This window comes from Trichomycterus rosablanca, chromosome 15 (assembly GCF_030014385.1).
Source record: "Trichomycterus rosablanca isolate fTriRos1 chromosome 15, fTriRos1.hap1, whole genome shotgun sequence".
NCBI lineage: Eukaryota > Metazoa > Chordata > Actinopteri > Siluriformes > Trichomycteridae > Trichomycterus > Trichomycterus rosablanca.
This window is the reverse complement of record NC_086002.1, coordinates 18,049,686-18,109,204: the sequence shown is the minus strand read 5'-3', so window position 1 is coordinate 18,109,204 and position 59,519 is coordinate 18,049,686. Positions and strand designations below refer to the sequence as shown.

The 59,519-nt window shown below is 38.8% G+C and overlaps 2 protein-coding genes, 1 long non-coding RNA gene, 8 other non-coding genes and 1 pseudogene across 11 annotated transcripts; 7 read left to right on the top strand and 5 right to left on the bottom strand.

Moving 5' to 3' along the window:
- Nucleotides 1-16,599: 16,599 nt before the first annotated feature.
- LOC134329732 (5S ribosomal RNA) lies at nucleotides 16,600-16,718 on the bottom strand. The gene has a single exon (XR_010014953.1). It is a non-coding gene; the product is annotated as a 5S ribosomal RNA (ribosomal RNA).
- A 7,058-nt stretch (nucleotides 16,719-23,776) lies between these two features.
- LOC134328335 (serine/threonine-protein kinase pim-1-like) lies at nucleotides 23,777-27,906 on the top strand. Its single transcript, XM_063009440.1, has 14 exons — nucleotides 23,777-24,006; nucleotides 24,300-24,351; nucleotides 24,556-24,653; nucleotides 24,892-25,127; nucleotides 25,208-25,306; nucleotides 25,475-25,537; nucleotides 25,660-25,754; nucleotides 25,943-25,993; nucleotides 26,163-26,535; nucleotides 26,633-26,809; nucleotides 26,919-27,031; nucleotides 27,308-27,387; nucleotides 27,473-27,570; nucleotides 27,670-27,906. The coding sequence occupies exons 1-11, from the start codon at nucleotides 23,777-23,779 to the stop codon at nucleotides 27,023-27,025; spliced, it is 1,581 nt and encodes a 526-aa protein (XP_062865510.1). The 3' UTR covers nucleotides 27,026-27,031; nucleotides 27,308-27,387; nucleotides 27,473-27,570; nucleotides 27,670-27,906.
- Nucleotides 27,907-30,034: 2,128 nt separating this feature from the next.
- Nucleotides 30,035-30,153, top strand: LOC134329757 (5S ribosomal RNA; annotated as a pseudogene).
- Nucleotides 30,154-31,517: 1,364 nt separating this feature from the next.
- trnam-cau (transfer RNA methionine (anticodon CAU)) lies at nucleotides 31,518-31,590 on the top strand. The gene has a single exon. It is a non-coding gene; the product is annotated as a tRNA-Met (tRNA).
- An 814-nt stretch (nucleotides 31,591-32,404) lies between these two features.
- On the bottom strand, nucleotides 32,405-32,477 carry trnam-cau (transfer RNA methionine (anticodon CAU)). The gene has a single exon. It is a non-coding gene; the product is annotated as a tRNA-Met (tRNA).
- Nucleotides 32,478-36,702: 4,225 nt separating this feature from the next.
- LOC134329733 (5S ribosomal RNA) lies at nucleotides 36,703-36,821 on the top strand. Its single transcript, XR_010014954.1, has one exon. It is a non-coding gene; the product is annotated as a 5S ribosomal RNA (ribosomal RNA).
- An 899-nt stretch (nucleotides 36,822-37,720) lies between these two features.
- trnan-guu (transfer RNA asparagine (anticodon GUU)) lies at nucleotides 37,721-37,794 on the top strand. The gene has a single exon. It is a non-coding gene; the product is annotated as a tRNA-Asn (tRNA).
- A 195-nt stretch (nucleotides 37,795-37,989) lies between these two features.
- On the bottom strand, nucleotides 37,990-38,062 carry trnak-cuu (transfer RNA lysine (anticodon CUU)). The gene has a single exon. It is a non-coding gene; the product is annotated as a tRNA-Lys (tRNA).
- A 682-nt stretch (nucleotides 38,063-38,744) lies between these two features.
- Nucleotides 38,745-38,818, top strand: trnai-aau (transfer RNA isoleucine (anticodon AAU)). The gene has a single exon. It is a non-coding gene; the product is annotated as a tRNA-Ile (tRNA).
- Nucleotides 38,819-40,774: 1,956 nt separating this feature from the next.
- LOC134328258 (uncharacterized) lies at nucleotides 40,775-47,914 on the top strand. The gene is made up of 4 exons (XR_010014721.1): nucleotides 40,775-40,887; nucleotides 43,838-43,905; nucleotides 44,049-44,146; nucleotides 47,532-47,914. It is a non-coding gene; the product is annotated as an uncharacterized LOC134328258 (long non-coding RNA).
- A 1,465-nt stretch (nucleotides 47,915-49,379) lies between these two features.
- Nucleotides 49,380-49,453, bottom strand: trnan-guu (transfer RNA asparagine (anticodon GUU)). Its single transcript has one exon. It is a non-coding gene; the product is annotated as a tRNA-Asn (tRNA).
- A 3,757-nt stretch (nucleotides 49,454-53,210) lies between these two features.
- LOC134328252 (histone H2B-like) lies at nucleotides 53,211-53,585 on the bottom strand. Its single transcript, XM_063009337.1, has one exon. It carries the CDS (start codon nucleotides 53,583-53,585, stop codon nucleotides 53,211-53,213), a length of 375 nt encoding a protein of 124 aa, XP_062865407.1.
- Between the last annotated feature and the right edge of the window lie 5,934 nt (nucleotides 53,586-59,519).

Here is a 59,519-nt window from a genome sequence, read left to right as displayed (position 1 = left end):
TAACAATATCACACGATCCGCTTATTTACATTTATGTATCATAAATCATCTACGTCAATTCCTTTCTTCTAGAAGTGCTGATGTTCTTGTTCATGCCCTGGTCACATCACAAATTGATTATTGTAACTCTCTCCTTTTTGGTCTACCTCATATGGGAGCTAGAGCTTAGCTACTCTGCCCCACATCTCTGGAACTCTCTCCCTCCTGACATTTGCACCATTGATTCAATCCCTAGTTTCAAAACATGCCTTACAACGTATTTCTTTAAACTTGCCTGCCCTTAATCTGTGTAATTAATTATGTACTGATGTTTTGTATTGTGTTGTATTGTATTGTATTGAGTGTTTTTAAAGGCGCCCATAAATAAAATGTATTATTATTTTTTTTTTTGGCACAGGTGGTAATTCTACTTGTTTTTCACACATTTTCATAGTTTGGTTTATACAGAGGTGGAAAGTAACAAATTACATTTAGTCATGTTACTATAATTGAGTAGTTTCTTGTGTACTTTGATTTTGCAAACTGTAATTTTTCTTTTACTTGAGTTTTTTTGTATTAAGATTTGTAATTCACTACATTTTAATTATTAAAAAAAAAAAAAAAAAAAAAGTCGACATCAAACCTACTTGTACTTTTACTTGTACCGTTGCAGTCGAAGTCGCAGTTTAACTGTTACGGGACGCATTTTGTTCCATATTTTTATCAGTGGGAGAGAAATGCTGCAGATTAGACTGAGGCAGGGTGATGTGTATGAAACAGAAGGAAACTGCTGCTACCGTGGGAATTAGAAAGTGTTTAGTTATTATTTTAAGTAGGGATGCATCAATACCATTTTTTCCCAACCGAGTACGAGTACAAGTACATGTATTTTTGTACTCGCCGATACCGATACCTATTTAGAATGATGCAATCTGGAGCATTATGGGATAGTGTAGTTTTTAGAGTAAAATAGTGCAGTGGAACAGTTGCTTCGGTTGCCATCACTTGCTAAAAAAAAAAACACCGCACAGACATCATTGAGAAAGCTTCTGACAAGCTAACGTAAACGTTCATTAATAAACGCACGTAATTAACGTTGTGCACATCATACATGCGATGCGATTCTGCTGATTGAAATATTTACTTTAAAAAGATAATACAGTCCGATCCCATCTGAGCCGATTCTATCAGCACGTACATTCGTGGTTCACCTCGGTAAATCGTAAACGACTCTGAGTCGGCTCCCGCTCTGTGGTAATAACCAGTATAATTAAGCCTGAGCTTTATAATGTAAGCGAGTCACACAAAATGTTCTGTAGTATTTGGTGTTTATTTACAACCGCATCGTTCATTATAACAGTAAACACTGATAATTGACTGAGAAAAGAAACTTACGCTGCGCTTAAAACAAGTCGTGAATCACTTGTGAATCACTTGTATCGACACTGTAAACAGAGTATTGAACACACACACGTCCTGTAACAGCGGTCGCTGCTTTTGTAACCGGTTATCTTCACTGTTAGCTCTATTTTAAAGGTTTTTTTTTTTCTCAAACGGAACTAAATAACATTAAACGTGTATGTGAGCGTGGTCAGTGAGAATTCAGTCTGTCTCCTGTGGGTGAAAATGAATTGCTTTAGTTTTAGAAGTGAAAAAATCTCGTAATGTCACGCCCCCCCCCCCCATCTATATGTAATATTTACCCAATACAATAATTGATTAAAGTAGTAAATCAGCTCAAGCCTTATTTATTAGATGGAACTATAACGTGATAAACAAAGTTACCCACCAAATTTGCATTTGTGTCCTTATAATATTGTGTATTTGCTGTACTAAAAATACTGAACAAGGAGCCGTTTGGTAGCTGAAAGAGTCGACTCTTATTAGTAAGCTGAGCCAACTGATTTGACTCACTAACATGAGTCGAACTGCTCGTTACTACTGCACACAGATGCTACGTCAGAGAAACGATAATGCTGACGTCACTGTACAGTAATAGGTGTGAATTCACTCCCCCTATTTCAGTATTTCAGTTTTTTTAATTCAATTATTGTGGAGAAAACTTGACACTCGCTCTGTTAGTTTTTCTCAGTCGCTTTGGTGCATTTCTCACATCACTGTTAACATTTGCACAACAGTAAGTGCATTTCTCAAAACAATTAGTACAAACTGCAAAACCTAGTGTGCAAAAGCGTGTCACTTGCTCAAAATGGAGAGTTCATTCCTCAAAAGCAAGTATTCATGTCAATGTGTCAGTGTCATCAAAAAAAAAGTCCTAACACCATTGTTTATGAACAAGTTAGTCAAATGGCTTTGTCATGTTTTCATTATGACAGTTCACTCTGTAAGTGTTTTTCAGTGCAAAAAAGTCAGATCATGGTGACACTACCTGAAAATGCTCAAGACAGTACTGTACACTATTAGCACAACCATGTAAAATCTACAGTTTAGTTACACATTACTGTATTTAGTGAGGTAAATGAGTACAAGACACTCAATATGTATGTTTCACATCTTTACTGCATATGCTCTTTGCAATTCTAATTTGTTCACAGCATTGTGCTAAAGCAAAGTACAAACTTATTTACAACAAACATAAGAAACACCCTTTGGGTAGAGCTGTGCACAACTGTAAACAATATTGCAGTACATATTGGAACTGAATTGGAACATACAACATACACAGTACTGTAAATCATTCTTGCACATCCAGACATTCCTGTCTGTCTGGCCACATATTTTCATAGACATCACAGCGAATATCATCCCTGGCAATGCAGCAAGGAAAGTATCTCCTTAAGTAGCAAATCCACCCTCTGCAGGACTCTGCTGTGATGTCATCTGAGGTGTCTTCCTTAGCGATGAGGTATAGACGAGGAATGAAGAACTTCGTTGACACAGCTTATTTGTAATTAAGAAGTTTATTACAGAATAATAGCAGTGTCGCTCGGACAGCCTGGCTTTGTCCGGAGAGAGCTTGTGTTCGGATCTGCTCTCTGACTTCGATGACATTTGCTTCTCCTTAAATACTTGAATATTCAGACAAACACATAGGGTGGGTCTTTTTCTTACAACTCAGCAGAGGTTCCCACACTCCTACTGACAGTTAGGGCCTCTGTGTGATTAATATATTTTCTATAGAATAACAGAAATGTATGCATTTAAAATGGATCCCAGATGTGGGATTGCAACCGAATACACCCCGGCCTCCTTATGGAATGTAGAGGTCTCATGAGAGGCATCCCAGAAGTGTGGGAAACACTTCTACACAATAACCTATATATGAGATTGTTTTAAAAGGAATATTAAAAAGAGATATCTGATCAAATTATTTTATATGAACCTTCCAGACACCTCATATTCCCCCCTTTGGGACTAATTAGTCTCAAAAATCAAAAGAATAACATAATTAACAATGGTTATAGACATAACATAATCTAGTTCCTCCCACATGTATGTTTCCCCAACTTAAATTTAGCACTTAGTAACTTTTATGGAGTGCAAGGAGCGAAAAACCTATCAGGCAGTGTCATCCTTCTGAAATGTCCATCAATCGATCAATCAATTTAGACAGGAAAAACTCACTCGCGACCCCTCTGCCCAGGCGGCCACATATTGTACTCCAGTCCAATTTTTTCCCAGAATCTAAAGGAGGAACTATTATATTTGAAAGGATCACATCCAATTTTACCCCAAATTACAAGCGAAACTATTATATTTGATAGGATTATGATTTTAGCAAATACATTCGAAAACCTCAGAAAAGAAAATCAATAATGTCCAAATTCCGGCTGGTCAACTCATCGGACCATCAATAAGGACCTGTCGCCTACCTATCAATCAATCTGTCCCTAATCCATCGAGAAACAAACAAAAAACTCTGAGGTCCCCAAATGTACCTACCTCATAACCGCAATTATTGAATAATTGAATAATATGACTCAATCATTCACCAAACGACTAATACCCCCAAAAACAACATAATATCACATTAAGTACTCATAATTACATACTACAATTATAACAGCACCCATCTATTTGCATAGTATAACATAAGAAAGACATAAGAATGTATCACACTGCAGCTCCTCAGCAGCGCTGACTCTCCATGTGACTCCATGCAGTCTTGATGATGTATTGAATCTTGACATTCATCACAGAGTCCTTGTTCAGAGTCTATCAGTCCATTCTTATTGTCCTCATGTGAGCTGTATGAACCCCTTCAGCACATCAGGGTCCTCGACTAATCAATCACCCCAAAAAGTGGTCTCCCCCCTTCCATACTAGAAGGAAAGAAAGAACACCAACCAGTATCTTTTGCATAAACAACAGATGCAAATTGAAACATCAATTAACTCCTTATACAAAAATGTAAAATCACAATATCATACTCTCATATTCCCCCAATCTCATTACGCTATGGTAAAACTACCAAACAAAATAACTAAAATAAATGGTAGGACTACAGTCATATAACGAGATTATAACGAAATTACATATTCAAAATGGATACGTCTCCATCAGTTCACCTTCCACCATCAGTTCCTCGACATCGTCCATGTCAGTCCCTCGTAATAAAGGCATCTGTATCCTATCACCAGGCATCACAACACCTACCCATCTCATTATCATAGCTTTCGCAAAGGTCAATAACAGCGTACAAAAACAAAACATTACACATAATGACAGAAGAACCGCTACCAAAATCTGAACTAACACTGCTCCCAACGGTCCTAATTTCTCTTGCAACCAAGCATTCGCAGACCATCCAGCTCCTGCTGACGCTCCAAACGCATCCCTTATATTCTTCAATGCATCTATGACACTAGTCATATTATCTGAACTATCAGGAATCAAAGTATAACAAGCATCTCCTGTCAAGTTCAAAGCTACACACAGGCCACCCTGTTTGGCCAAAATGTAATCAAGAGCCATATCATGTTTCAGTAACGTCAATCTGTGACTTTTCTGAGTATTTGATAAGTATTCAAACCCTCTCACAGTCTCATTCGCAAAACCCTGTAGGGTGTAGGTAATATTATCAATGTGATCTGCTAAAAATGTCACACCATACCATGGAAATAAGCCTATACCCCACTTTTCTCCTATACTTATTCTCCAATGGTAGGCCTCTAGATTATGAAATTGTGCCATGTCCCTTTTCTTTCTACTTCCAGAAACAGCCTCAGATTGGCTCTCATCCGGTCTTTCACCTCTCTGAACAGTAAAAACCTCATATGGCAGCTTCAATGTTGCCATGTAACAACATCCTATCCATCCATATGGCAGAAATATATAAGCTTTATCACCACAAACCCACCAAATATCTTTAAAATTTCCTATAGTCACATTTCCAGGAAAAATCTGATTCCTCACCATCAAAGTTCTGCTTTGTTTACGGTGTGGCATATAAAAAGTCACCTTAAATAAATCACTCTTAGCCTTCTGCTTACGCTCACCCAAATCCATTATATAATTGTCACAATCTGATATTCCCATAAACATTCTAGTTCCTTTACTAGTTTCATTTGAACAAAAACAATCTTTAGCTCCAACAGATCTTACCTCTATTGCATCAGGAACTGCTGTCAATACATTCTCATGTTGATCAAGTAAATTCACATATGGTAAATCTCTCAACCAAGAACAATTATTCTTAGGTCTAAACAAATGCACTGACAAAGCCATCAATCTATCTCCTCCTGATTGCTGCTGAAATAATAACCATGATAGCACATAGTATTGACATATAGAAAGCAACGGCTCTGGTTCCGTTTCCAAAATTGAAGGCCATGTCCCAGGTGTCGGAACTTTCACTATACATGGACCATTCAGTCGTCTAACTGATCTTACTGAATGAGTTAACTGCTGAAACCACAAATTCCTACTTGCCCATGGGTCTGAGATTTGTAACACTGAAGAATCGAATCCAAATGCTTTCCACTTAGTTTCTCTCTTCTGTAATGAACGGTACTGGTCAGTCATTTCTTCTGATGTCCAGTCAAAATCTAAGAACTGATCTTTAACATCTAAAACAGTCCTCTGAGTTGTCACAGATGAATTTACACCCTTCTCTTCTTCCATCTGCTTCCCAGATTTAGATATCTTACTACTACTATTTACACTAAGCTCTAGCTTCAACATAGGCTTCTGAGTTATATTCACCACTTCCTTAAAGTTCAAAGTCGTCATGTCAGGTGTTTGAGCCACTCTTACAAAATTCTTAGGCAACATCGTCGTCACTGTATTATTAACAAAGGTTGCCCTTGTATCAACCTTACTTGTAGTATTTCCAGAAGTGATAAAAGTAGACGCTTTCACCATCACTGTAGTAGCTTCTATTCTCTTCAAAGTCATAGCTACAGTAGCAATCTCCACTGATGTATTAACACTCTTAGTTGTTTCCGGAACTAAAGTAATACTCCTCATCCGTGTTCTATTTACCCCTAGAGTAGTCGCTGTAGTAGCTTGCTCCTCAATTCTCTTAGCAACCGTAAATATCTCCACATGACTCAAATCTACTATCATAACCACCACTTTACGTGTTATATAACCTCCTCTCCAACTATTTACCAAGGGAATGAATTTAAACTCCGGCTCATAATAAGTACATGTATACTCCCCTAGGTCTTCTCTAGTAATATTTCTCACAAAAAGTGTACAATCATCACTGACTGTCAACCACCTTACATCATTCAGCAAAATATATTTCCTCTGATCAAGAGGCACAGTATCAACCTCAGATCCCATTAACAACTCTTCATCACGACTATTCCTCCACACAGGAGGATTACTACCACCAACATTAAACCTCGAGCATTTACAGGGAAGATAAACTGCTCTTCCTAACTTGGCTCTAACTACCTTCTCCTTAAGAGTTGACACCATTGTCACCATCTGAGGCGCTACCGTAGTTAAACATAACACACTCATACTTTCAGAATCATTCAGTGCTGAAAGATTACACTTCTCTGAAGTTCCTACCACTCTAGTCGTCATAACGCTTTGGTCTAACCCTTTTTCTAGCTGGTCTTGGACTCCTTTGTCTATCTGTGTCTCTGCATTCTCCTGCATCAGAATCACTTCCTTTTGTAACCTCTGGCGCTTCACACTCCTCAGGAACAGGCTCTGCTGTTCCTGGGACATATTGAAAATCAACGTCTCCAAATCTCCTTTCCTGCTCACTAACTGCAGAGTCATCTCTGACATTATCAGACACATGCACACTCCCATCAACATCTTCCACATTATCTTCCACAACATTCCCTTCTAACTTTCTTGAACCTTCAACTTCCTGACTCTGTGACTCTAGTCTCTCTTCACTTGGCGCTTTAACACAATGCGACAAATGGTACCACGTTGGAGACCCCTTAACCTGAACCGCAGTTCCCGTACTGCGAACAACTTCAAACGGTCCTTCACGGCGTTCGTTATACCACTTTCTTCTAAATACCTTCACAAACACCTTGTCTCCAGGTTGCACTGAACACTTCCTTTGTTCGTCCAGTCTCTCCTGCACCTCCTCTTTCTTTTGCCTGTCAGAAACGTACGCGGATATTCTTTTATGCAGATTAGCCATATACGCAACATATGCTCTCATTTCATCCTCTAAAAGGGCTAAGCTTGGACCCTTTCCACTTGTACGCAAACGAGGCATCGGCATTAATCTACCTGTAACCAATTCATGAGGTGTCATATGTAACTCACGCAGCTCACTCGAGCGACACACCATTAACGCCAATGGAAGTGCTGCTATCCAATTCAACCCCGTATGCTGGCAAATTTTCACAATGCGATTTTTCAAAACACCATTCATCTTTTCACAAATCCCTTGACTTTGCGGATGATAGACCGCACCAAGACGCTGTTTAATTCCCAGTTTTTGCAAAATCAATTTCACTGTTTTATCCACAAACTCTTTCCCATTATCTGAGGATATCCGATCTGGAAGTCCCCACCTGCTTATGACCTCTCTACACAAAAACTTAGCAACAGACTGGGCATCCTTTCGCTTGGTTGGACAAGCCTCAGGCCATCGTGAAAATCTATCCACAACAACCAACATATACCTCTTTCCTTCAACTGGCTTTATCATATCCACAAAGTCCACAACCAACTCACGCATAGGACCTCTCGGAGTTGGAATATATCCAGGAGGAACCATCACTCCCCTTCGAACATTATTTTTCAGACAGATAGTACATCTACCTATAACATAATCAATCTGCTCAAGCAGACATGGTGCCCAAAAACCATACTCCTTTGTGATCTTACGTTTAACTTCCCCCCTTGCAACATGAGCCAACCCATGTGCTTCCTGAATCATTAGACCTAACAGGTCTGGAGGTGCTACTATTAATCCCTCATGATTTCTCCAAAGACCAGTAGAATCCTTGGTGGCACCTCGGTCTAGCCACAACTGTTTATCCACTTCAGGAACAGCTTCCTGAAGTAAAATGACATCCTTAAGTGTAATTTTTTTCTTCCAAATTCACTTAATGCGTAACCAGAAACACTTCACCCACTTTGTCTGCTCCTGTAACTGCCTTTGCAGCTTCATCAGCTGCTTTATTTCCTTGTGTGACCCTTGACATATCCTTTTTATGTGCTGCACATTTAGCTATTGCTATTTCCTTGGGCTTCATCATAGCATGCAACAGTTTCATTATTTGAGCATGATGCTGTATTGGGGAACCATCAGTTTTCTTAAACCCTCTGTTCTTCCACACTGATCCAAACAAATGACACACATTGTGCGCATAGGCGGAATCAGTATATATTGTCACTCGCTTACCTTCTGCCAACAAACATGCTTCAGTTAGCCCCACAAGTTCAGCAAGCTGCGCAGATGCAGGCTGCAGTATTATTTCAGCCTTCTCAATAACAAATCCAGCTCCTTGGGCTTTCACTACTGCATAACCAGCACTCAACTTATCTCCCACACGATAACAAGATCCATCAGTCCAATATTCTACATCTGCTTCATGCAGTGGGAGAGCTTGCAAATCTGACCTAAGTTTCATATACCTCTCTGCTTCCTTAACACAATCATGTGGTTCACCATCCTCAGGAGTTGGCAAAGTCTCAGCTGGGTTCACTGTAACACACCTCACTAAAGTGACATCTTCCTGCTCTAAGAGTCTATGATAGTCCCTAAGCCTAGGCATAGTCAATGTATACTTGCCATAATTCAAAAGATTTCTAAGGCTATGATGGGTAAGAATTGTTACCGGATATCCCATCGTAACAGATGATGCTTTATCATACATTAAAGAAACTCCCACCATTGCTCTGTAGCACAGGGGTAACCCCAATTCTACTTCTGAATACGCAGTAGAATAATAAGAAACAGGTTGAGGGCTTGTTCCTGTTCCTGTTGGCTGACAAAGAACTGCACATGCATATTTACCCCCAATAGAAGTAGACACATACAACAGAAAATTTCTAGAATAGTCTGGAAGCGCTAGCGCTGGAGCCTCCTGTAACCTTCGTTTGATCGTCTCAAAAGCCAAAAGGCCATCCTGTGTCCAAGAAAGATTACAATGCAATTGCGCATTCCCTGTATCTTTAATCATAGCTCTCAAAGGCCCCGTTAAACTAGCATAATCCTCTACCCATGCTGAAGAATAGCCAGCAATGCCAAGAAATGTCATCATTTCTCTGACCGTTCTAGGCTTTGGAGCCTTGCGAATAGCTTCCAACTGACTATCAGCAATACTTCTATGTCCCTGTGTTATTGTTTGTCCCAAATAAACCACTCTCTCCTGACAATACTGCAGCTTTTTCAGAGAGACCTTATGCCCCTTCTCTGCCAGTATCTGTAACAACCTAACTGAGTCCTTATGACATATTTGCTCATCTAGTGAACAAATAATAATGTCATCCACATACTGAATAACCGTGCTTTTTAGCATCTGATCTAACCCTGCCAGATCATCCTTTAACACTTTATTGAATATATGAGGACTATGTATCCGGCACTTCTGCTGGAAAATCAGCCACTACTTCATTCACTGCTCTTAAATCATGTACCAGGCGATAAGAATCGTCTGGCTTCTTCACAGGCAACAAAGGCGTATTACTCTGAAGATTCTGTGTTATCTTCAAAACATCTGCTTTCAAAAGTCCTTCAATTTGTGGTCCAATCCCCCGAATTGCCTCTTCTTTCAATGGATACTGGTTCCTCCAAGGAAGTTTAACTCCTGGTCGTAGTTCAACTTTCACTGGTTGAGCTGACTTCACCAGTCCAATATCAGCACTATGCTGAGACCATAAACATTCTGGAACTTGTTGCAACATCTCTTCTCTTATAGAGTTTCCATCCAACTTAGCACTGCAAATGGACTCATGCGTCATCCGCACAGTTTGTGGCTGTCCCTGCCCTTGAGCAGAAATCATAATCTTAATAAAACGCTGGTCCTCACTTCTCCAAATTGCAAGATTCTCCTTCATCGGTAGAAAAACAGCTTCCTCTACTTGCACCATCATTTCTCCTATATGCTTCTGCTCATAATCTTCAGACACCAACAAAGTCACATGTGGGACACTCTTTTCAATATCAAACTCCTTGGACAAATAATCATCTCTATCTATCTTCATAGCTGCCCCTTGTGGTCCCAAAACTATGCAGCATGAACGAAGTTGAACTTGCTTCGGTTGACGTTTCAACCATTCCTCTGAATTCGATTGGGCAGCATCCTTGAAATACTTAAGCGTACAGTGATATGGATACTCCGGGAGCTTCGCATCAGGCATGTTTGCTACAATAAACTTCTCCCACAACTTGGCGGGCTCCAAAAATTCTGCACCAAGATTTCCAATCCAGAATACTGAAGAGACCTCAGTCTCCACTGACATCAACAATTGGTGCACCACATCATTTGGCACCTCCACCAGACAGCCGTCAGGTGTACACTTTATCGTACAGTTCAATCTACATAAAGCATCTCTTCCCAAAAGTGCAATAGGTGTATGTTCTGATACCAATATAGGTATTGTAGTCTTCAGATTTTTATAACAAAGCTCAATCGGTTTCGTGAGAGGTACCAGCTGTTTTATTCCCTCAAACCCAATTGTCCTAATCCATTGATTAGACATAGGGAGATGTATAGCATCTTCAGGTCGAATACAGGTGAAAGCCGCTCCACTATCCGCCATCATTTCCAAAGGTCTATTATTTACTTTCACCTCTATTGTCGGATCTTTCTCCGACCCTGATGCTACCAGCTGACACCCCCCTTTTGGGTCCTCTGGGCACCTCTAAAATCCTTGCTCCGGGCCCCTGTAAGGGTTCACAGGTCCCTCAAAAGTCCTCGGTTGGCCCCTAAATCCTCCTCTTCGGAAATTTCTTCCTCTGAAAATTCCTCCTCTGAAATTTCCTCCTGGCCTGTTGCACTCCCTGGCAAAATGACCAAACTGTCCACAATTAAAGCACACTTCCGAAGACTGTTGGAAATATGGATTAAATCTTCCTCCTCTTCCTATGTTTCCACGACCTCTTCCTCTCCAGGTCTGCACTTGACCAAACGATGGCTGTGGGTAAGAAACAACTGGAACCACTGATGATGACTGAGATGGTTGAGGCTTAGCCTGGCTCAGCTGTACTTGTGGCAATGGTGGATTTTGCTGAGACTGACTCTGTATAACCACAGCCTGCTTCTTCTCCTTCTTCTTATTATCCACCAATTGTATTTGGTTAAGTTTTCTAAGGGTTTCTTGGTCCTGCTCTTTTTGATCATGCTCCTTCTTCCTATACAGCTCCACCTGGTGGGCTATATGATCTGTATAGACACCCTTTTCCATGCTTCCAAGACCAACCACCTCTGCTAGCTTACTCCTCACCGGCAAAGGCAGCCCCTTCTGTAGTTTAGCTCTCAAAATTGACTGCTCCATTCGATTCAAGTCCGGATCATTTCCTGTGACATTTCTCCACACTTGATGGGCTCTCGAGACATATGCCCTCGGGTTTTCTCCCTGGCCCAATGGCTCAATGAGAATATTATCTGGATGCACATTTGTCGGAAACGTATCTCTTAGCGCTCTCCACACTCGACCTCTATTCGCAGAAAACAGCTCCGGGTCATTCACAGCAGTCCCCACATATCGATTAAGCCCTGCTTTCTGTAGAAGCTCCTCCATGGCTGGAACCCCAAGGAGATTAGCTAGAAGTCTCTTAATATCTCCTACAGCCGATTGTGTCCCCACCATAATCTCTTCCAGCTTTGAAATCCAAGGATGGGCTCCATCCTGAAGAGTAGGCAACTTCTCAAGTATATCTGACATATCTGTATTCTGCCAAGGCTTGTACTCCAAACTCTGTCCTCGGATGACCACTGGACACATCTTCTCCAGTGACTTCCCTTTTCTTGAACGCAACACATACTTTCTGTCCACTTGTTTGGAGTCTTCTTTCTGCAATTCTTTCTTCTGTATCTGCAATTCCCTTAATTGCTCCTCCAGCTCTTTCCGGCCTTCCGGACTAGTAGATTCTTCCAGGTGTGAAAGACATTGATCTATACTTTTTCCCACCTTTCTTAAAGCCTTCTGTTTGTCCTCAATTCTGGTGCTGGATGTTGCAGGAAAAAACCCTCTTGAATACATAGGACCGTCTGAATCACTATCGCTATCTCCATCTCCACTCTCCTTAGAGCTTTCATCTCCTGAGTCTTCTCTCCTCCTTGTTTTATCTCCTCTCTTTTCCGCTTTAGCCAATATCTTCCTGACTGCAGGGTCATATCCTCCCATGACCTCCTCCAGATCACTTCGATCTTCATCATCTTCAAAATCCCTCAATTACACTTACTAATACTTTCTCAACATTTTAATCTCCTCTTTCTTATTCGACAGAGTCAAATTCCACTCTACTGGTCCCTACTTTCTTTGCTTCCTTTCTACCACTTCTTTGCTTCACAATCCTTCTCAAACCATAAACCTCTCCAACCATTTTTACATATCAAAACTACTCGCATTCTATCAGTTAACAATTTCCGATGACTTTGCATACAACTTTTATACAAATTCCTACCAAACAGCACTCTATTAATTCACAACTTTGCTTAGGTTTTTTCCCTTCACTTTGCTTTTAAACTTCTACACACTCACAGGCACTTGTATTCAGGCTAAACTTTACACCTACAATGTCTAGGCACTTCAACTACACACATATACATACATTAATGTACATGGGCCACTTAGTTCAGTTCCTTCAGTTCCTCTGATTACTTTTCAGTCCTTAAATCCCTACATATTCCTTATTTCTGTTTACATTAAACTTCTTTTCAATTGGGTTTGTTTTAAACTCCTTTATATTGTCTTAAACTCCTTTTAATTAATTTTTACTCCTTGAACTACAAGTCTCAATTACATGCATTCTATTCTTCTGCTATCTTAACTTTTGCTATCTGCTCCTCATCCTTTAAACCTCTTTTCCAATTTATGTGGTGTCAAAAACTCAACTTCAAACATACTTTATCTTAAAACCAAACCACAGCCAACAACAGCAAAAATCACATAGATTCATGGCATATTACACACACTCACACATAACTTTACAATTTATTGGTTTACTTATCCTAATTCTTCATAAAAGTGGGCTTAGGGGTCTTTTTTTTCCCTCCTTTTTTTTTTTTTTAAAGCCTGCCCTTACCACACTTCGCATCATCTGGTTTCCATCATTACTCACATTACACTCAACCTCACACTAGACGACACCCTCCAATCACTATGATTGACAGCTCTCCATACCACTTGATTTCCTTACTCCCTAGGCCAAAAAACTCCCCCTAAACGTGGGATACTGTCTCTCTCTCCCATACGCACATAGAAGCAGCACCTCTGACGTCACCTTACGCAGCTCTCTAAGTCTGGGCAGCCCCTTCTTTTTCTCCCCCTCTCACACACACACAAAGGGATCAGGGAGCAAAAAACAGGACTTTGTTACTTATAACAATTCAATGCAACTTAGCTGTCAGCACTTCATCTAAACACTAAGCCATGATTCACACTATACTTTTCACTTTAATACAATATCCATTCTTTAAAAATCTTTCTTGGGAGTTTATTTCTTACACTTCAAATGTCCTCATCATTTCTGAGGCTCATAAATTATTTCATTAATTAACCTCCCAAAGAAAGCTCATTAATTATCATTAATTAATTAATTAGCATTAAGCTGTCCTCATGAAGAAGCTTATTATTTTTACTTATTAATTATTACTCAATAAAATCAAACAAAAGTCTTCTTCAAGGGCTCATTTTATTTCTAACTAAATATCCTATTGACCACTACAGCAATCTATTACAATAATCAACTGCACATACTACACACCAACATAAAGAGACTTATTTTCCTTCTAACACACATACATAACTCTGTGTATTTTGTTCATGTAAAGGGGGGCTTCCCTCATGGGAGCCCTCTCCTACACACACACACAAATATACATTACATAGAGCACACACACATAGACTTAACGCCCTTATGCACACACTTTTTCCTGCTCTTCCGTCTGACACACACACACACACACTTAGAGCTCTCACATACATTCCTAAAAACATTTAATGCTTCAAAGTCGACTAATTCATATTTTCCTTAATGCATGCTTCTTCCTTACACTCATTTACTAATTTTAACTCTTTTTAACTCTTCTCTTTTGTCCTTTTAGCGCTATCCTCTTTATTCCTTTTTAACCTCTTTTTTCCTATTACTGAACTATTCCTCCATTTCTTCTCTTGTCCCTTTTCACCACAATTACTCTTAATCCTTACCTTCATCTCTTAGTCCTATGTCCCCATGCTCAGAGCTTCATTTTTCTCCTCTTATTTTCACAACACAACTACTGTATATCTAGCCAATGTTCACGCAATGGTTAACATCCACGTCTTACCGCTCATAAAGTCTATTGGGCCCAAAACTCCATAATCTCGCATGGCGTATTAACACACTGTAACCGTTACTAATTAAGACTATTGTACACACCTTTTTTTCTTCTCTTACTTCTACTTAAACTTTTTCCTTTTCTATCCTTATTAATTCTATTACCCCCCTTTATTGCAAAGTTTACTATGCAATAAACTTCAAATTTAGACGGAGCATCATTCCACCGTCCACACCTCATGGCACACACACCAGATCTTTTAGTGCAGCCAAACACCACAGACTACAACACACAGGCTTGCGCCCAACGTCATAAAAAATAGAACGCTCACCTGATGTCGTTATGTCATCAGCGGTGAAGTAGCCACATCAATATCCCATCCTCGTCGCCATTAATTGAGGTGTCTTCCTTAGCGATGAGGTATAGACGAGGAATGAAGAACTTCGTTGACACAGCTTATTTGTAATTAAGAAGTTTATTACAGAATAATAGCAGTGTCGCTCGGACAGCCTGGCTTTGTCCGGAGAGAGCTTGTGTTCGGATCTGCTCTCTGACTTCGATGACATTTGCTTCTCCTTAAATACTTGAATATTCAGACAAACACATAGGGTGGGTCTTTTTCTTACAACTCAGCAGAGGTTCCCACACTCCTACTGACAGTTAGGGCCTCTGTGTGATTAATATATTTTCTATAGAATAACAGAAATGTATGCATTTAAAATGGATCCCAGATGTGGGATTGCAACCGAATACACCCCGGCCTCCTTATGGAATGTAGAGGTCTCATGAGAGGCATCCCAGAAGTGTGGGAAACACTTCTACACAATAACCTATATATGAGATTGTTTTAAAAGGAATATTAAAAAGAGATATCTGATCAAATTATTTTATATGAACCTTCCAGACACCTCACATCACATGCTGCATCCATGGCCACTAGCAGGGCCATTTGGGTATGTGGATGCCGGTCATATACCTTCCACCTCCAGGCAGAGAAAAACTCCTCTATTGGATTAAGGAATGGGGAGTAGGGAGGGAGATATTCCACCAGCATCCTTTCATGTGCTGCAAACCACTGTCTGACCAAATCTAAGTGGTGAAAACTCACATTATCACCTATTACAACATACTTGTTCATGGTCTTCATTAAGACCCCTCTCATTCTCAGGGATTATGTCCCTGTAAAGAGTGTCTAAAAAAGTCAGCAAATGTTGTGGTAAGATTTGCTTGACTGATTTTGACAACTAGTTCAACATTTTTGTATGTAATGATTCAAACAATGAAATGAGGACTATTAGTTTCATAGGGAACGACTATTCAGCATTCATAAGTATAGTTCATTTTGACTGACATGACAAAACTGACATGACAAAACAGCAGAGAATTGTATGGAAGCAATTGATGCATGTCCAAAAGCATTTGTAATTTGTTGGAAGGAATGAGAAACTGCTACTATGATGTGCACAAATGACTAAATGTTGTGGAGGTTGAACTAACAGTTATGAGAATTTTAATTCTGATCAGAGAAATGCACCAAAGCAATTGAGGAAAACTGTATTATTATTATTATTTTTTTATATTTAACAAATAATTTCCTTCCGTACAGCCAGGATGGATAAGTGTTTTACTCAGAATGAAAGTGTCAGCTGGCCTTTTTCTTCACGTATTGCTTTGATGATGAAGAAAAGAGAAAATGTTCGGCTCCTCCAGCAGGAGGTTGAAGTAAAGATGTGTGAGGAAAAGCTTCCAGCACCTGGTATTCCCAGGCGGTCTCCCATCCAAGTACTAACCAGGCCCGACCTTGCTTAGCTTCCGAGATCAGACGAGATCGGGCGTTCTCAGGGTGGTGTGGCCGTAAGCGAGATACGCCGCCAATAGCTTCACTTTTATAGTCGTCCATCGTTCAGCCTTTCACTTCGCGAGGTTTTGATCATTTGTTGTCGTGTGTTATGCTTGGAGAAGATAAGAGCTGTTTCTAAGACAGCTTTAAATCCCCCGAGGAATCTACATGTACGTTTGTAACGGCCTGCGTTGCCAGATTTTGTTTCAAAGTGGCAGAATCAGTATGCCACTCATCATTTATAATTTGTGAGCTATCAGCACTAATTTGACCGGTTTCATTTTGTTGAACTTCTAAACATCGGCTGTTTTTCATGAGGATGTTTGGGAGGTTTTCAATGCATTTTGGGGGATCAATCTGGCAACCCTGGAAACAGCGTCGAAATGCCAATTAGGAGATTGGCAGCGGCAGCGTGTTTGAGGTGAGTGTTTGTAGTTCATTTTAATACTTTAAATGCTCATTAGGTAGATGTTTGAAATATTACTGACCCCGCGTTTAGTTTAATTCACTTTGCCTGTCGTGCATATATATAAGTCCCTGAGAGACAGTGAGGCTGCTAACATTAGTCATAGATTCAGACATCCCAAGTTGCAAAAACTCATTTCAGGGGGGTACCCCAGGACCTTGACCCCAAGCCCCCCCCAAAAAAAAAAAAAAAAAAAAAAAGAGCTAAAAAAAACCCCTCTTGCACACACCAAAGGATATGGGGGTGATAACAGAAGTTTTAGGAGCTGCTAACTGAGCTACTAAGCTAACTATTCGTGTCACAAACACATTAAGGTGTACTACATAGTGCACTAGATAGTGTGAAAGATAATAGATGTATGTTTCCTACATAGTGCACTAGATTGTATATTAGAAAATAATTTATGTTCCTTAAATATTGCACTAGATAGTATCTTAGATATGAATTTATGTTCCCTACGTAGTGCACTAGATAGTGAATTAGACAATTGGTTTATGTTCCCTACAAAGTGCACTAGATTGTATATCAGATCACGGATTTATGTTCCCTACATAGTGCACTAGGTATTCCATTAGATAACGCATTCATGTTCACTACATAGTGCACTAGAAAGTATAACTAGATGATGATTTGTGTTCGCTACATAGTGCACTAGATAGTGTATTACATAATTAATTATTTTCCCTACATAGTGCACTAAATTGTATATCAGATAATGGATTTATGTTCCCTACATAGTGCACTAGACAATATATTAGACAATTGATTTATGTTCTCTCCACAGTGCGCTAGATTGTACGTCAGATAACGGATTTGGTACGCATGCGCGCGTGTCTCGCTCTTGGCCGCTATCAGTGCAAGAATGAATGTTAATCGCAGCTTCCTGCCTGCCTGCCTACCTACGTACTACCTAGGCTAAGCACTGACTTTCCATCGTTGGTGAGTATAATTGTACTTTAAATCCTCCAGGCCGTGGTTTCCAATAAGGTCGGGGAGCAGCGCACCCTCATCCGAGCCGTGGCTGTTTGTTTTCAAGAGTACACAGAATATAAAGTGTTTAAATTTCACCGTGTATGTATAATGGAGGATTTGAGAACTGTAAGATATGCTTGGCCCCACAAAACGACTCCATATATGAAGGTATGAACATGCAACAGTTGCAGAATGTGAACAGCTTTTATTGTGCAAACGGCATCGAAGTGAAGACACAACTTTGATGCCAGAAACCGTAAGCATTATACAATTCCCCCAGTTCTCCCAGTAAAAGCATTTTACTGTTATGCTGAGCTAGTGCTCTGTTGTACAACATGACATGTTGTGGGAAAGTGGCCAATTGTGTATAGCTCCGCTTCCAGCTTGCCTTGGTGGTGTTGGTTTTAGTGTAATGCCTAAACAACAATATTTTCTTCGATCCGGTATTTCTGGATGTCTATTGGCTGAAAACGAGACGAAAGAACCTCGGACGTCAGGCAGACATCCAGTGTAAGAGTTGGCGACATGACAAAGAAATCTTCTTTAGGCTGAAATGGCACCACACTGCATCCAGGAGCCTCCAGCTGTGCATCTGTCTGTACACTGTGGCAGACTGGAGCCACAGTGAAGGTCAGTACGAGTTTATCTATGTGCGCATGATTTGTCAGAGACAAAATCTTTTTTTTTTTTTTTTTTTAAAGGCATTCTTCATGTCATTTAATGTGTGTAATGTTCTCTAGGTATTGTTCACGTGTACATCTGACATTTCATACATGCTTATAGCTCTTCCAAACTCCACATGACATTTAAACTATTTCATATGTATAGCTTATATATAGTCAATTAGTTCTGTACTTGTAGTACGTTTATGTGTTTAGGTGTGTGTGTGTGTGTGTGTGTGTGTACACACTTGAAATGTGTATTATACTTGTTATTCTTTATGAATTGTATATGATTTTATTATCTTTAAATCTGACGGTGTTGTTGAAATTGGCATTTTTCTAAATTCTAAAGTTTGGACCTAAATTTGATACATTTTGCAAACACATTCAAGCTCATTAGGTAACTAGTTAATTATGTAATTAGGTCTTTAATATGTACGTTCCAACATGGAGCAAACGCTCGAGGGCAAACCAACATCAAATCTCTGTGGTGTAATGCTAAACACGTTTACTTTCTGAGTAAAAGCTCCAAGTTCGAGGCTTGGCGGGGGTCCCTGGTTTGCCTAAGAGTTTGTTGTTTTGCTTGAAAGGTCAGACTACAGTTTGCCCCTATAATCAGGCTGTGTGAGAACTAAATGCCCCACAATAAGCTTTACCCCCAAAACAATGAAGACTTCAGGGAAGCTATCTATATGTATCCAAGATGGTGGTGTGTGCACAGCACGAGGCTCAGCATCTCTCACCAGACTTTGCTCTTTAGTTGTTATTAATCTACTGTTGTTCAGTTTTTGCCCTCCATACTGCCAGGTGTAACCGGGGTCTCACTTTCATCTCTCACTGAAACATCTTCAACAAACGCTGCATCCGCAAAGCTCCTCAGCACCGTGGAGGATCCGTCACATCCATCACGTGGACGCTTTACTTTCCTGCCGTCTGGGAGAAGGTACCGCAGCATCCACACAAACACGACTAGACTGTGCAGCAGCTTCATACCACAAGCCGTCAGAGTCCTGAACTCAGGTCTAAATTGATGATCTAAACACACACACACACACACGTTGCACTCTGACACACACACACACATACATGATGGACTCTGACACACACAGGATGCACTCTGACACACACACGCACACACACACACACACACATACATGATTGACTCTGACACACACACACACACACACACATACATACATGATTGACTCTGACACACACATACATACAGTGTATCACAAAAGTGAGTACACCCCTCACATTTCTGCAAATATTTCATTATATCTTTTCATGGGACAACACTATAGACATGAAACTTGGATATAACTTAGAGTAGTCAGTGTACAACTTGTATAGCAGTGTAGATTTACTGTCTTCTGAAAATAACTCAACACACAGCCATTAATGTCTAAATAGCTGGCAACATAAGTGAGTACACCCCACAGTGAACATGTCCAAATTGTGCCCAAATGTGTCGTTGTCCCTCCCTGGTGTCATGTGTCAAGGTCCCAGGTGTGAATAAGGAGCAGGGCTGTTAAATTTGGTGTTTTGGGTACAATTCTCTCATACTGGCCACTGGATATTCAACATGGCACCTCATGGCAAAGAACTCTCTGAGGATGTGAGAAATAGAATTGTTGCTCTCCACAAAGATGGCCTGGGCTATAAGAAGATTGCTAACACCCTGAAACTGAGCTACAGCATGGTGGCCAAGGTCATACAGCGGTTTTCCAGGACAGGTTCCACTCGGAACAGGCTTCGCCAGGGTCGACCAAAGAAGTTGAGTCCACGTGTTCGGCGTCATATCCAGAGGTTGGCTTTAAAAAATAGACACATGAGTGCTGCCAGCATTGCTGCAGAGGTTGAAGACGTGGGAGGTCAGCCTGTCAGTGCTCAGACCATACGCCGCACACTGCATCAACTCGGTCTGCATGGTCGTCATCCCAGAAGGAAGCTGACGCACAAGAAAGCTCGCAAACAGTTTGCTGAAGACAAGCAGTCCAAGAACATGGATTACTGGAATGCCCTGTGGTCTGACGAGACCAAGATAAACTTGTTTGGCTCAGATGGTGTCCAGCATGTGTGGCGGCGCCCTGGTGAGAAGTACCAAGACAACTGTATCTTGCCTACAGTCAAGCATGGTGGTGGTAGCATCATGGTCTTGGGCTGCATGAGTGTTGCTGGCACTGGGGAGCTGCAGTTCATTGAGGGAAACATGAATTCCAACATGTACTGTAACATTCTGAAACAGAGCATGATCCCCTCCCTTCGAAAACTGGGCCTCATGGCAGTTTTCCAACAGGATAACGACCCCAAACACAACCTCCAAGATGACAACTGCCTTGCTGAGGAAGCTGAAGGTAAAGGTGATGGACTAAACCCAATTGAGCACCTGTGGCGCATCCTCAAGTGGAAGGTGGAGGAGTTCAAGGTGTCTAACATCCACCAGCTCCGTGATGTCATCATGGAGGAGTGGAAGAGGATTCCAGTAGCAACCTGTGCAGCTCTGGTGAATTCCATGCCCAGGAGGGTTAAGGCAGTGCTGGATAATAATGGTGGTCACACAAAATATTGACACTTTGGGCACAATTTGGACATGTTCACTGTGGGGTGTACTCACTTTTGTTGCCAGCCATTTAGACATTAATGGCTGTGTGTTGAGTTATTTTCAGAAGACAGTAAATCTACACTGCTATACAAGCTGTACACTGACTACTCTAAGTTATATCCAAGTTTCATGTCTATAGTGTTGTCCCATGAAAAGATATAATGAAATATTTGCAGAAATGTGAGGGGTGTACTCACTTTTGTGATACACTGTACATACACACACTAACAAAGTTTGACTCATGCAAACACACTTACACATGCACATATACAGTACACTAACACTAAATGATATGCACACCTCAAACAAATACACACTCGCATCATTATAATCACACACAACAGAACCACACACATAAACATACACACACACCCTTATACACTAACTTACATGCACATACACTACATAAGCACACTCACAAACACACATAAATCCACAAACACTTGCACATAGACATACATACACCAGCACGCTCAGATTCTGACACAATCATATATATATATATATATATATATATATATACAGTACAGGCCAAAAGTTTGGACACACCAGCCAAAAGTTTGGACACACCTTCTCTTCAATGTTTTTTCTTGATTATTTTTATTTTCTACATTGTAGATTAATACTGAAGACATCCAAACTATGAAGAATTATGTAGTGAACCAAAAAGTGTTGAACAAACCAGAATATGTTTTATATTTTACCAACTCTACCTCTGCACAACCCAACTGATGGTCTCAAACACATTAAAAAAGCAACAAATTCCAAAAATTCACTCTAGACAAGGCACAAACATTCATTGAAAAGCATTCCAGGTGGAAACCTAATAAAGCTGGTTGAGAAAATTTCAAAGAGTGTGCAAATCTGTCATTAAAGCAAAAGATGGCTACTTTGAAGAATCTAAAATATAAAACATATTCTGGTTTGTTTAACACTTTTTTGTTTACTACATAATTCCATATGTGTTCCTTCATAGTTTGGATGTCTTTAGTATTAATCTACAATGTAGAAAATTAAAAAAAAATTAAGAAAAAACACAGGAATGAGAAGGTGTGTCCAAACTTTTGGCCTGTACTGTATATATATATATATATATATATATATATATATATATATATATATATATATATATATATATATATAGTATATATACAGTATATACACACACACACACACTTGCATACACTCACTCACACCCACATGCACACAGAATACACACTCTTGTACACATGCACAGATACTCGCTCACACACGCACTTGCACATGCACAACCCACGACCACACACACGATCAACACTGTTGTTCGCTGGACAACTTAAATACATATAACTACTGTATTGTACTACTGTGACTATATTACTTGCATCTTTGCACAATATTGCAATTTGCACAACTTTGTGCATTTTTGCATCTTACTCCTGTTATAGCTCTGCTGCTACAACAAACCCTATACTGCTAACTGCATATAAGAGATGTCATCTTCCTGACCTACCACTTACTTACTTAGTACCATGTAGTGACCAATACTTGTGTCTAGTCTCGTCTCCCTTAATTACTTTTTAGTACAATCTCTGGCAAACAAAATGGATGAGCTGCGACTGTGCACCACAACACGTGGGTGAATGGCGGAGTGTAACATCATGATTCAGACGTGGTTAAACTGTAACAGCGCGGTGGAGCTGGATGTTCGAAGCATGTTCAGAGCGAACAGAGTGGCAGTAAACTCCGGTAGGAATCGAGGAGGAGGTCTGTGCATTCATGTAAATAAATCAAGGTTTACAGACTCAACTGTATCTAAAAGTCATTGATCTGCCAATCTAGAGGATCTGATGATTAGGTCTGATCACCTTTCTTTGTTCCAGGTGTGTGTGTGTGTGTGCTGCTCAGCAAACGTGTGAAAACAAAGAGAGTTAAAGTGTGGCCAGATGGAGCCATCTCCTCTCTGCCGCCTACATAACACTGATTGGAGCATTTGAAAAAGTTAAAAAGTGTTTCTTCAGCAGCTGTTTCTAATCATTCATTATTTATTCTTTGACTAAAAATAATTGGTGTAAATGTATTTGATACACATGTTGTGCAAGGTTACAGTAATTATCACTAACAGCACAAATAAAAGAAATAATAAACACTGTAAAATAAAAGAGGGACATTTTTTAATAAATTAGGTGGGGGGGGGGGGGGGGGGGGGGGGGGGTAAATCATTTGAGTAAAATATTGAAAAATAAACAAATGGTGAAATTTAAATGTACACCATCACCTGCAGCGCTGCAGCACTGAGACCTTCTACCTTTGTGACATCATTGTGATGACACTGAGTGTTCTATGAGAGCTCAGTTTAGTTGAACCTTCAGTGTTTGTACATCATTTCTCACGATGGCTGCTGAACAGGAGAGACGTGCTACCGACCGTCCTTCTCTAATGCGACGCTTTTTGACCAGTCTACGTCTGTGCTGGCCGTTCGGTGGAGTTCGTCCTCAGATGTCTTTTCAGGACGTCTGTGGTGGCAAGATCGAACCGGAGGGCAACGTGGACGCAGAGAACCAGATAGTTATGGAGGGATACTTGTTGAAGAGGGCCAGTAATGTATTTAAAACATGGAACAGGTGTGTAGAGAGCTAGAACACACGATGAGCAAACATTTAGGTAGAAATGAATGGCTAATTAAACACCTCTAACCATCATAGCAATCGTTTCCTAAACATTGTACATGTTACTGACTCAGACTGATCAACGGCATGTTAAATCAGAATACACGACGATTCAACTCTGAATGATTTAATGTGAAGCTCATTTATATCATTGTATTAGTTACAGGTGAAACCCTGCAGAACCATTTCAGTACTATGCACTTGTTTTCTTTCTGTGATTTCTTTTTGTTTCTGTTTCTTTCCTTCAGGCGCTGGTTCCTGATTCAGGACAACCACCTTATGTACAAGAAGAAATCCAGGGTTAGTCACGTGTCCTTTGTCTAAAGTTAAATCAGTAGCAATGGTGGCCTTCATCAAAATCAACATGAAAAGGAGAAACTGCTCCTGAACAGTCAGTTTTAAGCACTCGTTTGCTAAAGTTTGAGTTGTTTTGCTTGTGCTTTGATTTAAAACTGGAATATAAGAGGTAACGAAATGTTTGAGAAACCTTTTGTGCCCCAGCAGAATAGCATGGTGGACATAGCCGATTTACGCCAGTGCACGGCCAAACACTACAGGAGCATCGGACGCCGTTGCTGCTTCCAGGTGGTTTCACCTACAAAGTAAGTCCAGTGTACCATCAGGCATGAAAATTCATTTTCTTTCTTTTATTATGACACGCTGAAGGACGTGGCTGTGCAACAGTTCTGCCAAAGAAAGATGAATTGAAAAAGGAACATTTTACTCTCTTTATAATAGAAATGACATGAAAACCAGAGCACTCTGTTGTGCTGTAGATTCGTGCCATGTTCAGGGTGTGTGTATGTGTGTATGTGTGTGTGTGTGTGTGTGTGTGTGTAGGATCTGGGTATTGCAGGCTGATTCAGAGGAGAATAGAGAGGCTTGGATCAGAACCATTCAGAACATGGTTGCTAACACCGATGGTGACAGAACAGATGACTCCATCACTTCCCGATCAGATGAGGTGGTGGATTTGAGCCCAGAACAGGAAGGATCCAGTAGCTCCTCTAAATCACGTGGATCACAACACACACAGAGAGACTCGCTACGTCCACGATCCGCTTCTGGAACTTCAGGTGGGTTTGAAAGATTCACTCTGTGACTGTTTGAAAGTCGATATAAAACGCTGATTCTAACACAAAACACGTCTTTTAAGTCGAGAGCGTTGAAGCTACAGTTGGAGGGACCTCACACATTGAAGAGAGCCCGGAGGAACTGAGCACCAGCACTTCCTCCAGCGACTCCATCCACACAGGTCAGCCAGAGCTTTACTGAACCATTCAATGATATTGTGAACTGGTAAGATTTAATGATAAAACATTTGTAACGTATGACTCTGTAAAGCTCTAGACACGTGTTGTACATCTGATGTGTTAGAGATCATTGACTAACAGCGATTAAACGACATTTGTGTGAACAACAGCTGGTGATGACAGCACGACTACAGGAAAGCACTCGGTCCAGAGAGGCAGCGCTCCTTCTGAAGGTCTGTCCAGCCTCACACCTTTCATAGAACAAATATTTTCTAGAGCTTAAATCATACTGCTCATGAGTTTTACTGAGAACACTGGAGTTTCTATCAGATTAACAACACGCCCCGCTTTACAGAGTGCTTCAATAGCCGGTACAGAGTGGGAAAGCTTCTGGGGAAAGGAGGCTGCGGTTCTGTGTTTGCAGGACTTCGTGAGGCCGATGGAAAACAGGTGAGATATTTACTCAGCTCTGCTCAGAGCGACACGAGAATTGTCGATCATTACAATGACTACACATGTCATCAAACTTGCAGTTAAAAAGCCAACGGCCCTTTTGGTTATTGTTGGCCGAGCTGTAAAGTACGTTCCCGTAATATTCGTTCCTGATTTGAATCGTTTTGTTTTGCATGTTTTAATAGGTTGCTATTAAGGTTGTGCTGAAGAGTGGCTGTGACAGATTCATCACCATTGTAAGTGACATTTGTTTCACTTGTGAAATATAACAAAGATGCATCAACCATATAAAAAAACCTTATCTTATAAACGACATGATGCATTAAAATGCAAAATAGCATCTAATGTAACCGTCACTCTGCCTATTCCAATCCCATGCTAACCATGGGTCTGCTCAAATATTAGCTTGGCGAGAAGAACGCTCTCCCTGTAGAGGTGGCGTTGATGCTGATGGTGTCCGAGCCACCTCGCTGTAAATACGTCCTGGAGCTCCTGGAATGGTTCGACATGCCCGAGTGCTACGTCTTGATCCTGGAGCGACCCGCCCGCTGCATGGACCTCTACGAATACCGAAGGAACGGCTCACTTCCCGAATGTCTGGCTCAGATGATCATGTGGCAGGTGGTTCTCGCCGCCTGTCACTGCCGTAATCGCGGGGTTCTCCATCGGGATATCAAGGAGCAGAACCTTCTGGTCAGTTTCCACACCTTAGAGGTCAAGCTCATAGACTTTGGCTGTGGGGACTTGCTGAAGTCGACCCCCTACAGACGTTTTGCAGGTAATTGTACCTCGGTGTTCAGTAGCTATGACACACAGATGACAGCGATGGCATAGGAAAGCCGTGTGTGTGAACCGTTTCTCTCACGTTTATTCAGGCACCATGCTATACGCCCCACCTGAATGGATCGAGGAAGGTAAGTATCACGGTTGCGCTGCAACGGTGTGGAGCCTGGGTGTCCTTTTGTTTGTTCTAGTGTGTGGAGAGCTGCCATTCTGGAACGAGAGGGAGATCGCTGCTGGACACCTGATCTTAAAAGCTGGTGTGTCTAAGGGTAAGAGAAATCAGAAACATAAGAAACACGTCTCTTTTCATTTTTTTTTTTAATGATGTTAAATAGTTTCTATTACAATGTTGTAACGACCCCATCACTGCACGCACAGCCTGCCGTCTTCTGATCAGACGCTGCCTGGCGAAGGATCCGAATAAGAGACCCAGCCTCGAGATGATCCTGGAGCACCACTGGTTTCCAGAGATCCTTAGAAACTAAGTCCAGGTCAGTCAGAGCACATAAGGATAGACCTAAATGGATATAGCTAAGAGTCTGTGTTAGCATATAGGCCAGATCACATGTTGCAATGAATCATCGTTACATTTTGCTAATAACATTAAAGACACCAGTTTAGTAATTGGTGTGTAAAGAACTTCTAACCAAATAAAATCATACATTTTTATAGCTATAACAACAATTCCTCATCCTATCGGACACTAAGCAACGACTAAATGTGTATGAACAAAACCGTCCACTGTTTGCTTTCATGTTATGTCAAAGTTATCTGAGAGGATGATCACCCGAAAAACACAACAGGAGTGATCTGGAGATCAGCAACATTTTGTGGATCAGCTTGATGAGTCAGTCGACTCAGATAATTATTAGCTTAACATCCCCTTAACACATGAGGGAAATCAATCTCACATTATGTTTTCACCACCACAGCACAGGTCTGCTACAAGAACACATCCAGAGGTTTCTGGCTGAGGTTCAGATCACCTCCATTCCTCAGCACCGTGTACATACCATGCCAGATCAGAAAGGTGAGTGCTGGAGAAAGTGGCTTTGGCAGTTAGGAGTTTAACATCATTTAACATCAATGATTGATATGGGTGTGTGTGTTCTGGGTAATTGTCTTGTAGAAAGCCCCATCAATGAACAAGTCTAACCTACTGGAAGAAGCAACCAGATCAGATTTGGGCCCAAGCACCCTGATACCCAGCAGAAGATGAAACGTCCTTGAGTGACCACAACCATCTACGGTTGGTGTCTGGGAATGGATCCTGCAGATGTTTAACACATGTGTATTGTGCCTTGATTGCAGTTGATGATCATTTAACGGTCAGTATATTGAATAAAACTGTTTGTACTGGCGTGTGTATTGTCTTTACCCACTTTATGACTTGCACAACACAGGAGAGCACATTTTATAAAGAGTTGATGCAGAAATGTAGATGAATCCTGAACAAGTTTGGAATGACCTTTTCTTGCAGCTGTAGTTTTGTACAGCTGAGAATGTATGGATATAAAAAAAAAATGATCAAAAGACCCTTTACAATTAGACACATTTTGTCCAGCAACATTCGAGGGAACAAAACTTCACCTAAATCACTAAAGTAAACCTGACCTTAGACCTTAGCAGAGGGTCTAATGTCATGTAACAAAAAGCTTTTCACTAAACTGATTTTGTTCATTAATGTTACATATGACATGTTCTGACATTCCAACAACAAATATTTAAAACACAACATAAAGGCACTGATCTCCTAAACTCTAGTCCAGTGGTCATCAACAGGAACACTTTTCATGTGTTTAATCCAAGACTCCCCAGCACATCACTGTTGTTTAGAACTCTTCCACTGGCACTACTTATGTCTGTCCAAAGACCTCTCATTGTTCTGTACAGGCTAAACAACAGAAACAGAAATGAACACCCAACTGTTCACATAAGTGATTAAACAACGTGAACAGAAATGAACAGGCAACTGTTCACATCAGTGATAAAATAGGGCAGTGATAGCTCAGTGGTTAAGGTACTGGAATAGTAAACAGAAGGTTGCCGGTTCAAGCCCCGCCTCCACTAAGTGGCCACTGCTGGATCCCTGAGCAAGACCCTTAACCCTCAATTGCTCATCGTGTTCAGATCATTGTGTAAGTCGCTTTGGATAAAAGCGTCTGTTAAATAATGAAAATGTAAATAAAATATTACAGACGGAAATCTTCATCAATGACTAACTAATAAGAAATGATTCACGTTCCACCGAGCAAAGCACTGCATATGCTAACCTTTAGCCATAGTTTGGATATTTCATACTGAGAATTTCTTTTAAATATTCTTCTGTTGGACCTCTTTGGCTTCTTGGCTCACAAGAGCCAAGGTGTTACTCATTTGAGAGTCGTTGCCCCACCCTGCCAGGTGTGAACTGGGGTTAAACTGACTAGGAGGGCTTTATGGGTGCTTTATGGGTGGCTGACCAATTGGTGTGAAGTCTCTTTGTTCCAGGGATGAAGCAGTGTTTGTCTAAAGGTGACTAAAGGTGTTGCTGGGTCTGAAATTCACCAGGGTCAGGGATGGACTGGTCATCGGGAGGGTCGGGAGTTTTCCCGGTGGGGCCGCTCTGTTTGTGGGCCGCTGAGGGAGTGAAAATACACTGTGTTTTAAATATTCCTGAATAATAATCCTGAAGTGTGCATTGGCCCACCACAGTATCCTCACTGCATGTCCATTGGCCAATCACAGAAATGTCCCTCCCCCAGGATAAACCGTAATCACAACCACCAGTACAAAAACTATGAATGAGTGCGAGAAGGAGAAAGGGTCGAAAAAGCATAAAGGAGGTGCAGAAAAAGCCTGTGATGGAAAAAAAGAAGAAGCTGCAAGCAGATGCAGGAAAGTGCAGGAAACTGGACAACCTGTTTGGCAGTGAGGAACTACAGCATAGCCAAAGAGCAAAAAAGGTGAGTTCAGAGCCTCTGCTTCGTTAGTAACGCCGTTTAGGAGGAGACTGTGGGCCCATCTCAAATGTCGCCTATGCCCTACTTGGGGTACTTCCTAACAGTACAAACCATTTCTTTTAGCAGTCACTGAATGATTAATAAGTAGTTATCTATCATATCATAGTGCACTACATAGGGCGGTGGATATAATTTGAGATGGTATTAGTCTCTGCTCTTCAGAAAAAGTAAACACTATCTTGTCCTGGGTTGAAGTGCAAAAGCATAAACACCACCGTCTATAAAAGAATGAACTGCGAGCTTGATTAGTTTATAAAGGCTCCCCCGTCCCAAGTGTTCTTGTAAGATGTTGAAGAGGCATGAAATGAGCAGTTGAGGTGAAAAGGGGTTTAGCAGATGTGTGGTGTGTGTTGTTCTTGTTGTGTTTTGCCACTATCGAACGCATTTTAAAACGGGGCGTGTAGAATAAAAGAAAAATAAAGACTAAACCTCGCGAAGTGAAAGGCTGAACGATGGACGACTATAAAAGTGAAGTTATTTGCAGCCTTTCTCGCTTATGGCCATACCACCCTGAGAACGCCCGATCTCGTCCGATCTTGGAAGTTAAGCAGGGTCGGGCCTTGTTAGTACTTGAATGGGAGACTGCCTGGGAATACCAGGTGCTGGAAACTTCTCCTCACACATCTTTACTTCAACCTCCTGCTGGAGGAGCCGAACATTTTCTTTTTTCTTCATCATCATCAAAGCAATACGTGAAGAAAAAGGCCAGCTGACACTTTCATTCTGAGTAAAACACTTATCCATCCTGCCTGTATGATATTGGAAAAAACTGACATTGTGAACTGAACTTTTCCCTGCGATATATATTGCAATATTAAAAAAAAGTGCAAAAATTTTCACCACATTATTAATAATATCTTACTCTAAATAAAGGGCTCATCTGTGAAAAAGGGTGGTGCCTACAAGGGATACAAAAGATTATAACAAGCTACATCTTTGTACTGGGTTGAAACTGAGCATTAAACTAAGAAAGCTTCAATATCACATAAGGGAATTAACAGGATTGACAAAATTGGTCATTTATTATTTTATTTCACAATCAAAACCTCTTCAAGTAGTACACCTAATACACCTGTTCAAAATCCGAGATGCCTTAGTTACTAAGCTCACTACTGAGGCATCTTAATATTTCAATGTTATTTTTACTTAAGAACGAGTGAGAATCGGAAGCGTCCCTAGTGATGAAGGCAATCCCAGAATTCATTGCGGCATATCTTCTCTCGCAGAAAAATAAACATGGCTGACGGTGCGGACAGGAAGTTATTTTTTAAACGTAAATAAATAATTTTTGATTTTTAACGAGTGTTTTTATTTGCAAGTTTGGGCTTGTCAGCAAATGAAACAGTTTTCTGTACATGAATCGAGAGGTTATATTGACTTGTTAGTGCCGTCCCACCTCATTCCATTAGTTTTAATGGCAAAATGCTAAATGCTAAACGCGAAACCTGATGGAATCGCTAACTAGCTCACTAGGTTTTTGAACACACTGGTAGATATGTCATGGAAAATGAGAAGGTGTGAATTTTAGTTCAAGCAGCAAAAAAGTTGTAGCATGACGGATTTGATTTAATTTGCATGAAGTGACATCACACATCCTGCGATGTGACTATTGCGCATGCACACATCGCGATGACGATGCTGAAACGATATATCGTGCAGCCCTATTTGATTCTCATCCAGTTGATGCTTACATTTAGGTCATGAGTTCGATCCTCACATGGGGCAAGGACCTTGATGTACCAGTTTAGTTACTGTGCCTGATCTAAGCCCAGTTAGCAGACTGGTTTCATGTCATTTAGTGACTTTCATCAGCACTGTAAATAGAACAGGTAGTGACCATACACTTACAGTCAGAAGGGTGTAAGTTTGATTCTCAACCGGTTTTTGATGCTTACATTTAGATTCTGCTTTTCAACATTGTGCCTAAACTACAACTACAAAAACTGCCAGATTCAGTCTAGCCCTGTTGCTGTCAGCCTCGTTAGCGCAGTAGGTAGCGCGTCAGTCTCATAATCTGAAGGTCGTGAGTTCGATCCTCACACGGGGCAAGGCCTCATTTAGTCACTGTGCCTAATCCAAGCCCAGTTAGCAGACTGGTTTCATGTCATTTAGTGACTTTCATCATAAATAGAACAGGTAGTAAACATTCATTTACAGTCAGAAGGGTGTGAGTTTGATTCTCATCCAGTTTTTGATGCTTAGATTTAGATTCTGATCTAAGCCCAGTTTGCAGATGGGTTTCATGTTAAAGATAACTTTCCCCGTGATAAAATCATAGCAGTAGTGCACGGTCTCTGGTGCCTTATTGCTTTACTATCTAATTTGTTTATGGTAACAGCACCTTTTCATGTAGAGTTGTAGAAATGTAGTTTTTACAGGATCCAGTGAAATTTTCTATATTAGTAATTTAAGTGGCTTGTCTTATCTAAGTGCAGCGTTTCATAAGAATGCCAGATTTTGGGGTTAAAATGTCTCTGTCAGCAAACTGGCTAAATGAAAACTTTCTAGATTAGCGGTGATTAGACGTGCTGAGGCATAGTTATGGTAACAAACCGCAAATTAAAGAAACAGTGGCCACATTTCATGTCAGTCACGCTGACCTGTTTGAATGAGGAATGATGTACCAGCGTGTACTGTGTGATCGACGTAGTGTGCACCCCTGATCTAGACTCTCTATCAGAATGAATACTGCCAACCTGAAAGCAGTTTGCTTATTATTCACCGTAAAAAAAAGATTCTGATGTTAAAGCATTGGTTTTGTACTTCATTTCTCCGCCCGTCAGACTTGGCTCTCCTGTCATGCCACTCACTTTGAGAAACACTGGATTAGGCACAGTAACTAAAATGATCCCTCAACTTCCTTGGCCCGTGTGAGGATCAAACTCACGACCTTCAGATTATGAGACTGACGCGCTACCTACTGCGCTAACGAGGCTGACAGCGACCCGTCTAGACTGAATCTGACAGTTTTTGTAGTTGTAGTTTAGGCACAATGTTGAAAAGCAGAATCTGAATGTGAGCATCACGAACTGGATGAGAATCAAACTCACACCCTTCTGACTGTAAGTGTATGGTCACTACCTGTTCTATTTACAGTGAGACATCTGATAATAACATTGAAAAGCAGAATCTAAATGTAAGCATCAAGAACTGGATGAGAATCAAACTAGTGCTGGGCGATTTTCACGATTAATTTGGTTCATTTGCATGAACGTTTTCACACGATGTTAGAAATGAGACAATCACGATTGTTTACATACTTTATATTTTAATTAAAATACCAACATGTCACGAGGCAGAAAGTGACTCATGGAATTTAAATCAGGGAAAGTTTAATATCAAAAGGGCAAAACAGTGTACAAAATCAGGTTTAGTCTAAAACCAGATAGACTAAAACAGTTAAAAGAAGTCAACAAGTGTCGGTAACGGTTAGATTAAGAAAAAAAAGAGCACAAACACGATCGGCAAAACGAGACACAAACAGAAGAGTTTCATTAAGATTCACTGAATCAAACACAGCCGAACTGAATCAAAATTCCGGAGCTGATGAGCGTGATCAAGATTGGCTGACATGTGATAGTCACGTGACAGCCCGTGGGAGCATGGGAATTGTAGTCCATATTGTTAGAAGCAGAACGTGCCCTTTCCATCCACCCCCCAGTCACAAGAGGACGAAACCAAAGCTGAGCTGAGTGATTACTTGATGCTAGTGTTGTGCGATACTGCAAAATTTGGTATCGATCCGATACCAAGTAAATACAGGGCCAGTATCGCCGATATCGATCCAATACCGATACTTTTTAATAATTAAGGTAGATGCATCATTCAATTGCTAGATCTGAATGAATTTTCATGACCTTTATGTGTATATTCGTAATACATTTTTTTTCTAAGTAGCTGCTCTCAGAAGGGTTGTAAATAAATTCAGTTGTTTAAAGCGGTCCAATTTCTTGTTTCTGGTGCTTTACTCTCTCACGTTACCATCATGGAGTATCACCACTCATAGTTGTGTTGTGTGTAGTGACCGAATATACGTATGTTTCCTTGTTGATTTAAAATAAAAAAATGATGCTATTCTTTTTACATTTATAAGCACAAAGTCAAAAGAAAAGAGCTCTCATTCACCAAAACACGGAATAAGAGCCTCACTACATGCTCTGATTCATTTGCCTAGGGTGCGCAAAGTGCATAAGGTGCATCTATACTTATAGTTTACACTATTATTTCCATAAAATCTAAAAACTAAAATAAAAAGAAAAACTAAAGTATTGAACCCATCACACTAGTATCGATCCGATACCAATACCAACGTTGGTATCGATAATATCGAGAAATAAGGAGCACAAACACGATTGGCAAAACGAGACACAAACAGAAGAGTTTAATAGGCTCTATGCACGCAAGCTCTGTGATGCGTTTCCGTTTAGTGTTAGTTGGGCAGTCTAGCTTCCGGTTTGTTCTAAACACCGGCACATTTCTAAACACAACGTGTCGTATAGCGGCGAATATATAGAGTTTGAGTTCTAAAATTAGTAAGAAGGTTTTGCCTTTTCAAAAACAAGATCGGGGTGGTTTGGAACATTCTCAGAGTACATGTTGAACGCTGCATCCTGCGGGTAAAAGAGCATAAGTTGTACGACACAGTGATCGCTATGTCCATTTCTGGGAGCATAAGTCAGCTGTTTACTGTATCGTGAGGTTGGACCAGTTGTCAATGGATGGAGCTAAACATTCGTTTTTGTCTGCAATTTTTTTAAAGAACGTGTACATTTAAATATTGTAAATATATATTATAGTTTATACTCTTTCTGTTTTTAAACAAAAGCATAAAAAGCCAACAAAAGCCTCTTCATTATGTAAACATATACCTTTTATATGTACACTTTCTATTTACATTATTTTATCAGTTCTACAATTACAGACTGTAGTTCATTTGTTTCTTTCTATACTGTGTTAGACTCCTTTCTGTTCTTGATGACCAGGACCCCCACAGAGCAGGTATTATTTAGGTGGTGGATCATTCTCAGCACTGCAGTGACGCTGACATAGTGGTGGTGTGTTAGTGTGTGTTGTGCTGGTATGAGTGGATCAGACACAGCAGTGCTGCTGGAGTTTTTAAATACCATGTCCTATACTCACTGTCCACTCTATTAGACACTCCTACCTAGTTGTTCCACCTTGTAGATGTAAAGTCAGAGACGATCGCTCATCTATTGCTGCTTTTTTTAGTTGGTCATCTTCTAGACCTTCATCAGTGGTCACAGGACGCTGCCCACGGGGCGCTGTTGGTTGGATATTTTTGGTTGGTGGATGATTCTCAGTCCAGCACTGACTGAGGTGTTTAAAAACTCCAGCAGCACTGCTGTGTCTGATCAACTCAAACCAGCACAACACACACTAACATACCACCACCATGTCAGTGTCATTGCAGTGCTGAGAATGATCCACCACCTAAGTAATACCTGCTTTGTGGAGGTCCTGACCATTAAAGAACAGAGTGAAAGGGGCTAACAAAGCATGTAGAGAACCAGATAGACTACAGTCAGTAATTGTTGAACTACAAAGTGCTTCTACATTGAGTGTGTAAAACAGTTTTTGCTGTTTCTCACGTTTTGTGAATCTGGCAGTTGTTTAACATTCATTTCATGATGAATAGACCACTTGAATGGTGTTAAAAAGACTTGAAATAAAATCTTTTTACATTTAACTTAAAATGGATTTTTTTTTTACTTTCTTTTGTAACGTGATTTGAACTGAACAGCATATATATTTGCTACCCCATTGCTGCCAGCTTGACACTGATAAATTCTGTAATGACTTTAAGTCTTGATAACCTGCTATAATAATAATACGAATAAAAAAAAATTAAAGTTCCTCCTCGCATTTACAACAAATATGTTTTTTTGGAGAAAGACATGTTAATACTGTAACATCAAATTAATCAATTGACAGGAAATTTATGATGGTCTGACATAACATTTGATAATGAATAAAAGATAACTTATTGATATATTGGCAAACAAAACTTTTTTACACTTTATCAAAAGATTGAGGGTAAATTGCTAATATATTCAGTCAGATATGTTAAGTTTGTTTTATGTTTTATTAGGATTTGAACACCATGTTTTACACTTTGGTTACATTCACGACAGAAACGCTAGTTACTCATTACACAAGATTCATCAGTTCAAGTTTTAATATCAAACAGTCATGGACAATTTAGTATCTCCAATTCACCTCACTTGCACATCTATGGACTGTGGGAGGAAACCGAAGCATCCGGAGGAAATCCACACAGATACAGGGAGAACATGCAAACTCCACATACAAAGAACCCCGAACGCTCCACCTGGGAATTGAACACACACACATACATTATATATATATAATAATTTGATCTCTGTATGGGCCACACACCCCTTAATGATTAATGGTAGCATGGCTGAGAGAGAGTCAGGTGAGCATGTTCTGTGTTTCAGGACTTTCTAACCTGAGTAATTTGATCTCTGAAAGTGAGAATATCACCCTGTTTTTCTGGCTTCATTTCACCTAATGAACGTGGCATGACCTTTATAAATGCTTACAATCAATTTTGAAAATGGCAAAAATAAATAAATAAAAACAGAACTGCTGTGTAATTTAGTGAATTCTTGCACTGCACATGGCAGAAGACTAAAAGAAATGTAGACCGTGTAGAATAAAAGTATTAGGAAAGTATGAGGTTAAAAGCATCAGCTTTTATTTATTCTTAAATCATAACAGTTGACCAGATAAAACCTGAAATATCAGTGGAATAAGAATCAGTGTAAATGTAAGAAACTCTGCGTCTGTTTTATTGGCATTTTATTGAGCAAAACTCATGAGAGTTTAACAAGACGTGGCGCTTTTAAAGATGTGAATCTTTCCTTCTGACATTATTATTTCATTATTATTTATTACTTTTTTAATTAATATTAACATAAAGAGTAAAACCCTAACAAGACCACTATTTATCAATAAACACAATTCATTAGCTGTCCTTTTAAGATGTGTGTTTACATAAACAACACCTGACATATAATGAACCTAAACAATGTTAAGGTTTTAATCACTTACCTATTTTTTTTAGAAAGGCTAAACGAAGGACGTCTATAAGAAGGATCTTGTTTACAGCGTCTCTCTCTTACAGCCACACCACCCTGAGAACATCCGATCTCGTCCGATCTCGGAAGCTAAACAGGGTCGGGCCTGGTTAGTACTTGGATGGGAGACCGCCTGGGAATACCAGGTGCTGGAAGCTTTTATCCACACACACCCACCTTCACTCCAAACCTCCTGTTACACACTGACCCAGCGGCTTTTTCTTCATCAAAGCTACACAATGACACAAAGATCAGCTCCAACTTTCATTCTTACTACAGTAAAACACATTCAACTGACTTTTAAAGTGAAGTTCAAAATGTTGTACAAACATCGTCTCCATCTAGTGCTGCTAGAAATAAATTACAGCTTGTTGCTTGGGTACAGATTTTATAATATATAAAAATTAAAGAGTGTTTATGGCTCTTTTGTCCAAAGTGTTTTTGTAACGTGTTGTAGACCTGCAATGGCGACTGTTTTTGGTATACAGGAAAGAAAAGGCCGAATGCAGGTGAAAAAGTGCTATATGGCAACCCAGCACTGTATAAATATTGGACAGAACACATGATGGGTTATTTTACCTTGTTGGGTTGTGCAGTTTAACCATTGTGCTGAGCTGTGAGGTTCTTTTTACCATGGGTCAACTATGTAACTTTACTTTATTTAAATGAAAGGTTTACATTGCTGTGTTCAGGATTTCCTCTTTAGTGATATTTAATGTTAATAGATGTTCTGATCTAAATGCTGCTGCCTTTGACCTTTAAAACTGAGTAATTTCTGAGATCATTAAAATAAGTGAAATGTTTATTTTGTAATTTGGTTTTATATTATTTGTACAAACATTTGTTTTATGCAACTTTAAACCTGTAATAATAGATGAAAAATTTAAATGTGTCTTTATTTGCTTTAATTAAGCTAAAGTTTTTAACAGGGACAAAAATGACAGTTTGTGTAGCAGGTCTGGACACGTAAGTAAAATGTTATACTGTTTATAAGCATGAAGTAAACATTAGCAAGTCATGTGACTCGTGTGTTCACTCATGGGAAAGTGCTGCGTGTGTCTCTGTGGCGCAATCGGTTAGCGCGTTCGGCTGTTAACCGAAAGGTTGGTGGTTCGAGTCCACCCAGGGACGAGTGTCTTTTATTGCACAACCTGCCTGTTGATCAAACGGATATGAGACACAACAACAATGTGTAGTCCAACAGAATAGTGGAAATAAGTAACTGAAAACATCCAGTAAACAACAGTCCTACAAGCACAAATATCCACCTGATAAGTCACTGGAGACCGGCTGTTTTGGTTTCTGTAGATGTTAAATGAAGATACTCGCCCAACGTGGGGCTCGAACCCACGACCCTGAGATTAAGAGTCTCATGCTCTGCCGACTGAGCTAGCCGGGCTTATGCAGCAGGTCAGAACAGACAGCTCATCGGTCAGACCATCAGAGAGATGTAGGTTTAATTCACTAACATCACGACCAGATTAAGAACTAATTTACAGTTTACAAACAAACACAATTCAGAATAAACAACAGAAACAGACACAGACTTACTGTCACTTTTAAACTACTACACAATTACTGAACCCGCTCCATTATGCTTTACACCTCAGTGTATATTATCTGGAAACAGATGCTCTTCATTTAGAAATATACTTTACATTTGCTTGTAAATTAAAATATCAATTCAGGTTGTTTTTAGTTCAATTGAAAAAATATTAACAGTAGCTCAACGTCCTAAAACCCAGAATCTACATGTATAAATCCTACATTCATTCCACAAAGTTCACAAACTACATGATTTAATGAGTGAAAACTTGATGTTTGGAGCCTCTCTGGTGTGCAGGCTGGTACTGTGTATCAGCACTACTTACTGTGTGCAGGACCTGAGTCGTATCTGCTCCACTCACTGGTTGGTGACATTAAACTCAGTCAAGAACTTTAAGAAATATATAGTTTAGATAATTCACACATATAAGAACCCACAAAACCTGTTAGATGTGTATTAAGAAAGTCTGTTTCAGCTGTTGAATTGGGTCAGTGTAGAATTATGTACAAGGATCTAAAGAGAGAATAGATGTACTGGCTGGTTAGCTCAGTTGGTTAGAGCGTGGTGCTAATAACGCCAAGGTCGCGGGTTCGATCCCCGTACGGGCCACACCCACCTTTGGACTTAAACTAACAAACAAGTGATCCTTCTCTAACTAGCAGGTACTATTAACCTGGACTTCAAACATTGTCTCTGACAGTGTGAGATTCTTTTACTGCCCCTCTCATTCAGGTCAGAAACATGCAATTATTACAATTTACTAAACTTAATGACCCTTCTGTAAATGGTTTAATGTGCACACTGCTGCTACTGGCTTGTTTTTCTTTTCTACAATGTAAGTTCAGACCTTCAGGTTCATGTTATTTGAGATCTCTACATAGATTTCTTCCTCATGTACAGAAAGACGCAGTTCAGTTTGAGAAGCGCACAGCGGGAGAGCGAGTGAGTCTGCGCGTTCAAATGAATCAAATGAGTCGATTTCTTAATCCGGTTCTTTAAGTGAAACGACAGGAATAGACTCGAAAGAGTCGACTCACTAATTTGATTGTACTCAGCAATGAGCAGTTGGAAGCTAAGGGAGTCGATTCTTTTTGATGAAGTCAACATTTTATATGTTATACACAATACTTAAAAGAGTCGGATCACTATCGTTAGCTGTCATTTAAAATACAAAGACAAACCATCTCATCTAACAAAATAGAATAAAATAATGTATAACAGTTTAATGATGCACCGTACATACAGTGAAGCAAAAACAACATAATTAAGCTCAACAACATGAAAATACATCAAATCACCTAAATATTATCTACATAACACATACAGCAAAAACATGTGAACGTGGAACCATGTGTGTGTGTGTGTGTGTGTGTGTGTGTGTGTGCATGCTTATGAATATTAATAGAATAGATACGTATAGATACATGAAGTGATATAAACACACATTAACTCCTCGGCAATAGAGAGATACAGATGTGCTAGTGGAGATTTATTATTGCTGAGCTGCTGTTCAATTCCAGTCCAGTTGGTGGCGCTGCTGCGTCTTAAGTTGTTCTGCCATCCGCCATTAACCATCATAAGAAGAACAAGAAGCTGCTGTGTTTGTACTGTAGAGCCTCATCTGTAAGTAAAATATGTATTTAATTATAACCCTTATATTTAATTATAACTACATTCTAATTCATAATAAAACTAGAGTTCATAATAAAACATCACTGTGAGGATTTGAGGAGCTTTAACTCCACTTTCATTTAAACACACAAACTATTAGCTGCTCCGCTACCTGTTAGCATCACACATGATTCAGTACTGATGAACCGATTCATTTGAACCGATCCATCTAAATGAATGAATTGAGAGGAACTGATTGAGTTTCTTCATGATTAAATCTCACATTTTTATATAAACACGTGATATTTTTAAACTTTTTTACAGTTGAACTTTATAGTGGAACTTTGTTTACAGTGGAACTTTGTTTACAGTGGAACTTTGTTTACAGGTGGTTTGTAGAGCTTTATAGTCACAGTCAGGTGAAACGTGTAAGCGAGCGTCTTTAATTGTGTACTAGCTTGATGAAGTAAACTGTTTACTGCGCGTCTAAACCATGTATTACGGTACCCGAAGCGTTGAAGAGGGTAAAACTGCTGTTTACAGTTTAATAAACATTATTTACCGTGTTCTGATGCATAAAATTCACTCAATTCAAGAAGAGCATCAACTCTGTTATTAATGAAATACATTTCAGACATTTTTACTGTAGGAATTTGTTGTGATCGGATCTCAAACTCATGTGAAGTGTCTATTCGGTTGTGTTAATACCACGTTTTGAAAATCAAAAATGTGAAATTAAATTGTTATTAAATGTCACCCCTATTATCATAAAGAACACTTATAGATAATGTTACTGTAGAAAATTGAAATAATGGGATGACAAACTTGTGTCAGTTTGGTTGTGTACAGACCAGCTTCAGTTCATAACAATAACAACAGCCAGTTACAACAGTCTAAAGAATTTCCCTTTAAATATAAATACAACACATCTGTCTGTCTGTCTATTAGAGCTTTAATAATGCAGTCAGCAGAAGAGGGACACGTCACCCCTGTGGATCTACAACATGAAGAATTCCAGAAGAAAATAATACAAAAGGAGGAGGATGAAGATGATGATGATATCTTCTGTAAGTAAATGTGGAGCATGATGCCAGTACAGTGTGGTACAGTACAGTATGATACAGTATGGTACAGTACATTTTCCAGGATGTAATGAGTAAAGTAATCCCAGTACAATTTTAGTTAAGTAATAAGTAATGAGTAATGGATTACTTTTTTGAGTAACTACCCCAACACTGCTCAGGTAGCTTTAGAGAGGACTACAGTCAGTCCTAGACGTTCTTCCAAGCAGTTTCTCTAATGTCATGTTACATTTACGGAATTTTAGTTAGCTCAGTTGGTTAGAGCGTGGTGCTAATAACGCCAAGGTCGCGGGTTCGATCCCCGTACGGGCCACACCCACCTTTGGACTTAAACTAATAAACAAGTGATCCTTCTCTAACTAGCAGGTACTATTAACCTGGACTTCAAACATTGTCTCTGACAGTGTGAGATTCTTTTACTGCCCCTCTCATTCAGGTCAGAAACATGCAATTATCTCAATTTACTAAACTTAATGACCCTTCTGTAAATGGTTTAATGTGCACACTGCTGCTACTGGCTTGTTTTTCTTTTCTACAATGTAAGTTCAGACCTTCAGGTTCATGTTATTTGAGATCTCTACATAGATTTCTTCCTCATGTACAGAAAGACGCAGTTCAGTTTGAGAAGCGCACAGCGGGAGAGCGAGTGAGTCTGCGCGTTCAAATGAATCAAACGAGTCGATTCCTTAATCCGGTTCTTTAAGTTAAACGACAGGAATAGACTCGAAAGAGTCGATTCACTAATTTGATTGTACTCAGCAATGAGCAGTTGGAAGCTAAGGGAGTCGATTCTTTTTGATAAAGTCAACATTTCATGTTATACACACTACTTAAAAGAGTCGGATCACTATCGTTAGCTGTCCTTTAAAAATACAAAAACAAACCATCTCATCTAACAAAATAGAATAAAATAATGTATAACAGTTTAATGATGCACCATACATACATGAAGCAAAAATAACATTCAAAGCTCAACAACATAAAAATACATCAAATCACCTAAATATTACCTACATAACACATACAGCAAAAACATGTGAACGTGAAAGCATGTGTATGTGTGTGTATGTGTGTGTGTGTGTGTGCATGCTTATGAATATTAATAGAATAGATACGTATAGATACAAGAAGTGATATAAACACACATTAACTCCTCGGCAATAGAGAGATACAGATGTGCTAGTGGAGATTTATTAATGCTTAAGCTGCTAAGCATTAACCATCATAAGAAGAACAAGAAGCTGCTGTGTTTGTACTGTAGATCCTCATCTGTAAGTAAAATATGTATTTAATTATAACCCTTATATTTCATTATAACTACATTCTAATTCATAATAAAACTAGAGTTCATAATAAAACATCACTGTGAGGATTTGAGGAGCTTTAACTCCACTTTTATTTAAACACACAAACTATTAGCTGCTCCGCTAACTGTTAGCATCACACATGATTCAGTACTGATGAACCGATTCATTTGAACCGATTTACCAAAATGAATCGATTGATTAGAACCGAGTTTCTTCATGATTAAATCTCACATTTTTATATAAACACGTGATATTTTTAAACTTTGTTTATAGTTGAACTTTGTTTATAGTTGAACTTTGTTTACAGTTGAACTTTGTTTACAGTTGAACTTTGTTTACAGGTGAACTTTGTTTATACTGGAACTTTGTTTATAGTAGAACTTAGTTTAACTTTGTTTACAGGTGGTTTTGTAGACTTTTGTAGTCACAGTCAGCTGAAAAGTGTAAGCGAGCGTCTTTAATTGTGTACTTAATTATCACTGCGCCATCTACACTAAATGTTTTACTGTGTGTCTAAACCATGTATTACGGTACCTGGGGGGTATTCCAGAAAGCAGGTTTAACAAACTTCTAACTTAAACCTGAACTCCGAGTTGACTTATCTCACCGTGTCATAGCCGGAGTTTTCTGTTCCAGTAAAGCGGTTCAGGGTTAGATTACTCAATTCTGAGTAGATTAAACCCGGCAGAAGCGCGTTCACGGTTAACTATAAACAGGCATTCTCAATGGAGTGGTGATAAATGGATTCATCATGGATGTGAATGAAAGAAAAAGTAGTCCGTAATATTTTACACCAATAGAAGTGTTTATTTTAATGTTTGCATGTGCAGATCATGAAAATGTTTTAAATGTAAAAGTAATACAGCATCGTCCGTAAAAAAAGATGTCACAAATGGCAAAAAAAAAGTTAGTTAAATGTGAGTTAATGCGTGAGTTTAAATTCAATAAAAAAACTTGTTGAAACATAATTCAACATTTAGCAGAAGGATAGGGCAAAATGTTTAATATGTCAGTTTGTCACGATTTTACACGTTTTTTCCGTTTCATTTACTCAATCTAGGTGTAATTCAAGTGGAATCAGATGCACATAGCAGCAGATAAAAATAAAATACAAAAACTTCTATGTTCAAGGCATGTTTATTACATGTAAATCATTAGTCTGTAGTGCATAAACTGTGGAATATTAAGAACTGCATTGGTACAGTCTGAATACTTTTATTGCCATCTCTACAGTGATTGGTGGTTTGAGCCTCCTGCAATTGTTAGTGATCTAAATGTCCCTAGATCCTGATGAGTATACATAATGTTCTTTAATACAAAAAAAAAACACTGTTGAAGAACGATAAAGAAACCATCTCCGCTGCCTCAGAGTGGGATAATACTGGGAGGCCTACAGAGGAACAGTATATGTTGAACATAGAGCATGGCATTTCATTTGATCTACCATTATAATGTGTGTGACTGTCCTCTAACAGAATGTGATGGGCAGTTCCGAATCAGATGAGGGACCATCCACATCCAAAGCTCAGCTTAGAACAGTAAAAATGTCTTACCAAATATCTGAAATATTTAGAACACATTAAGCTATGTTTGATCATAACATGCTATTTTTGTCTCTTTCTTTCAAGTTGGGTGTAAATAAAATGGACTATACAAGGTCTATCTGGAGAAACAAACTGCCAAGTGTGATCCTCAGGTGGAGCATATAAAACAGTCAAGGCTAGAAATTCAGTTGCTTGAATTTAAGATGGGTGTCGGTGCTACGGGTGTATAAATATAAATGTTCTCACTAAAGAATAAGGACAAGGAAATGAACTTGTTGCATTGTTTTATTTTCAGTGATCATGCACAGAGCCTGACTATTTGGCTTCAATGATTGTAATGTGGGGAGCATCACATAGGATCTTGATGAAAGCATCTGCATAAGATGGAGAACAGTAGGTTGCAGAACATGTATTAAATGTTACACTGTTTTATTTGACATTTATTCGTTTTTTAAGATAATGGTCACTACCTGTATGTGGAGGGATATTCTGTCTGCTGTTCAAATAATAAAAGACAACATTTTAATAAAATAAAATCCACATCTGTCAGCTACCCACCCACACACAACTGTAACATATATGCATATGATAATATTTGTAAAAAAATAATACTTGAATAGACCCATAACAGGGCAGTTGCAACATTCATTGATATGTAGTAAAATCATTCTTTAACATAATTTTGCAAAGACTTTTTTTGTACATACAGGGTTTTCACTCATTAATGTGGCTGTAAAAATACCACTACCAGTAAAATTATACACACACACACACACACACACACACACACACATATACACATATATATATATATATATATATATATATATATATATATATATATATATATATATATATATATATACAGTGTATCACAAAAGTGAGTACACCCCTCACATTTCTGCAGATATTTAAGTATATCTTTTCATGGGACAACACTGACAAAATGACACTTTGACACAATGAAAAGTAGTCTGTGTGCAGCTTATATAACAGTGTAAATTTATTCTTCCCTCAAAATAACTCAATATACAGCCATTAATGTCTAAACCACCGGCAACAAAAGTGAGTACACCCCTAAGAGACTACACCCCTAAATGTCCAAATTGAGCACTGCTTGTCATTTTCCCTCCAAAATGTCATGTGATTTGTTAGTGTTACTAGGTCTCAGGTGTGCATAGGGAGCAGGTGTGTTCAATTTAGTAGTACAGCTCTCACACTCTCTCATACTGGTCACTGAAAGTTCCAACATGGCACCTCATGGCAAAGAACTCTCTGAGGATCCTAAAAGACGAATTGTTGCGCTACATGAAGATGGCCAAGGCTACAAGAAGATTGCCAACACCCTGAAACTGGGCTGCAGCACAGTGGCCAAGATCATCCAGCGTTTTAAAAGAGCAGGGTCCACTCAGAACAGACCTCGAGTTGGTCGTCCAAAGAAGCTGAGTGCACGTGCTCAGCGTCACATCCAACTGCTGTCTTTGAAAGATAGGCGCAGGAGTGCTGTCAGCATTGCTGCAGAGATTGAAAAGGTGGGGGGTCAGCCTGTCAGTGCTCAGACCATACGCCGCACACTACATCAAATTGGTCTGCATGGCTCTCACCCCAGAAGGAAGCCTCTTCTGAAGTCTCTACACAAGAAAGCCCGCAAACAGTTTGCTGAAGACATGTCAACAAAGGACATGGATTACTGGAACCATGTCCTATGGTTTGATGAGACCAAGATTAATTTGTTTGGTTCAGATGGTCTCAAGCATGTGTGGCGGCAATCAGGTGAGGAGTACAAAGATAAGTGTGTCATGCCTACAGTCAAGCATGGTGGTGGGAATGCCATGGTCTGGGGCTGCATGAGTGCAGCAGGTGTTGGGGAGTTACATTTCATTGAGGGACACATGAACTCCAATATGTACTGTGAAATACTGAAGCAGAGCATGATCCCCTCCCTCCGGAAACTGGGTCGCAGGGCAGTGTTCCAGCATGATAATGACCCCAAACACACCTCTAAGACGACCACTGCTTTATTGAAGAGGCTGAGGGTAAAGGTGATGGACTGGCCAAGCATGTCTCCAAACCTAAACCCAATAGAACATCTTTGGGGCATCCTCAAGCGGAAGGTGGAGGAGCGCAAAGTCTCGAATATCCGCCAGCTCCGTGATGTCGTCATGGAGGAGTGGAAAAGCATTCCAGTGGCAACCTGTGAAGCTCTGGTAAACTCCATGCCCAGGAGAGTTAAGGCAGTTCTGGGAAATAATGATGGCCACACAAAATATTGACACTTCAGGAACTTTCACTAAGGGGTGTACTCACTTTTGTTGCCGGTGGTTTAGACATTAATGGCTGTATATTGAGTTATTTTGAGGGAAGAATAAATTTACACTGTTATATAAGCTGCACACAGACTACTTTTCATTGTGTCAAAGTGTCATTTTGTCAGTGTTGTCCCATGAAAAGATATACTTAAATATCTGCAGAAATGTGAGGGGTGTACTCACTTTTGTGATACACTGTATATATATATATAACATTCCATCCATAATGTTATAATTAATGTTATAACAAGCCTTTTTATTAATATTGTGATTATTGTGATTAATAATGTTGCAGCTGCCCCTTGTGGCAACTGTCCCCACTCTCCCCGAATTGACTGACTGTGATAAAAACGGAAAGGTTTGCGAATAAATCCATCCGGAAATGACTAAACTAAGTTTAGTGACTCGTTCCTGACTAAGATCTCTTCGAATAATTAGCGCGTCGGGATCCACTGGATCCTGGAGTAAAGAACACGCCGGGTTTACATGAGGAAAGTGCGAGTAACCCCGGGTTAGGTTTAAGTTAACCTGCCAGCGAGCAGGTTAGCTTCAGAGCGTAAGTTGCTATAGTAACTGACACAGGCTCTCTTTAATCTCGGTTTCTGGAACGGAAAACCCCGAGTTTTCCTTAATTCTGAGTTAACTTACCCGGTTTAATCACTTAACCTGCTTTCTGGAATACCCCCCAGGTACCGTAATACATGGTTTAGACGCGTAGTAAAACATTTAGTGTAGATGGCGCAGTGATAATTAAGTACACAATTAAAGACGCTCGCTTACACTTTTCAGCTGACTGTGACTACAAAAGTCTACAAAACCACCTGTAAACAAAGTTCAACTGTAAACAAAGTTCACCTGTAAACAAAGTTCAACTGTAAACAAAGTTCAACTGTAAACAAGGTTCAACTGTAAACAAAGTTCAACAGTAAACAAAGTTCAACTGTAAACAAAGTTCACCTGTAAACAAAGTTCAACTGTAAACAAGGTTCAACTGTAAACAAAGTTCAACAGTAAACAAAGTTCACCTGTAAACAAAGTTCACCTGTAAACAAAGTTCAACTGTAAACAAAGTTCAACTGTAAACAAAGTTCAACAGTAAACAAAGTTCACCTGTAAACAAAGTTCACCTGTAAACACAGTTCCAGTATAAACAAAGTTCAACTATAAACAAAGTTTAAAAATATCACGTGTTTATATAAAAATGTGAGATTTAATCATGAAGAAACTCGGTTCCAATCAATTAAATCATTTTGGTGACTCGGTTCAAATGAATCGGTTCATCAGTACTGAATCATGTGTGATGCTAACAGTTAGCGGAGCAGCTAATAGTTTGTGTGTTTAAATGAAAGTGGAGTTAAATCTCAAATCCTCACAGTGATGTTTTATTATGAACTCTAGTTTCATCAGGAATTAGAATGTAGTTATAATGAAATATAAGGGTTATAATGAAATACATATTTTACTTACAGATGAGGATCTACAGTACAAACACAGCAGCTTCTTGTTCTTATGATGATTAATGGCGGATGGCAGAATAACTTAGGACGCACCAGCGTCACCAACTGGACTGGAGTTGAACAGCAGCTCAGCAATAATAAATCTCCACTAGCACATCTGTATCTCTCTATTGCCGAGGAGTTAATGTGTGTTTATATCACTTCATGTATCTATACGTATCTATTCTATTAATATTCATAATAGAACTGTACTCAACTGTATTCATAAGCATGCACACACACACACATGCTTCCACATTCACATGTTTTTGCTGTATGTGTTATGTAGATAATATTTAGGTGATTTGATGTATTTTTATGTTGTTGAGCTTTGAATGTTATTTTTGCTTCACTGTATGTATGGTGCATCATTAAACTGTTATACATTATTTTATTCTATTTTGTTAGATGAGATGGTTTCTCTCTGTATTTTTAAATGACAGCTAACGATAGTGATCCGACTATTTTAAGTATTGTGTATAACATATAAAACGTTGACTTCATCAAAAAGAATTGTGCTCATTGCTGAGTACAATCAAATTAGTGAATCGACTCTTTCGAATTTGTTCCTGTCGTTTGACTTAAAGAACCGGATTAAGGAATCGACTCGTTTGATTCATTTGAACGCGCAGACTCACTCGCTCTCCCGCTGTGCGCTTCTCAAACTGAACTGCGTCTTTCTGTTCATGAGGAAGAAATCTATGTAGAGATCTCAAATAACATGAACCTGAAGGTCTGAACTTACATTGTAGAAAAGAAAAACAAGCCAGTAGCAGCAGTGTGCACATTAAACCATTTACAGAAGGGTCATTAAGTTTGGTAAATTGTAATAATGGCATGTTTCTGACCTGAATGAGAGGGGCAGTAAAAATATCTCACAGTGTCAGAGACAATGTTTGAAGTCCAGTTTAATAGGACCTGCTAGTTAGAGAAGGATCACTTGTTTATTAGTTTAAGTCCAAAAGTGGGTGTGGCCCGTACGGGGATCGAACCCACGACCTTGGAGTTATTAGCACCACGCTCTAATCAACTGAGCTAACCGGCCAGTACATCTATACTCTCTTTAGATCCTTGTGCATAATTCTACACTGACCCAATTCAACAGCTGAAACAGACTTTCTTAATACACATCTAAGAGGTTTTGTGGGTTCTTATATGTGTGAACCATCTAAACTATATATTTCTTAAAGTTCTTGACTGAGTTTAATGCCACCAACCAGTGAGTGGAGCAGATACGACTCAGGTCCTGCACACAGTAAGTAGTGCTGATACACAGTACCAGCCTGCACACCAGAGGGGCTCCAAACATCAAGTTTTCACTCATTAAATCATGTTGAGCTACTGTTAATATTTTTACTAAAAACAACCTGAATTGATGTTTTAATTTACAAGCAAATGTAAAACATATTTATATATGAAGAGCATCTGTTTCCAGATAATATACACTGAGGTGTAAAGCATAATGGAGCGGGTTCAGTAATTGTGTAGTAGTTTAAAGGCGACAGTAAGTCTGTGTCTGTTTCTGTTACTTATTCTGAATTGTGTTTGTTTGTAAACTGTGAATTAGTTCTTAATCTGGTCATGATGTTCTTAATCTCAGGGTCGTGGGTTCGAGCCCCACGTTGGGCGAGTATCTTCATTTAACATCTACAGAAACCAGAACAGCCGGTCTCTGGTGACATATCAGGTGGATATTTGTGCTTGTAGGACTGTTGTTTACTGGTTGTTTTCAGTTACTTATTTGCACTATTCTGTGGGACTACACATTGTTGTGTCTCATATCCGTTTGATCAACAGGCAGGTTGTGCAATAAAAGACACTCGTCCCTGGGTGGACTCGAACCACCAACCTTTCGGTTAACAGCCGAACGCGCTAACCGATTGCGCCACAGAGACACGCGCAGCTCTTTCACATGAGTGAACACACGAGTCACATGACTTGCTAATGTTTACTTCATGCTTATAAACAGTATAACATTTTATTTATACAGTGCTGGGTTGCCATATAGCACTTTTTCACCTACTTTCGGCCTTTTCTTTCCTGTATACCAAAAACAGTCGCCATTGCAGGTCTTCAACACGTTACAAAAACACTTGGGACAGAAGAGCCATAAACACTCTTTAATTTGTATATATTATAAAATCTGTACCCAAGCAACAAGCTGTAATTTATTTCTAGCAGCACTAGATGGAGACGATGTACAACATTTTGAACTTCACTTTAAAAGTCAGTTGAATGTGTTTTACTGTAGTAAGAATGAAAGTTTGAGCTGATCTTTGTGTCATTGTGTAGCTTTGATGAAGAAAAAGTCACTGGGTCAGTGTGTAACAGGAGGTTTGGAGTGACGGTGTGTGTGTGTGTAGATAAAAGCTTCCAGCACCTGGTATTCCCAGGCGGTCTCCCATCCAAGTACTAACCAGGCCCGACCCCTATATTAAAAATAGTTTGACTTTATTATATTAAATTACATCTGAGTTTAATTGATTTATCCCTTATATGCACTTGTTATGGATTAATTGATCTTAACTATAAATAATACAAAAATAAAAGCAGTAACTATAAAACAAGGTTTGTAGGTTGTGAGGAACATTAATATGTGTTTATAAAAAATAGTTTGACATGATTCCTCAATATATTAAAAGACGTTAATGGATTTATTTCTCTGTAATAAGTGCAGATGAAATGTTTTCTACGTTTTTCTGTTTTATGACGCTCCCTAACGCGTTAGCTGAAGTTGGCGCTTGATCAGAGGTTTCATTTTAATCTTTCTTTAAATAAATACATTTAATCTTAAAATTATTATAAAATAGTTTTTGTAGTATGTAGCCTACTTTCATCTGTGTAAGCATTCGTTAAATAAGTAGGTGTTAGGACAGTGGTAAAGTTAGTTTTATATTGGACATTCGACTTTCTTTCGGCTCATTCTCGGCTAATAAACATCCAAAATTTAATATACATTCATATTCTGTCTTTTCAATGCTTTAGCAATACTGTAAGTACTACAACAGTCACACTAATTAAGCTCTTTGAATAAAATAGAAAGAGAAAAAACAGATATAGAGATAAAGATTTTTTTTTATTGTTGTATGGTTATTCATAATTTATATATATACAGTGTATCACAAAAGTGAGTACACCCCTCACATTTCTGCAAATATTTCATTATATCTTTTCATGGGACAACACTATAGACATGAAACTTGAATATAACTTAGAGTAGTCAGTGTACAGCTTGTATAGCAGTGTAGATTTACTGTCTTCTGAAAATAACTCAACACACAGCCATTAATGTCTAAATAGCTGGCAACATAAGTGAGTACACCCCACAGTAAACATGTCCAAATTGTGCCCAAATGTGTCGTTGTCCCTCCCTGGTGTCATGTGTCAAGGTCCCAGGTGTAAATGGGGAGCAGGGCTGTTAAATTTGGTGTTTTGGGTACAATTTTCTCAACATGGCACCTCATGGCAAAGAACTCTCTGAGGATGTGAGAAATAGAATTGTTGCTCTCCACAAAGATGGCCTGGGCTATAAGAAGATTGCTAACACCCTGAAACTGAGCTACAGCATGGTGGCCAAGGTCATACAGCGGTTTTCCAGGACATGTTCCACTCGGAACAGGCTTCGCCAGGGTCGACCAAAGAAGTTGAGTCCACGTGTTCGGCGTCATATCCAGAGGTTGGCTTTAAAAAATAGACACATGAGTGCTGCCAGCATTGCTGCAGAGGTTGAAGACGTGGGAGGTCAGCCTGTCAGTGCTCAGACCATACGCCGCACACTGCATCAACTCGGTCTGCATGGTCGTCATCCCAGAAGGAAGCTGACGCACAAGAAAGCCAGAAAACAGTCCAAGAACATGGATTACTGGAATGCCCTGTGGTCTGACAAGACCAATATGAACTTGTTTGGCTCAGATGGTGTCCAGCATGTGTGGCGGCGCCCTGGTGAGAAGTACCAAGACAACCGTATCTTGACTGTAGGCAAGATACGGTTGTCTTGGTACTTCTCAACAAGAAGCCTGAAACATATATATATATATATATATATATATATAACATACATATAGTAGTACTTTATATTAGTAGTAGTGGGGTTTTTTTTCTCTGCTGTTGTATTTGTTCTTGTTTTAGGCAAGCAATCCTGTGATTATTTTATTCTTGCTCTTCTTCTTCTCTTATTATGACATTATCAGCATCATCACTAAACATGGACATATAGTCCAATGACAATTTGTTACACATGAGGCACAACAAAACAGATAGTTTAATATCTGCAAATGATACGTAAAGACTAAAAGCCATCAGTATAAGCTGCGCGGCATTGTGTCTAAATAAAACAATTGAACAACGCTTGCTCTATGTCAGAATGCATATAAATGGAGCCACTTAATGTTGTTTAATGATAATAGTTGACCATTACACTGTCAGCTTAATCAAAACTTAAATCCTAACAATAATAACGGGACGATGTTTTAAGTGTATCCAGAGTGGTAGAGAGAACAGAGTGGCGACACTCCCATAGGGAACCGTTGTACATTTTCATCCCATAGAGCCACATTCATTTCTACTACTTAGCAAACATTTTCAGTGATTTCATAACAAATCTTTAGTTATTTAATCCGCAGCAGATCATAAAATTAAATAAGAAATATTTAAGCACCACTTTTTAGTTTAAGCACCACAAACATGACATGAGGTAATATTTGTGATGGTCATCCTGATGACCTGTATGAATCTCATGAATAACTGATGACACTTGTACCTTAATTACTAAAATAATTAATATATTGCTCCTGCATTAAGACATACATTAGCAGTGGTGGACAGTAACTAAGTAAATGTAACTAGTTGGGTGAGTTTTTACTTTAACTCCACCACATTTGGTGGTGAAATGTTTTACTTTTTTCTCCACTACATTCTGAACAATCTTTGATTCCTTTTGGTTTATGTGTGAATAAAAATATAACATTGTCAAAATAAAGGAAACGTGAAGCGATCGCACCAATCAGTGTTTTGTTCTTATGATAATTTTAATAAACATTAGTGTCAGATTAATGAATGACACTAGAGTCTTTTCACCTAAAAGTTGATTAATTAAGAGTCTTGTTACAGAAATGATCATGAAACATTAGAGCCATAATAAATCATGCTACTTTTACTTTCATACTTAAGTACATTTGAAGGTAAATACTTTAGTACTTTTACTCAAGTGGAGGTAAAGAGTATTTTTACTATTACTGGAGTAATATTTTACCTTGGATATCTCTACTTTAACTACATGGTTTGTGTACCTTGTCCACCACTTACATTAGACAAAATGAACTTGTGCATATTCATAATGAATTCATTCATGTATTACATTTAGGAATCAATTATTAATCACTCATGAAATAAGAGATGAATGAAGCTCTCATGTACCTGCACTATAATGTTTCTGGGTAACGCTCGCTCCGTGGCAGTCAGGGCCCAAAAACAGTAATATATTAATTAAAAAATAAAAGACAAAGAGTCAAGTATTACAAACATGGGAAACTATCTAGATAAAGTGGGTATAACATATTCAGATCTAATATTTAAAAAAAGAAAATTCTCTTAACTTGATAAGATGGGTGGCTCTTAAAAGAACCGTTGGTTTGCCAGAGCGACTAAGGCGCATTACTTGGAGCTGGTGTACTTGGTGACGGCCTTGGTACCCTCGGACACGGCGTGCTTGGCCAGCTCACCGGGAAGCAGCAGGCGCACGGCGGTCTGGATCTCCCTGGAGGTAATGGTGGAGCGCTTGTTGTAGTGAGCCAGACGAGAGGACTCACCAGCGATACGCTCGAAAATGTCGTTGACGAAGGAGTTCATGATGCCCATAGCCTTGGAGGAGATCCCGGTATCAGGGTGGACCTGTTTCATGACCTTGTACACGTAGATAGCGTAGCTCTCCTTCCTGGCCTTTCTGCGCTTCTTGCCTCCTTTGACGGCGGTCTTGGGGACGGTTTTCTTGGAGCCCTTCTTGGGCGCGGCCTTCGCTGGTTCGGGCATGATGCTGCTGTTTCCTCTAGAACAAACTGCTAGTGAATATAGATGCTCTACACGCCCGCTTTATTAACCCTGCATGCTGAGTAAGCCAAGATGGAACACGTAACTCTGATTGGTCCAAGGTCCTGGGTTTCTATTGGACAGACAACATACCGTTCCACGCCCCCTTCTGCCCCATTCACTAGAATCTGTTCTTTGTTGTCTGTTCCCGCTTAATCTGAGGTCGATACATGTTTTAAAACCGAATTTAAAAGATTCAATAGCAATATTTTATTAAATTTTATATATAAATATATAGATAGGATAGATAGATATTTTTCTGTTTGTTTTTTAAGCGAGGCATTTAGGCACAATGTTTTACTGTATTTTACACAGAGATCGTGTTAATGATTGTAGTGTAATCTACAGTATGGCTGTACATTGGTAGTATGCAAACACGCCGTATGAAAGCTAAACAAGATCGGATAGTAAACGTAATACTAAAACTATTAATGATAACGCCAGGTTTTTATGGCTACACAAAAAAATGCATCAGTAAATGTGTTATTTTTACTTATAATGATGCTTTCAAGCTTTTGGGGCTAAACAAGTGATTTGCAAATCTACGCATCAGTGAACGTATTACTACTAATAACAATATTAATAATAAAAAAGGAGAACTTTATCTTTTGTAGAAAATATGTGTGGCTCTTAAAAGAGCCGTTGTGTTAGCGTGGAGGTCTGAACGTTTAACCGCCGAATCCGTACAGGGTGCGTCCCTGGCGTTTCAGAGCGTACACCACGTCCATTGCGGTGACGGTCTTTCTCTTGGCGTGCTCGGTGTAGGTGACGGCATCACGGATGACGTTCTCAAGGAAAACCTTGAGCACACCGCGGGTCTCCTCGTAGATCAAGCCGGAAATACGCTTCACACCGCCACGGCGAGCCAAACGGCGGATGGCGGGTTTAGTAATACCCTGGATGTTATCACAGAGAACTTTGCGGTGACGCTTAGCGCCTCCTTTTCCAAGACCTTTGCCGCCTTTTCTTTTTTTTATTTAATATTTTATTTAAACTTCATCAGAGTACATGGAAATTACATTACATTATCAAGACAATCATTTACAATTTTAAAATCTTCCACAATTCAGAGTCCTTAAATAAAACATTCATTGTTCTTATTCTTTTCAGTTCAGTTCTTATATTTTTATAAACATTCTCTGCTGAAACAAACTGTTGGTCAATAGTCATTCTGCATCTTGTTTTCCATAATTTAGACTTCACAATACACAGTACTAACCACAAGAAGTCATGTTTATCTTTAGGCATGATTTCATAAAAAATACCGAAACAAACGGACTTCATATGAATTTTAATCTCAAGACCTAAATTTTCCATTTTGCTCCATACTTCTTGGGAACGATAACACTCTAGAATAAAATGTTCTAAAGTTTCCTCTGTCTGGCATTTTGGCATAGGGCACATGTTTGTCTTCACAAAACAACTCCACTTCACTACAGATCTCACTGGAAGTCTCCTCACTGCTACCAACCATGTAATATCCCTTAACTTCTCAGATATTTTTTTACATAAAATATTATTTACACATTCTTTCTTTTCTTCCTCTCTAAGGCCTCTAAAATCCACTAAATTACAATATTTCAAATCTACTATTAGCTTGTAAATCTTTTTATTAGAATCCTTAATCCAATCTATATTCAAAACATTAAATTTATTTATAAAATCACCATAAATTAATTTATAATAAGGAACTAAAGCTCTAGAGCGGCCTTTTTTCTGTTTCCAATTTGTGATGTTTCCAATCCAATCAGCTTGTCTGTTAATGCCATTTGCAATAATTTTACATACAAAAATTTTTGTTTTAATGGAAAGATCAATTGCTCCTAGACCACCCATTTTTTTCTGTTTATATAAAAGTTCACGCTTAGTTACTTCACGTGTTGAATTCCAAATAAAATTACAACATAATTTATTCATATTTTTAAGCCATTTATCTGTGGGAGGGAAAATACAGGATAAAAATATTATTTTTGATAAGATAAAGGTCTTAACCATATTTATTCTTGTTTTATAACTTAAATTACAATTTTTCCATTTACTAAATTCTTCTTTAATAATTTGTTCTTTTTCTTTCCAGTTATAATCTACACAGCCATTGTTATCAAAATATATACCTAGGACTTTAAGATGTTGAGTCTCAGATACATCAATTGGAAATTTTTTATTAATGTCTCCAATCCACTCACATTCTGATTTTAAAACATTCAGGGTGGCTCCTGACACTTTCTCATATAAGGAGAAATGTTCATAAATAATGTCTAAATCTTTTCTTGTTTTAATGAACACAGTAATATCATCAGCATATGCAGATATTATAAATTGGTTGTCACCTAATCTAACTCCTTGTAGTCGTTTATCATTTCGAATTTTAGTAATTAATGGACTTAAGCCAAGAACATATAGGGCAGCACTGAGGGGACAACCTTGTTTAACACCTCTCATGACTTGAAAACATTCTGTCAAATTACCATTAACATTAATCTGCACATTAGATTTTATATACATACACTTAATCATGTTAATAAAATTATCAGAAAAATTATACATTTTCAAAACTTCCCATAAATATTCTCTTGATACAAAATCAAAGGCTTTCTTCTGGTCCAAAGTGACCATATAAAAACTTTCACCACTCTCAAACACCAATTCCCTCGAAATATTTAAATTATCCCACATTAGTCTTCCTTTGATAGCACAGGTTTGTTCTTTAATTATTATTAAATCTAATACATCTTCTAACCTATTCATTATTATTTTGGCGAAAATTTTGTAATCGATGTTCATTAAGGTTAAGTGTCTCCAATTATTAATATCATTTACATCTCCCTTCTTATACAATAAAGATAAAACACCATCATAAAAAGTGTCATGCATATAACCTCTTTTTACACCTAAATTAAACACCCGTGTTAATAAATTTGAAAAAACAAGAATATCAAAGTGATAAAATTCAGATGGCAAACCATCTTTACCAGGAGATTTTTTAAGATTCAGTTGTTTAATAGCAGACACCACTTCACATTCTTTAATACTTTCGCCTAAATAGTCATAGTTTTTATTATGTTTAAAGTCTAAGAAGGATTTTAAAGATTTTTTATCAATTTCAATTTCCTTATACATATCTTCACACAAATCTTTAATAGTATTCATTATCTCTTTAGCATCTGTAACTACTGTACCATTTTTATCTTTGATAGAACTAATGTAAGCCTTTTGTCTTTTTTGGGAGTATAAATGAGTCACTTGAGATGAATTTAAAGTTTCATCAGAATTATATCCTATTTGAACCGCCCTTTCCTCTTCCGGACATGGTTACTGCTCTCGTCGAGATGAAGTGAGTCAATGCAGGACGATGTTCACAGCGAGCCTGTTATTTCCCTCTACCGGACCTAGTTGAAGACGATGAGGCGGAGTTAAGCAGCGACCGCCCACTGTGACCGCAGCTGCTCGGAGTAGATCTTATAGAACGCGCTAGTGCCTCCACTGTTTTTCACAGTAAATCGGCTCACGATCCATCCAATGTTTTCCACATAACTATTATTGTAACTGATGTACGCTATGCAGTTTTTAGGAATGCTTTGCCAACAGGATAAAAAAGAAAAAATTCAACAGGGCTTTTATGCAACACTAAAACCTATTATAATGCAGTAGATTTTTATCTTAATTATTCTTGATGTTGATGTACTATTTTGATTTTGTACTATGATTTGATTTGTATGGTGTATGTACGTATTTGTTTTGATTATTTGTCTTATGTAAAGCGTCTTTGAGTATCTTGAAAAGCGCTATATAAATAAAATGTATTATTATTTATTATTATTAGATCCGCAATATTTGTCTCAGTTTTAATATTGTACAATTAGGTGGGACAAATAGCCATTAGAGACATGACAATGTAGCCAATACAATCTATATCAGGAGATAAGGTTCAGTTTATGATCAAAATGGTAGTTGAAATAAGAAAATTTACAGTAAAATTGGAGTAAATTAAACAAAATGCTTTAAAAACTTTAAGAGAGAGAGAGAGAGAGAGAGAGAGAGAGAGAGAGAGAGAGAGAGAGAGAGATGTCTGAGTAAAATAAAAAAATGAATAAATACATTAAAAAATGAAAACATTAAACAAAAAAAATAAAAAATTTAGATAAATAAAGATTAATAAAACATACTCAGTACTAGACTATTTTGAAACCCCACTGCTTTTGCATCTTACCAATAAGGACGGATCCTGCTACTTTCCTTGCATGGTCCAAAAAGAGGAAATCAACCATGAAACACAGATATACTTGATAGGAGAAATGTGACTGGTTAACGCATATTTTTATTTATTAAATTATTTTTAATCTTCCATGGGAAAAAAAATCTATGTTTCCAGTCAGAAATTTTATCCAACAAATGTAATTAAAATTCAATAAATATATATTTAAAAATATATATATATTTTCTCACAGTTCTACACATAAACGTGTAGACTAACTATTGAAGTTACTTTACATGTCTGTGTAAAAAGTGGCCAAAAATGACACAAAACATGTTACAGACCACAGGACACAGTAGTTGTTGCGACACGATATTGGAAAAAACTGACATTGCGATTTATTTTCTTCCTGTGATATATATTGCGATATTAAAAAAAAATATTAATAATATTAATAATGCATGTATCTTACTTTAAATAAGGGGCTCATATGTGAAAAAATGGTGGTGCCTACAAGGGATACAAGAGATTATGACAAGCTACATCTTTGTACTCGGTTGAAACTGAGCATTAAACTAAGAAAGCTTCAAGATCACATGAGGGAATTAACAAGATTGACAAAATGGGTCATTTAATATTTAATTTCACAATCAAAACCTCTTCAAGTAGTAAACATTATTTAAAAAAAATATGCAAACAAAAGAGCAGCTATAAACCTGTTCCAAATCCGAGATGCCTTACTAAGTTCACTACTGAGGCATGTTAATATTTCAATGTTATTTTGACTCAAGAACGAGTGAGAATCGGAAGCGTCCTTAGTGATGAAGGCAATCCCAGAATTCATTGCGGCATGTCTTCTCTCACAGAAAATAAACATGGCTGACGGTGCGGACAAAGTTATTTTCAAACGTAAAAAAATAATTATTGATTTTTAACGAGTGTTTTTATTTGCAAGTTTGGGCTTGTCAGCAAATGTAACAGTTATCTGTACACGAATCGTTATGTTATAATGACATGTTAGCGCCGTCCCACATCATTCTATTGGTTTTAATGGCAAGATGATGAATGCTAAACGTGAAACCCGATGGAATCGCTAAGTAGCGCGTTCAAATAACCTGCCTTATAAAAGTTAATGACTTATTAGAATCCTCTCTACTGAGGCAGCTGCATATGTAGGCAGGAAGACAGCGAGGCGGCTCACTAGGATTTCAAACATACTGGTGTAGATATGTCATGGAAAATGAGAACGGTGTGAATTTTAGTTTTGTGTCAAGCAGCAAAAAAGTTGAAGCATGACGTATTTGATTTAATTTGCATTAAATGACATCGCACGTCCTGCAATGTGACTATTGCGCATGCACACATCGCGATGATGATGCTGAACTGATATATCGTGCAGCCCTAGTAGTTGTGTAGAAAAAATGACACATTACTTATTAGAGTGTAGTTTGACTGTCTCTTATATAGTCAGTGAGATAAAAGCACCAAAGCTTTGAATCAGTCCCGCACATTCCTGCTGGTTTAATACAAGCTCTGATACACTGAGTCCAGTGTTACAAAAGTGAAACAAGCTTCAAAGCCTCGGTATCAAATGTTCCATCCCTAATAAACAATGTTTTGTCCATTTTGTGTTAATTATTTCAGCCAGTTGGCAGCTTTTGTTTTTCTTGTTGAATTCCTTA

Coding starts and splice junctions, on each gene's coding strand:
- LOC134328252 (XM_063009337.1), bottom strand. CDS start 53,585: ATGCCCGAACCAGCGAAGGCCGCGCCCAAGAAGGGCTCCAAGAAAACC.
- LOC134328335 (XM_063009440.1), top strand. CDS start 23,777: ATGGCTGCTGAACAGGAGAGACGTGCTACCGACCGTCCTTCTCTAATG. Junction 24,352..24,555: donor TGTACAAGAAGAAATCCAGG/GTTAGTCACGTG, acceptor GTGCCCCAGCAG/AATAGCATGGTGGACATAGC. Junction 24,654..24,891: donor CAGGTGGTTTCACCTACAAA/GTAAGTCCAGTG, acceptor GTGTGTGTGTAG/GATCTGGGTATTGCAGGCTG.